The 72,089-nt window shown below is 40.6% G+C and overlaps 1 long non-coding RNA gene across 1 annotated transcript; it reads left to right on the top strand.

Moving 5' to 3' along the window:
• Nucleotides 1-32,376: 32,376 nt before the first annotated feature.
• LOC132506156 (uncharacterized) lies at nucleotides 32,377-52,532 on the top strand. The gene is made up of 3 exons (XR_009535731.1): nucleotides 32,377-32,520; nucleotides 36,486-36,592; nucleotides 52,149-52,532. It is a non-coding gene; the product is annotated as an uncharacterized LOC132506156 (long non-coding RNA).
• Nucleotides 52,533-72,089: the final 19,557 nt, after the last annotated feature.

The raw sequence follows: 72,089 nt of genomic DNA, 5'->3' as shown, positions 1-72,089 counted from the left end.
GCACTTGGACTATGGTGAAGAGTTTGGATTTTGGTCCTAGGGCAGCGGGGGGCCATCACAGGGCAGGGATATGATTTGGTTTAGTTTATTTATATTGACGTTGGTGCTGTTGTTTGGGTGATGGATATAGAGGATCAAGAAGTGAAGTGGGAGGACCATTTAGGAAGCTAATGCATTATCACAATAGTAAATGATGGGGCCCCAAGTGTGGAAACAGCTGCCTGGAAGCTGAGCGTGATTATCCTACTGGATAAACCTCATTCTGGCCTGAGGCCTCTCTACAGTTTGACCCCTGCCTTTTTCCCCAGCTTGATTTTCTGCTTCGTCTCACCACTGCAGGGGATGAAGATCACTTGATACTCCGTGGTGACCTCATGCATTTGTATCTCTTACTTCTGCTCAGGGTATGGGTCCTGCCTGAAATATTCCACCTTCTCCATTATCTAGGTCCATCCTCCCTTCAGGATGGAGTTGGCCACTGCTACCTCCGAGAAACCCCAGGGCCAGGCCAACCTCGAACCTGACATCTGAATCCAGATCAGTCTGATTTCAGACCCCCTTCAACAAAAGTCCTGAGATGCTTGTTAAAATCATACGGTTCTGGGCTTCCCTGGTGGCGCAGTGGATGAGAGTCCGCCTGCCGATGCAGGGGACGCGGGTTCGAGCCCCGGTCCGGGAGGATCCCACGTGCCGCGGAGCGGCTGGGCCCGTGAGCCATGGCCGCTGAGCCTGCGCGTCCGGAGCCTGTGCTCTGCAACGGGAGAGGCCACAGCAGTGCGAGGCCCGCGGACTGCAAAAAAAAAAAAAACAAACAAGGAAAAAAAAGATCATACAGTTCTGCAGCTCACTCAATATGATGTGCAAACTGAGGTGTTTGGATGGGGATTAGGTGTTCTAGGTGATTCAGAGACCCACTTAGGGTCTAGAACAAATGAGCTCATGCTTCTTGTCTGTTGTCTGGTAGCATTCGTTGTTTCTGTGATTCATGTGTTTGCACAGGAGAAGCGTGTGCGTTCTTTGGGTTTAGGATGATCTGGGTTTGTATCTCTGCTCTGCAGTTAGCAGCTGTGTGTTACCAGGCAGGTCGGTGTCTCTGAGAAGGGATAATCTCCGCCCCTAACCCCCCCTCCCCCTGCCCCGGTCCTGGATTGTTAAGATTAAATGATATGTGTACGTGAAGTAATTGACACTGTGCCTGGTCTGAGCATTTATCATGGTAACAACACCACTAGATAATTAGCATATGTTATGTAAGGGCCAGCAGTATTCTAGGCAATGCTTCAATTGCTTTATAGGGAGGAACTCCTTTAGTTTTCACAATGAGTTCTTAGCTTCACAAGAGGTCAACTCTATTGCTATTTATCTCCATTTTGCAGATGAGGAAACTGAGGCTCAGAGAAGTCAAATAACTAGCCTAATTGCAGACAGCCAATAAATGACTGAAAATAACTGTAAACTGTAAATAATAATAACAGCCCATGTTCTTAGCTTGTTATGCCACCCTGCCCTTCTACCGAGCAGCAGAGAAACCTGGGTGGGGACTTCATACACTGAAGCTTTTGTTTCCTTGCTACAGTTTTTCATTAAGGAGGGAGAGCTGTTATGCTATGTGCTCAGTATACGATAACGCGACTTATAACTCTTCTGAATTCTCCTCCTCACACCCTTGAGGTTCTACCTTCCAAAGCTTTTATTTTCCAAAGTGACTTACACGGTCATCTTACATATGCAAAGAGGTCAATAATATTTGTTGAAGAGGAGGCTATGGAAGTACCTAAGCTATAGTACAGCACGCGAGATGGGGAAGGCCCTCAGTGAATGTGTGCTGAGTGAGTGAATGAAGTTAGTCATCTCTACCTCTGTTTGCTCTTGACCTTCCTTAGGGTCGTTTTACCTTTAACCTTGGCACTATCATCTAAATAATCAATGAGCTGGACCTTGCATTGAACTGACCACCTTTCCCCCAACTCCCAACACACACACACACACACACACACACACACACACACACACACACACACACACACACACGCGCACACTGACATATTATCTGTCTCCCAATTTTTCATGTGCTAAACCCAAGCATCCAAATACCAGCATGTGTTCTGGAAAGTAATGAGCTTATGTAGCTGTTGATTTTTATGACGACACTGAGATAGCTTTAAATCTCTCTCTCACACCGAATATATCTACCAGGAAGAATTAATTTGTTCTGAAGTCCTGCCGAAAGTGTATCGCCTCCAGCAGATGACAGCTGCTGTTTCTCTATAAAGAGAAAATGCTACTGATGGACAGATGTATTTAATGGGAAATAATAGTGCTGAGATTTCCAACAGCTTGGGTGTCTCTTTGGGTTGTAAGTGACAGAATGTGATCACAAATGAGCTTGAGCACAGAGAGGAATGCATTGTAAGGATTCTGAGGTATTTCTCCCACAGTCCCAGGACAAGGCTGTGGCTCTGCCTCAGGGGTACCTAGAATCAGAGACTTACACGCTGTAGATGTTATGCTCTCTGTTCTTCTGTCCTGCTTCTCTCTGCACATCTGGTTCATCGACTTTGGTTTTCTCTTGGTTGCTCCTTTACTGGTAACCCTGGCCATTTCCAGGTCTCGAGGAGCTTTTCTGGGCTTTAGAGCTTCTAGTCTAGAACGTGAGTCCAGCTTCTTTCTTAGTTACAGTTCTCAGTTTCCCCAGGAGGTCCTTCCTGGTGTAGTCTGGATCAGGAGCCCACCTCTGGACCAATGAACAGAGGATGGGTGACTATAGCACAGCTGCTTCTATTACAGTCACACAGATGGTGGTTTGAGGAAGAAATCACTTCAGAAAGAGGCAAAGGGGGAGCTTGCAGATGGAGGACAGAGCTGAAGAATAACGCTGGGCAGATTAAACAGTTAAGCGTTTATTAAAATCTATCAAGAAGATCTAATTGGTATTGCCACCCAAATAATTGCCTCTGATGGATAAGGGCTGTTGTTTTCTCTGTAAAGAGAGATGAAATGGTATTGTGCTCTAGGTGCGTTTCATGGGAAATTGTTAAGACTGGGATTTCAGATGGCTAGAATGCCAAAAATCATTCCTTAGCTTTCAGAGAGTCTTTGTTTCACGCAGTACAGAGCCGTCTTGATAATAAATTTCCAGGACATAACACACACAAAAAGTTAGCAGATTGCTGATTATTTATCTAACACAGATATCTTATTTAATCTTTTCAACGGTCCACTGGAGTAAGTTTCTTTAGGATTCCCATCATACAGATGAGGAAACTGAGACTCAGAGATTAAATTGCTCAGAACAGGGAGCAGAGGAGCCTACTCCAAACAAACCCTAGATCCACTTAGCTTCAGACTTCTTGGTATTTAAATAGATGTTAGATGGAGAGGACCTTTTTAGTGGTTGTGTGATATTCTGTAGTACTGAGTGCAAGTTAATAAATCCTTCAGGGATGGTACTTGGCGTTAGTTGTTAAAACTAAAAATGTCCCAAATTTGTATTTCTTAGAATATCCTATAAAATATCCCCCAAACAATGCAAAAATGTATGTATCCTGGAACATTTATTATATAGCTATATAATATTCATCATGTAGCTTTGTGTCTATTGTAACAACAACAAATAAGGAAGCTGAATATGACTCTATTTTGGTTCTTGATCACATCTTTTAATTACGTGTTATTATTTTCCCGAGTGCAATAGCATACCAGTAATCACTAACTTTAAGCCTACTTTTTAACTTTCTTTTTTTTATATAAATTTATTTATTTATTTATTTTTGACTGCATTGGGTGTTCGATGTTGGGTCTTCATGGCTGCGCACAAACTTTCTCTAGTTGCGGCGAGCGGGGGCCACTCTTCGTTGCGGTGCGCGGGCTTCTCATTGCAGTGGCTTCTCTTGTTGCAGAGCTCGGGCTCTAGGCGCGCAGGCTTCAGTAGTTGTGGCACGCGGGCTCAGTAGTTGTGGCTTGCGGGCTCTAGAGCACAGGCTCAGTAGTTGTGGCGCACGGGCTTAGCTGCTCCACGGCATGTGGGATCTTCCCGGACCAGGGCTCGAACCCGTGTGCCCTGCATTGGCAGGTGGATTCTCAACCACTGTGCCACCAGGGAAGTCCCTTAACTTTCTTTTTAAACAAACATTCTGCTGTTGTAGTGACTACATCTTGTGTCCCTTTGCTAACTAAATGCTTTCACCAGGAAAGTAATATAGAACACTGAATCATCCGTACATCACTGTCTTTATACACTCTGTGGTTATTAATGGACTCGTGGACTGTAAGGGTTTAATGAATAGAACATAAATGCAGAGATAGAAAAAGATATTAGCTTTGCTCCCCAGAGTGATATACTTAATTATACTTAACTCCTGAGGTTATTAGGATAACTACCTGCAGAAGAACTTATAATCACTCTCTCATGAAACAAATGAATTTTCTTGAACAGATTGAATATTGTTTTATCATTTACTTCAGAGAAAAAAGTTGGCTGGATTTACTGCGAAAATGGTAATTTCATGTCCTTTATTCAAGTATTAGCGCAGTTGTCACATTTATTCAATAAACATTTATTGAGTGCTTACTTTGTACCAGGCAAGGGTGCTGGGGTTATAGCAATTGAGAGAAAAGACAAAGTCTCCTAAAATAAATTGAATTTTAGTGCTGTAGGAATTAAATGAAATTTCTACATGGATGGCCCTAACTGAAACTTAGAGGAAAAAAAAATATATGTTTGGCAACAACCTGAACATGACTCAGTGACTTACATTTTTATTGAAATGAGTGTTTCTCTCAATTACAAGTAATTGAGAAGAATCAGGTGCAAAATGTTTAGAAACATTTCTATCATAATAGTATTTGAAACTTCAGAGAGGAGAACGCTTAGTGGAGTTATATTGAAATTTACTTAAAATCCACTTTTTATCAGTTATTTTTTGCTGCATAACCAACCACCCCAAAACTTAGTGGTTGAAAGCAGCAGTTTCTTCCCCTCCCTACTCTGTGGGCTAGCAGTTAGGGCTGGGCTCGGCTGGAATGGTTCTTCTCTGTTGCACATGGCGTTGGTTTGGCTCAGTCGGGCACTTGCATTTAGTTTGCAGGTAAACTGGGGGCTGCCCGCCCCTCGATGGCCTCGTTCACATTCTGGCAGCTGGCTGGGGCTCCCCATGCTCCTGTGTGTTGCCTCTCCAACGGTCATCTTGCACGTGTTCTTGTAGCAACCGTATTGCAAGGAAATGAGAGCAGAAGCTGTAAGGCTTCCTAGAGCCTTGGCTCTGGAATCAGGCAGTTACATGTCAACTGTATTCTGTTGGTTAAAGCAAGTCATGAGGCCAGTCAAGTACAAGGAAGTGGGGAAATAGCTTTTGTGTCTTAATGAGAGGAACTACAAAGGAAGTGTGGCTGCTTTATCCCACTCCCAGGCATATATCCGGAGAAAACCATAATTCGAAAGGATGCATGCACCCCGATGTTCACTGCAGCGCTGTGTACAATAGCTAGGAGGTGGACGCAACCTAAATGTCCATCAGCAGAGGAATGGATAAAGAAGATGTGGTACATATATACAATGGAATATTACTTAGTCACAAAAAGGAACAAAATAGTGCCATTTGCAGAGACTTGGATGGACCTAGAGACTGTCATACAGAGCGAAGTAAGTCAGAAAGAGAAAAACAAATATTGTACAATATTGCTTATATGTGAAATCTAGAAAAATGGTAGAGGTGAACTTATTTGCAAAGAAGAAATAGTGGGCTTCCCTGGTGGCGCAGTGGTTGAGAGTCTGTCTGCCGATGCAGGGGACATGGGTTCGTGCCCTGGTCCGGGAGGATCCCACATGCCACGGAGCGGCTGGGCCCGTGAGCCGTGGCCGCTGAGCCTGTGCGTCTGGAGCCTGTGCTCTGCAACGGGAGAGGCCACAACAGTGAGAGGCCTGTGTACCGCAAAAAAAAAAAAAAAAAAAAAGGAAGAAGAAATAGAGTCACAGATGTAGAGAACAAACTTATAGATACCAAGGGGGGAAGGGGGGATGGGATGAATTGGGAGGTTGGGATTGATATATGTACACTACTCTACATAAAATAGATAACTAATGAGAACCTACTGTACAGCACAGGGAACTCTACTCAGTGCTCTGTGGTGACCTAACTGGGAAGGACATCTAAAAAAGAGGGGATATATGTATATGTATGACTGATTGGCTTTGCTGTACAGCAAGAAACTAACACAACATTGTAAAGCAGCTATACTCCAATAAAAGTAAAAGAAAAGATTAAAAGAAAGTGTGGCTGTTTTTACTCAACCACAGTCTGTTTTATTCTGTTAGTTAGTAATACATTGGTGGGGACAACATATAAAATAGAACCTAAATTTTATTATGTTTTGATCATACTTTGGTTTGGTTAAATTTGTCTGAAAGCCAATAGAGTTCTCTCCCTTAGCCATCACCATCATGGAACAGGGAATAAAGTCTCCATTCTCTTCATAGCCAGTTAAGCGCAACTTATCATTTCAAATAAACTGCACTCTCTCTCTTCCCGGATGAGTTCTGCTAGTCTGTTCTTGTCAGAAAGACACAGGAGCAGCAGCTCACCAGGTGGCTAGGTTAATTTTTAATTGTCATGTTTATTTCAGTGAAAAACAGATTTGCCTGATGAGCTGAGAAAAATGAAGGTGATGTGAAAATGGTGGGTCGAGTTCTTATGGTGGACCATTCACTCTCTTGGAAGATACACAGTTGTCGTGTTGATGAGGGTTTGGGAAGCAGGTTTCCTTATATTCTGGCGGTGAGACTATAAATTGACAGCCCCATTTTGGAAGGCACTTTGGAGATTTCTATGATGTCTAACCATATATCATATTTTAACAGTCCTTACCTGTTTCCTCTTGTTGGGCATATTGTTGGGCACATTTTCTAAAATGTGTTCCAAAGGACACTCATTCCAGGAGAAGAAAGTTAATGAATGATTCCAACAAATGACCAATCTAGTCTGGGAAATACTTGATCCCCTGGTTGTTCTTTGAGATTTGAACAGTCTGTTCGCATTTTCAACGCTCCAGGGAGCTGAGCAGTAGAGAATCTGAATAACTGCACCGCAGAGTGTATGGAGCTTCCCCAACTTAAGTACGGGGTATTCTCCTTCACACCTCCCAATACACACATCCATACTCATTGCGCAACTACTCACTTCCTACGTCCAGCCTCCCAAGCACCCATCTGGGAACCTGCTATAGAAGGAACATGTGCATCAAAAGAATGACTAGATTAGAAGATCTCTGTTAGCCTTGGATTCTGTTTCCTTAGCCTGAGCTAGAATTCTGAAATATTTTCCCCTTAGCTTCTACCTTTTAATGTACTGTTTTGTCATATGTTTTAGTGACTCATTTGTTATAGTTTGTAAATTCCAGGACAGCATAAACTGGCATTTGTGTTGGTGAATATTTCTTACTTTCAGTGTCAGTACTGAAGTTAATTCATTACAGTTGGACCGTGCAAATATCATCTAAAATCGTGTGGGGGGCAGTAGTTAGCTGGCGCCACTGAGTTGTGTTGCATCTGTTAGTGGCGAAATAGTTAATGTGGGTTGTAAATGAAGAGCATTTGAGCTAGGTAATTAGTCACCTAGTTAGGCACTTTAAGATACTAATTACCAAATCTAACGACCGTGTCCAATGATGGCATACTTAATGGGAAACATTACTAAGCAATGTCTGGGAAGGTTGAGAGCCTCCTGAATCTTTTTGTTCCGGTCTTGGGAGATCAGTGCTCTAAAAACACCTGACTTCTATGCACCATGTTTGTTTGTGTGCGTGGAAAGGAAGACCTTCATGGAAAGAAAGCTGTTCTCTGTGAGCTCCGGGAAAGGGGGGTGATGCTTCTAATAGGTCAGATTGCCCATATCTTTGAAGTGGGCCAAGGAAACAAAGGCTTTCCAAGGGACGTTGTTGCAATGTGGCCCCTTAACTCTGAAGACCACTTGCCAAAACCACAACGCAGGTGAATGTCCACTGGGGTGACACCAAAGTCTGACCTTCAGTGGTACGCTGGACCAAGTTCTTTGTACTCTAACAAGATGTAAAAAGTAAATATAACTGACAGACCTAAGTTAAATTGGGAGTTTTGTTATGAGCAGAATGTGTCACCTAGAATAATTAATTAGAAATTTGCTACGAGTTAATATTTGGGCCAAAAATCCTTGTGAAATTGCCAATTATGCAGTTTCTCTGTCATCACAATTACCGTTTTCTTATACCCCATCCCAGGGCCAAGGACAGAGAGATTATAGCCTGGGGCAGTTGGTCAGTTGGTCTCTGAATTAACAAAGAACATCAACCAGTATTTACTTAGACCTCAGGTTGCTTTATACAGTTTCACCAGGCACTGAAAGACAGTATTAGAAATCACTGTTCCCATCAGAAAGAACCCTGAGCTCTGCCCTCTAAATATTTCCCACTTAGTTTTCATTTTCTTATGTAGAGAGACAGAATATAGCAACATGATTACTCGTATAAGGAATATTGTGAAAGACTTTGAAATTTCATGGGTGTCCCAACTAGCCCATCCATAAAGGTTCTCCCTGCCTTTGTGTGTCTTTGTCTCATCCATTTCACAACTCTTATCAGCCAAGAAAGCTGATAGTAATGTGAAGCACTCCTGTCCATAGAAAAGCAAATTGTGTTTGGTAGAATGCAGTTGATTATTAGGCTGTGGATGTAGGACAGTTTTGCTAGTTTTGTGACTAGCTTTTCTTATCTGATTATAAAAATGTGGCACTTTGATTCTTTTTGAACCATTGTAAAAGCTATTGGTTCTCTCACTAATAAGTAAAATCTTTGACACTTGTTTACTTTTTAATTGTGTGTCATGATTGTATCTCCTTTTAAGTTATCCTTGAATGCTAACATAAACCCTTGAGTCTAATTGCCTGGATTCAAAGCTAGTTGTCTGCTCTACCATTTACTTAGATAGACGTAGTTACCTAGCTCCAGTCTCCCTAAGTATGAGCCTCTGTTTCCTTGTAGAATGAGGATGATTATAGCATTTAATGAGTGGGATTGTGTGGATTAAATGATGTACTATATATAAAGCGCTAGTTCATAGTAAGCTCTGAACAAAATAGGTGCCATTGTTCTTTTAATTATCAGTATTTATGGAAGAGCATCCCTGTGTTTGACATCAGGCAGGGAACAAAACACACATGGCCTCTGGACTCATGGACTTAAAGCCTGCCGGCTACTCTGAGAAATTTCCCCCTTGCAAATCAGATTGAGATATCACGACAAGGAAAGGAAAGAAGCAGTTCATGCCCTTCTGTTTCATGTGTTTCTTTCTTGTGAAGAAATGCTTAGCATGAGCATCATATTTAGACTTTTATTATCTTCCTTGTAAATTTATTTCCAAGCTAATACCCAATCATGAACTATTTGAATTAAGTTCTCACAGATTTTAATTAATTAATTTATTTTTGCTGTGTTGGGTCTTCGTTTCTGTGCCAGGGCTTTCTCTAGTTGTGGCAAGCGGGGGCTACCCTTCATTGCGGGGCACGGGCCTCTCACTATCGCGGCCTCTCCCGTTGCGGAGCACAGGCTCCAGACGCGCAGGCTCAGCGGTTGTGGCTCACGGGCCCAGCTGCTCTGCGGCATGTGGGATCCTCCCAGACCAGGGCTCGAACCCATGTCCCCTGCATTAACAGGCAGAGTCTCAACCACTGCGCCACCAGGGAAGCCCTCACAGATTTAAATCTCACTCTACCCAATCTTTTTGACAATAGGATGGCTCTTCCTGAAAACCACAATTAACTATATTTCCTTAAGAAAACATAATCTCTTGACATCACAGCCCAGGGGGCATTTGAAACCTTGCTCTTCTAAGTGTGGCCCAGGCTCAGGAACAGCAGCATCAGCACCGGCAGGGAGCATGTTAGAAATGCAGAAGCTCAGGTGCTGGCCCAGACTTACTGCATTTGGACGTGATCCCCAGGGGATTTGAATGTACGTAAACGTTTGGGAAGCGTGGCTCTAGAAGTCTTTCCTGCTGACCTCTCCCACCTCACCTCCAGCTTTCTCTAGCTGGATTAGTTGCTTGCTTCGTGCAGTAACCACGCTCAGCATTGTTGATGTACATATGTCATTTCCCCTATTGCAACTCCTTGAGGGGTGGGGCCGCCCTTCGTTAATTTACCCTTAGCAGCTGCACCATGGCAAAGAGCACATTGTGAACTCTTAATAACTATTTATTGACCCACTGAATGGATCTGAATTTCCCAACATCATTAGCTCTATAGAACCCAGCACGGAGCTGGATTTTTCCAACAGGGCAAATGGGTTCTCACAGAGCTCCTCAAAGACATAGAGAGGAAGTGTTGTAGCACAGAGGCCTCATGAATTATTATCTGTCTGACGATTCATAGAGGAAGAGGAAGAGGTGAAGCACAGGGTTAACTGTGTTTCAGAAGGCAGCATTGGGCAGGGGTGAACACAGGGGTTTTGATCCCTCTCGGATCTAGGCTTGAATCCTGGCTGTGTTTCCTACCAGCTTTGTAACACTGGACTGAATTTCCCTGGGCCTCAGTCTCCCTAACTGTCCAGTGGAAGTTGTAATAAGATTATGTCTTAGCTTGGATTCCCTTGAAAACAGGGCCTGAGACTAGGACAGGGGTGGAGGTAGTGTAAGTGGGGGTGGATCCTTTTTTTAAAATTATTAATTAATTAATTAGTTTTGGCTGCATTGGGTCTTTGTTGCTGCATGCGGGCTTTCTCTAGTTGCGGCGAGCAGGGGCTGCTCTTTGTTGCGGTGCATAGGCTTCTCATTGTGGTGGCTTCTCTTGTTGTGGAGCACGGGCTCTAGGCCTGCGGGCTCAGTAGTTGTGGCTTGCGGGCTCAGTAGTTGTGGCTCGCGGGCTCTAGAGCACAGGCTCAGTAGTTGTGGTGTACGGGCTTAGTTGCTCCACAGCATGTGGGATCTTCTCGGACCAGGGCTCAAACCCATGCCCCCTGCATTGGCAGGCGGATTCTTAACCTCTGCACCACCAGGCAAGTCCCTGGGGGTGGATCCTTGATATTGGGAATGAGGTGGTGGGAAGAGTAAGAAAAGTCATTATAAGGGTCTTTGATTAAGGACCTCCTGAGAAGCATGGGGAATACCTCCCAGAGTTGTCCAGTGGGAGGATGGGAGGCAGGATCCCCATGGGTTGAAGTACGTCCCCAGTAGCATTAATTCTTCTGCAGTGGCTTGTGCTGAGTGTGCTCCCGGGGGCAGAAGCAAAGACTCTGATGTCCCTGAGGCTGGACTCTGTTGGAACAAGGTGAACCTGAGCCTGCATAGAACTGGCCACTGCAGCTGCAGATGTAATCAGAAGCCAAAGGGATGTGACATGAAGCACGAGCAATGTCCGTTACACGTTGCCATGAGGATCCGATCAGATCAAGCTTACAAAACCAGATACATATAATAGTAAGTGCTCAAAAAATACCAGCGGTATACCTGCTTATTGCTGCTTTGGGCATCTTCAGTTCCACTCCCCTGTTTCTGAGAAGCGCAGACAATTTTGTTGACTCTTTCCAACCTTTGCGTTCTCTCTCTTTTCTCTTCCCCTCACTTCATATTCTCCAAAATAAGAATATTTTTGCTGGGGTCTCGATAAGAATCAGGCATGTTCATATTTGGGAGATGTGGTTGAAATTCAGAGAATAAATGGTTTTGGATCCTTTCTCGCCCTACCTCCAATCTACTGTTTTTACCTCAATGCCAAGAGAAAATGGAATAAATATGGATGTAGATACGATATAGGTATAGATATAATATGCGTATATGGATATATACATACACACAAATAAATCTTTTTTTCCTTCCATAGTTACCTAGTAAAAGTGAAAATTATAAAATGATTGTTGTCAGGGGCAATGTGTATTATCCCAGATTTTGTTCTGTGAATTGAAACTGCATTTGCTGTTTTAAATGCATCACTATGATTGCCCTGATTTAGCCTGGCAGGTATGAGCCCTTCTCAGAGCCAAATACCTCCTAGCCGAGACCCAAAGAACGTGCCAAGTTCTTTCATCTCTTATTGTCAGAACTCACTGGCCCTCCTTACACTGTCGTGCTTTCCTATAATATCTTAAATATATTAACTATAAATCCTAGTATTGTTTATCTCCCCAAAATTGAAGCCAGGAAGTCATGGAATAGTCATTCATCATGGGCTTTGGCTCGGTGACTTGAAACTGAAAACATAAGAGAAACAAAAACACTGGTTGTGTAGAGGTGGCCAAATGTCCAGAGGTTAAGTGAAACTGACTAAAGAAAAAAGAAGTCCTACCTCATTTGCTAGAACTTAACTTCTGCGGAGATAATTTGCTTTTCAAAAGAAGCTTCTTCTCCATCAAGACTTTGATTTTGGAAATATATTATGGATGCTTTTTTGTCCGTTAATCTGCTAAATATTCATTTAACAATCATAAAACAGTATTTAATGGCAATAAGACCGTTGCTTTCTCTAATAGAGTTACTGTAATTTATGAGGATTCTATAAGTGTGTTCTACTACTAGTCATTTGGTGTTTAGAAGTGGGGTTGTTAAACCGGTGGATGAGATACAAACTTGAAATTGCTGGCAAACATTATTTTTAGGCAGAAAAAGCCTTCTTGAGAATGAAGCCAATACAAGCAAAGCAGAGCCTTGAGATTGATAACACTGGATGACATCATTAAGCCTGTGGATACAACTACACCTGGTTATTTCTGGTTATTTCTTACATGAGCCAATATATTCCAGTTTTTTCTTAGGCCATTTTGAGCCGGATTTCTGTTACTTGCCATCAAGAGTCCTTATTAATACATTTTCGCAACACATAACCTGCTTTTGTCATTTTTAACGTTGAAGTTATCTAATTCAGTCTGAAAAGTGAAATTTCCAGGGAAAAAAAGGTGTTGCATATATGTGGCTAGAATGTATACTTACGTCATTTAAAAAAAAATCCAGCTGAAATCTTAATTTAAATAATACACTTATATCTTTCATTAATAATGAAAATAACATATGCTTTCAGGATTATGTAGTGCAAGTAGAATCAAGGTTATTACTTAATACAGCTGATGAATTTGTCAGTTTACTTAATATTTTAACTATTTCCCTCCCTACCTGTTTTCCTAAGACACTGTCTTATTACAGAAAAGATTTAAGGTATAAGGGTGAAGAAAAATAGCAAAACCTGAAAGTCTGTGGTAAGACGAAGCCAGAAAAAAAATGCAAAAAAAGCCCTAGAACATACTGATCTATACTCTTATTCATTTATTATTATTGATCTGTACCATTTTACACATTTGTAGCCGAGGTACAAATTTGGCTGTGAGCTTCCAGCAGGTAATGAGAAAATTGAAACAAATTACTTACCTTAATTTAAAAATTATCCAGTGCTCAAAAGATATACCATGTTTTTGGGGGAATTTTTACATCTCTTTTTCTAGTAGGAGAATACAGAAAATTTCACTTAAATACCTGTGGTTCTCTCTTAAATACCTGTGGATATCATAAATCCAATTTAGTATAACAGTCTGCGGTGGAAGTGGGGGGCAAGAGAGGAAATAATGGAATGTGATGAGGTCACACAGCCCCCCCTTGTGCTGACTTGATTCAGGAGAAGGTCTTGAAAATACCCAGAAGTGCAGAGGGACCAACAGTGATTCAAACATATCTTTGCTGAATATCATTATTCTTAGCACATTTTAAATAAATAGGTTTGTAATTGGCTGTAATCTACACTTCCTTAGAGCCCTGAATATACTTAGGCTATATGGGTGACCTACCTTCAGAAGTTCTAGCAGACCCTGTAGTTGTAAAACACACTAAAAAGTTCTCATGGGAATTTTAACATCCTTGGAGGCTAGACCAACATCTGCTGCATGTCTAGGTGCTTCTGAAGTCATCTCTAAAAAGGTTAAAACTTGAAAATTATCCTTCCTCAGCAGGGTAATTTACATTTTGCAGATGCTGTTTAGAGAGGCCATGAGCAAAGAGATACAAGGTCAGGTGACAGTGAAGCAGAGAGGCGGACTCTAGTTATCAAAATGTACTAAGCACATTTTATTCATGTCTTTTTTTCTTCTCTCAAAACTGAGAAAAGGAAGCTTGGGTGTGTGCAAACAACCTTCTGCATGACCCTCCTCCGTATGTGCTGTTTTCTGGTAGTTTGCACACCTTTGTTCTAGGTATGCCTTTCCTATACTCCACTAAGATCCCTTAGAGAGAGCAGGCGAGATTGGGGGTGTGTCTTCCTGGGTGTGGACAGTGAGAAATGATTAAGTAGTGGTTTGTAGGCATAAAGCATCTTCTATAAAAGAGGATCACGTGGAATTGTTGCAGCTTTGTTCTGTAGTTCAGACCTTACAAATATCGGTTTAGAGATTGCTTTCTGAGGTTGTTTGTGTGCAAGGTTATAGGGCTAGCTGTGTGGCAATTGGTTTAATTAACTCAACAAATGGATGTTGAAATTGGGTGACAGGTTGAATGCTTGGAGCATATGATTCTACCATGGAGGGTGTTTATGCTGTTCAAGGACAATATTTGGAAAAGGCAAAACCTTATTTTATTTTTGGCTGTGTCGGGTCTTAGTTGCGACATGCAGGATCTTTCGTTGCAGTGCACAGGCTTCTCTCTAGTTGCTTAGTTGCCCTGCAGCATGTGGGATCTAAGTTCCCTGACCAGGGATGGAACCCACGTCCCCTGCATTGGAAGGCAGATTCTTAACTACTGGACCACCAGGGAAGTCCCCTGAAGAGGCAAAATCTTTATTCTCATACAAATATTAAATGAAGATGTGTCAAAGATTTTATTTTACTTATTAATTAATTATGGAACAAATAAAGAAGTTACAGCTCATTCAAAGAAGAATCCAAAGAACAGACACCTGTATCCACAGGTTCTGCATACATGGATACGGAGGGCACAGTGTATACCCAGATGTCTATACTGTTTTCTATAGCAGCTGTACAAAAAGACATTCCCACCAACAGTGCACAAATGTTCCCTTTTCTCCACACCCTCACCAGCACTTATCTCTTGTCTTTTTGATAATAGCCATTCTAACAGGTGTGAGGTGATATCTCATTGTGGTTTTATAATTATATTATTACATAATTTGCATTTTCCTGATGATTAGTGATGTTGAGCATTTTTTCATGTACTTGTTACCGTTTGTATGTCTTCTTTGGAAAAATGTCTATTCAGGTTCTCTGCCCATTTTTTAATTGGATTTTTTTGCTATTTAGTTGTATGGGTTCCTTATATATTTTGGATTTTAACTCCTTATCCTATAGATGGCTTGCAGATATTTTCCCCCACTCTGTAAGTTGCCTTTTCATTTTGTTGATTTTTTCTTTTGCCGTGCAGAAGCTTTTTAGTTTGATGTAGTCCCACTTGTTTATTTTTGCTTGGTTGCTTGTGCTTTTGGTGTTATGTTCCAAAAAAGTTGTTGCCAAGTCCAATGGCAAGGAGCTTTTTCCTTATCTTTTTTGTAGGAGTTCTGAGGTTTTTTTTTTTTTTTTTTTCAGTTTTGAGGTTTTAAGTCTTATATTTAACTCTTTAATTCATTTTGAGCTAATTTTTGTGAGTGGTGTAAGGGGTCCAATTTCATTTTTCTCTATGTGATTATCCAGTGTTCTCATTCATTAGAGACATTATCCTTGCCCCATTGAATATTCTTGGCTCCCTTGTCAAATATTAATTGAGTGTATATGCATGGTTTGGTTTCTGAGCTCTCTGTTCTGTTCCATTGGTCTATCATAGCTTTGTAATATAGTTCGAAATCAGAAATTGTGATGCCTCTAGCTTTGTTCTTTATCAGAATTGCTTTGGCTATTTGGGGTCTTTTGTGGTTCCATAGGAATTTTAGGATTGTTTTTCTATTTCCATGAAAAATGCCATTAGAATATTGATGGGAATCGTATTGAATCAATAGATGGTTTTGGGTATTAATTCTTCTGATCCAGGAACATGGGGTATCTCTCCATTTGTCTTCTTCAGTTTCTTTCATCAAACTCTTATAGTTTTCAGCGTACAGATCTTTCACGTCCTAGGTTAAATTTCTTCCCAAGTATTTCCTAGGTTAAATTTATTCCTAAGTTTTCGATGCTACCACAAAAGGAGTTGTTTCCTTTATTTCTTTTTTAGATATTTGATCGTTAGTGAATAGAAGCGTACTTGATTTCTGCATGTTCATTTTGTATCTTGCAACTTTACTGAATTTGTTCTAATAGGGTTTTTGGTGGAGTTTTTAGGATTTTCTATATATAACATTATATCATCTGTACACAGAGTCAATTTATTCCTTCCTTTCCAATTTGGAAGTCTTTTATTTCTTTTTCTTGACTAATTGTGCCAGGCATTGTACTGGGGACAGGGACACAGCTTTGAACAAATGATTTTTTTTTCAGAATTCCAGCTGTTTTGAGTATTAGGATAAGTTGTTTTGGAGAATAATACTTACCAAAAGGTTTTTTAGAAGGGTTAACACTTTGTTGAAAAACTCAAAGAGGATATGAGACAAGGAATTGCAATTTAATATTTAGGAATAATATTTTTAGACCAAGCCTAAACAAAGGATTTGAAAAGAAAGGATAGCAGGGAATTTTTTTTTTTTTTTTGTGGTACGCGGACCTCTCACTGTTGTGGCCTCTCCCGTTGCGGAGCACAGGCTCCGGACGCACAGCCTCAGTGGCCATGGCTCACGGGCCCAGCCGCTCTGCTGCATGTGGGATCTTCCCGGACTGGGGCACGAACCCGTGTCCCCTGCATCGGCAGGCGGACTCTCAGCCACTGCGCCACCAGGAAAGCCCAATTGCAGGGAATTTTAAAGCAGAAAGAGATTGGATTAGAGCTCTTGACTTTAGAAGCTGAAATCAAATATAATGTTTTAAAAATATCTCAGATAAAGGTAAACTTATCAATTTGAAATATCTAAATTATATTCTCTTTCCTATTTGTAAGTACTCAACTCCATAATGATAATTAAATCTGATAGGATGCAAATATTCATTTTAACTTACATAAAGTCGATTTTATAGACAGATTTTATTAGATTTTCCTATAAGAAGTGATGACATAATTGAATCTATTCTTTTGATTCTTTTTTTTAACATCTGTTTAGACTGATATAAGTAAAGAATTTTGTCAATAGGAACATATTAATCCAATTAATTTCTAGTTCTGTAGGACATTTTTTCCTCCAAGAGAAAATGCGTAGATCCACTCAATATGGATCTACTGTGACAAATTAGCATTTATCCTTTGTTCACAGCTCGCAGTAGGAAAATGTGATCAGGTATTAACTACACTTGTTCTTCCAATAAAGTAAAATTTTAATGTCTTGCAACTTGAAGACCTAAAAAAGAAATCGCACCAAAGCAGATCATTCCTTTCAAAATCCAATGATAGAACTTGCCATGAAGGTCAAAATTATCTAGGAAAGCGAGGGCTAATTCACCTGTGTAAACAAAAAGGGGCTGTGGGTTAATACTTAGGCTTAGTGAAATATTGACTTTTGGCTCCTGGGTTTTTAATAGATTATTAAATAAATCAGCCTAGAGAATGATTTATTTTATTCAAACCATGCTTTGGAAGCATCACAGCAGCCAAGCTACGCCTAACTTTTCAGTATCAGTCAAGTCTATAATTTTTGGTTTGACTATCGTGAAATGCTTGAAAAACAATACTCTTAAATGTTGTTGAGATTGTAGCTACGTTGTAGTTAGCAACCAGAATTTGGCCCAGGTCACATAGGGAGTGAAGGCATGTGCCTTTCTTTTTATAGCATATTAGTTATCCATTGCTAAGATGGATACAGCATATTAGTTATCCATTGCTACCTAACAAATCACTCCAAAATGGCTGAGAACAACATCATTGCTTATCTCACCTGGTTTCTTGAGTCAGGAATTCAGGATCAGCTTAGCTGGTGGTTCTGGTTGGGAGTCTCTCTTGAGGTTGCACTCACCATGTCAGCTGGGGTTGCATCACCTGAAGGCTTGACCAGGGCTGGAAGATCCACTTCCAAGAAGGTTCATTTGTGTGGTGCTTGTTGTTGGCGGGAGGACCCGGTTCCTCAACACAAGGACCTCTCCACAGGCTGCTTAAGTATTCTTGTGGTATTGCAGCTGGCTTCCCCCAGAGCCAGTGAGCCAAGAAAGCAAAATGGTAGTCACAGTGTTTTTTATGACCTTGCTTTGGAAGTCACACTCTGTCCTTTCTGCAGTATCGTAGTCAGTCCTATTCAGTGAGAGAGGAAATGCCGTACTAGAGGGCGGGAATCACTGAGGACGATCTTGGAGGCTAGCTACCTCAAGTTTCTTGTGAAATGAATTGTAAAGCATATTACAATTTTAAGGATCCTGAAATTGGAAATAAATAAATAAATACAACCAAGAAGAAATATGGCATATAGGTATCTAAGAGCAAACTGGTTACTAGCAAATGAGCTTTTAACTGCCCTTGAAATGCACCAACCTAGTAGAAACCATTATTAGTTCTAAATAATCAATGTGCGGGCTCAGAAAAACAAGTATGTAATTCTGGCAGGGAGAATAAGACGGAAAACAATCACTGTAGTCTTCTCTGGAATGCATTGGCAATTGTGTACTTCTCTGCATTCTCAATTGGTGTGCATCCAAGAAGCTCTTCGATTTTTCTAGAGAGGTGGTAGATCATTGCTAGAGTTGTTATCGGGCTGTCTCAAAATTTTCCTACATTTAATATTTGAAAATATATTTTCTGAATCATTGAATGTGAAATTTGTTGAATTATCTGTAGGTAATTTGTGCAATCTGTACATGGACCCAGTAGGTGTGGATATGATCAAAAGATGCAGTTATCCATGAACCATCCATCTTTCCATTTTCTGCTGTAATAAATCCTCCAGTTTACCTTAGATTAATTAAACCTAGAATCATAAGATTTTGTTTCAAATTAAAAGATCTTGGGCAATTTATTTAAACATCTCCAAGTCTCTGTTTTCTCATATATGATGTTCATTCACAAATCTTTATTGATGCCTGTGTGGCTCCCACTGTGCTAGGAAATGGGGAGGCAGAGATTGACCAAGAAAGACAAGGTCCCCTCACTCATGACCTTTACATTTTAATGGGGGACACATAAATAAACACACAGACATGCTACATGGCATGTGATGATAAATGCTCTGAGAAAGGATTAGCAGGGTCTCAGGATGTGCCATTTCAGGTCAGAAGTTAGGGAGCTCTGCCCTGTTGAGAGCAGATCTGAAGGAAGGATGGTATTGGGCCGTGTAGCAAACTGGAGGAAGAGTACTTAAGGCAAAGGGACAGGAGGTGTCAGATCCTGAGGTAGGAGGATTCTTGATGTGTTTGGGGAATGGAGGGACTACAATGTGACTTGAACTGAGTGACCGATGGGAGGGGTGGTAGGTAAGGCAACCAGAGGCAAGATCATGGGACTTTTTGTGTTTTTTCACCATAAGGATTTTGAATTTTAGTATGAATGATGGGAGAAGACACTGGAGGATTTTGAGCAGAGAAGTGACACCATCTGACTTAGGTTTTAAAGGATCAACGCGGATGCTGGACAAAAAACGCGTAATAAGGAATCAAGGAGGGATGAATTGAGCAGGTCAGTAGATGGAACAATACTGTTGCATTAGCCCAGGAGAAAGATGATGGTGACCATGTGTGGAGGTTGCCGTTGGGGAGAAATGCTTGCAGTCCAGACACCTTTTGGAGATGACGCTCCCTCATCTCCCAGATTTGTCAATACCATTGAACAAAATCAGCTATGTCAGAACTTACCTTGTGCTCTGTGCCATTAAGAAAAGCTGTCTGGGGCTTCCCTGGTGGCGCCGTGTTTGAGAGTCTGCCTGCCGATGCAGGGGACACGGGTTCGTGCCCCGGTCCGGGAAGATCCCACATGCCGGGGAGTGGCTGGGCCCGTGAGCCATGGCCGCTGAGCCTGCGCGTCCGGAGCCTGTGCTCTGCAACAGGAGAGGCCACAACAGTGAGAGGCCCGCGTACCACAAAAAAAAAAAAACAAAAAATAATTACTGTATAAGGAAGAATGCTGTATCTTATGGGTGATTTAAGGGGTAATTTAGGGTTATTTTTTTCTGTGCTCTAGATTAGTACTATCCCAAAGAAATATAATGTAAACAATTTATGTAATTTTACATTTTCTAGGAGAAAATAAAAAACTATAAAATAAAACTAAAAAATAAAAAAATAAATAAGTAAAATCAATTTTAATGATCTATTTTATTACATTATTTTATTACATAAAATTAATGTTAAATATTAATAATTAAATATTAATTTATTAATATTAATTTATTAATTAAATAATATTAATAATTAAATTAACCATATGAAATTAAATATACTAAATTAAAATATTTATTTGATTTGATTTAACTCAGTATATTCAGTGTAGCATAATTTCAACAAGCAATCACAATAAAAATTATCGAAATAGTTTACATTCTTTTTTTTTTCATACTAAGCCTTTAGAATCCAGTTTGTATGTATTTTACATGTACAGCACCTCTCAGGTTGGACTGGCCACTGATCAACTGCTCAGTAGCCATATGTGGCTAGTGGGTACCATTTTGGAGAGTGTAACTGAAAACTTTAGACTCTAACCTCAGTTTAATAGGAAGGAAGGGGCTTCCCTGGTGGCGCAGTGGTTGAGAGTCCACCTGCCGATGCAGGGGACGCGGGTTCGTGCCCAGGTCCGGGAAGATCCCGCATGCCGCAGAGCGGCTGGGCCCGTGAGCCATGGCCACTGGGCCTGCGCGTCCGGAGCCTGTGCTCCGCAACGGGAGAGGCCACAGCAGTGAGAGGCCCGCGTACAGCAAAAAAAAAAAAAAAAAAAAAAAGGAAAGAAGGCTTTAGGCAGTGGTTCTCTGGATTCATATTACATTCATCTGGGAAATATTTTATAATAACAATGCTTGGGTCTTACTTCTGATCTATTAATTATCGTCTTTGGTGCTCCTGGAGGTTAGACAGGAGTACTTTAATTTCTCTCAGTGGTTATAATTGGGCAGACAGTGCTTAGAAACCTTGCAACAGAATGAGGTCATTTAAAGAAAAAGTCCCAAAGAGGGGCTTCACAAGGAGTTTGTATGCATGGTTTGTTTTAAGGAAATCTTTTTCAAGAACCTCCATGTTCATTTGTTCTCTTTCCTACAACTGAGAAGGTGCCTTGATTAAAGTATCATGCTCATCCTCCTTTCTTGTTTCTCTTTTAAAATGGCCTTCTTCCCAGTTTACCAAAGAAAGATCTGTCTCAACCAGAATCTTACTGTTGTGTATTGCCCTGAAGACTAAATTTCCACATTTCTTAAAAAACAAACGAATAAAAGGGATAAAGACAAAGTGGGAAAATTGGGTACAAGGGAAGCAGCCTTTAATCAAGTCAGGGCAAAGCACCCTCACCCTGTGTCCAGCCGTCCATCCATCTCATTAAAGAGATGCACTTGGAATAAATTTCCTACTAACATTTGCCAGACATATATATTGTTTGGCTTCGTCATGAGTTAATAATAATTGTAGTTACAAATCAATTGAGTGAAACATTTTAATGCCACAGGGCTTATGGTTATAGGAAATGTAAACAAAAGTTTAACATTTTAGTTTGCCTTACATATCTTTGTTGCAGAGAAGTAGGTTGATATTTTTAAGCATAAAAATATCTTATTATTATTATTTTTTTGCGGTACGTGGGCCTCTCACTGCTGTGGCCTCTCCTGTAGTGGAGCACAGGCTTCGGACGTGCAGGCTCAGCGGCCATGGCTCACGGGCCCAGCCGCTCCGCGGCATGTGGGATCTTCCTGGACCGGGGCATGAACCCACATCCCCTGCATCGGCAGGCGGACTCTCAACCACTGCGCCACCAGGGAAGCCCCAAATATCTTAGCTTAGAATAAAATTCTACGGCAGATGTGGAATAGCAAAACAATTTCAAGGGAAAAGGCAAGCCATTTAAAATTTCTGACTGCTGGAGGAACATACTTGTTCTTTTATTTCTGAAACGGATGCCTGTGGGTGTCAAGTTGGAATGATATTTATGTTCCTTCACATAAATATAAAGAGTGATCTTACTTTTTAAGAGTCGGTGCTTTCAATATTACAGAAATTGCATCCTTTTCAACTTAAGATCGAAAGATGTAGGTGTTAGCTTAATATGTCATGATAGATAGAGATTTTCAAAAATGAAGAAGGATAGGGAACAAAAAGCAATTGAAGACCATGGTTTAGTACACCTGCCAACCAGGATTTGAATCAGAGTTCTTTCACCTCCTACATAAATGACCTTTGCCAAGTTGTTTATCCTCCTGAAACCTCAGTTTCTTTGTCTGTAAAAAGGGAATAATATTACCTACTTTCATTATATTGGTGTGGGGGGTGAAATATGCTGTAAACTGACATGTAATAAGTGCTGAAAATTGATGTCTTTCCCTATCTTACTAATAATTGTCGGAATGAGTGGAAGAAATGGTGCCAGTTATCATTGTAAAACCCACGAGAAACTCACACAAGCTTCCCAAGAGCAGTTCCAAATCTTGTCAACTCTACCCACCCCTAGCTACTGGCATGCTGGTGTATAACAAGTGTCCAACAAAACAAGTTGGATTGACAAGGACTAGAAAATAACTCATCTTAAAGATTAATTCAACTGAAGATCCGTCTACCATAGACCGTCCGTGGTCTCTTCTTCACACTCAACATCACTGATGTGGTTTGCAAATCAGAGTTTCTTGTAGGCCCAGAAGGTATTGTCGTTCCTAAGAAGGAGGGTCCTGGAACCTCCAGGATGTCTGCTTCTGGCTGAGAGTTGTGGATCTCTTTCTGTTGACTGAATTTTCTCTTGACTTAGGGGTCCCCTCTCACTTCTTGGCTTATCTTGTAATTTTTTAAATTGTGTTTGGGATCCTGAACCTAGGAGAACAGTGGAGGCTGAAAGAGAATGCCCTTTCCTTCCTCAGTCAGCTAATGTGAACTGTTTCATCAGTTGGATCAAATCAGGGGTTGAGCGGATTTGGGGAAGGTTTCTGACTTTAATCATTTAACAACATCTTAGATGTGAAATATCTGGAATCAGAGTACCTTTGCTTTTTTTAAGAAAATGTGATAAAATACAAATAACATAAAATTTACCATCTTAACTATTTTTAAGCGTACAGTTTGGTAGTGTTAAGGATACTCTCATTGCTGTGCAACCAGTCTCCTGAACTCTCTTTATCTTGAAAAACTGAAACTCTACCCATTAAACAATAACTCCCCAGTTCCCCACCCCACCCCTGGCCCCTAATAATCATTCTACTTTCCGTCTCTAAGATTTTGACTCCTCTAGGTATCTCATATGTGTAGAATCATACAGTATTTGTCTTTTTTGTGACTAGCTTATTTCACTTAGTATAACATCCTCAAGGCTCATCCATGTTGTAGCATGTGTCAGAATTTCCTTCCTTTTTAAGGCTGAATAATATCCCATTGTACATATTATACCCCATTGTGTTTATCCATTCATCTGTTGATGGATACTTGTGTTACTTTCACCTTTAGGCTACTGTGAATAATGCTTCTATGAATGTGGGTACACAAATATCTCTTCAAGTTCCTGCTTTCGATTCCTTTGGATATGTATTTGGATATATATATACCTAGAAGGGAAATTGTTGGATCATATGGTAATTCTATTTTTAATTTTTTGAGGAACCTCCATAATGCTTTCCACTGTGGCTGCACCACTTTACATTCCCACCAGCAGTGCACGGATGTTCCAGTTTCTCCACATCCTTGCTATCTTCTCTTTGTTCGGTAGTAACCATCCTAATAAGTGTGAGGTGGCTTCTTTGCTTTTGAGCCTGGCGCTCAACTTCTTGGACAGCCCGAGTGCTGATATCTGTGATCTTATCAGAAGTTGAGTTCAGTTAAACTCAGTTCACCTCGGGGTTCAAACACTTTGAAGCTGAGTTTAAGCCCCTCCTGAGTAGAACACAACCAAGTACCACGTGAATTCTACACCTTGAATCCGGTAGACCTCGAAAATACTAGACATTGTGAAATGAAAGCATCCTTGCTTATCCCTCTGGATTTTTTACTTCTAGATTTCTTGGTGTCCACACCTCTTCGATGGCTTTAAGTAAAAGTATGATTTTTTTCTTTGTGTAGGCAGTGATTTCTTTTGGATTGGCATAAAAGTCACCCCTAGTCTTCTCTGTTTTTGATTTGGTCTTGTGCGTTTGAATGTAACAAATCATTTTAAATTAGCTTAGAGAAAAAAAGTGAATTTGTGATAGGCGGTAAAAAATTAATAAAGAGACATTTGAATTCAATAGAGTTGGGAGACCTGAGGGGGAGTTCTCATGCTCTGTGACGATAACAGAGCCCAGCAGGAAGAAGAAAGATTCCTCTCCTTTTTTGGCAAGGACTCAGCCAGTGAAAACCATGGGCTTTTTGTTTACAGCCCGCCCAACTTCCTTTCACTCCCTACAGAAGCGTTCTCCTTCTCGTGCCCTCCAGGGACTTGCACATGACTTGCCATGGTTGCAGACCCCGAACTGCAAATTCTCTTCTGATCCTGAATATACCCATCTTTCCTGGAGAAACATCTGGCAGTCTGTTTGCTTCATGTCAACAAAGAACATTCACCTGCCTCAGACTTCAAGAGAAAAGGTAAAGCCATGTCTCCTGAGGAACAAGAATCAGGAACCGGAAGCCCATTGGGAAACAGGAAGGATGCTTGTCTCTTGTTCTCCTTCTTCTTATTGTTACATGTCTGATAGCTGTGCGTTTTGGCTTCATTTCCTTCTTTTAGTTTTCTTTGCTTCTTTTTACACAAAGAGAGATAGATGGCTGCCCTCGCCCTGAAGTGAAATCATTTCCGGCTCTTGCCTTGAAATTGACCAGCATTCCAAGGCTCCATTCCAGATTCTCAAGAGGGAGAATCTGGTAGGTACAACTTTGATGTGGGGTCTACTCCTGGACCAGTTGGCTGTTGCCAGGAGATCAGGCTCTTTGATTATAAATCTAGCCACAGTGATTCACTCCTTTGGTTACATGGCTCTTCACAGAGACGGGGGGTATGACATGTGCCATCCAGATATTCCAAAAGGTGATTTGAAAATAGCCCTCTAACCCACTTAGCTCCAATCACACACCCCCTAGAAAGGGTCTTAGTGTAAAGTCTTTTTTGGACATTATTGCAGGAAGTAGTGATACATGCCTGTGAAATGTCTGACATCAATTAGCGTACATATTAAATGTCGATCTTATTTTCAAAAACTAATTTGGAACTGCCCAGCCAGTGATCTCCTCCAATAGCAAAACACACTTCTTACTAATTTTATTATACAATCAGAAAGCGATTCTCATTTATTGCCTAATGGTTAGATAATTAGACTTGAGTAGCGGTAGTCTCCTCCTGTGTGTGCTTGTTGAAGTTTATATTTTTCACAGATTGATTTTTAATTAAGAAAAATGTTGAAGATCTACATTAAATTATTATTATGGGTATCTTATTAGGGCCTCAGGGGCAGAGAACAAAGTAGGCAGGGATGGTGGGATGAATGGGGAGTGAGTGAGAGATATTCCTTCAAAGTCTCAACTTAAGTTTTATGTTTGGGAGGATCCATTTAATAATTGAGTAATAAAGAAGTTATTCTTTTTTAATGTCTAGATGTGGCTTTTATCCTTAGCTCATTCAATGGCATTCTACATAGGGATGAGATAGAGGGCCCCATCTTCTCAGTGAAATGAACATGAATTACTCACCTTCACCTGTCTTTCTTCTCTCAAAATACTTGGCAATATTGAGTCTATGGGGGCAGTAACTAGCTTAATGGCACCCTAATAAGCTTCTACACAAGAGAGAAGAGATTTATGCCCACTCATGTTAGCAGCAAAATAATATGTCCATTCGGTCAGATCCTTCTGGGATTGGGAAGTTTCCTCTTGGAATCTGGAATGCCCCATAAATCAACATAAAGCCCGCAGTACTGAGGTCACTACAGAATTATTGGGAAAACATAGTGTTTAGATATAATGAAACACAGACCACATGCAAGTCTATGAAATGCAGCCCCCATAGTTCAGCAGTTACAAGCCCAGAGTGCAATCTCCTCGATGACAGCTTCCAAGATGAAGAGCTGTATAACTTAACAGTGTACTAAATATATCGAAGATATAGAATTGATCTATGGCCCACTGAGGCCCTTTGACTACTCACTTTTGTCAGCACCGCTGATGAATTATGTGTCTGTGGGTTCTTCATGAATATAAATCCCAATCTCTCTGGTATAGTTTTATGTAGTTAGATCATTTATGTGATGATATTTCCCATGTGCTGAAGGGAAAAAGCAGACACTTTGCAGTGTTTAAAAAACATGAACAGTTTTCTGGCACCAAGAAAATTATCAAGGGCCCAGAAAAACACAAAGTGCCTTCCAACTCCTGCTATCATACAATATGTCAACTTAAACCCTAACAATGATTTTATTTGCCTTCCCTGCTTCTCACCTTCTGCATCATTTCTTGTTAAATGTAAGGGAAAAAAGTGGTAGTCTTAAGATAGTTTGCTAACAGTCTTTATTTGGAGCACCCTAGCTTATCAGGGTAGATCATTTGGGCTCCAAATTAATTACTTAGTTTCTCTTTTCTAGTTTTAAAAAAATGGTATTAAGGGCTTCCCTGGTGGCGCAGTGGTTGAGAGTCCGCCTGCCGATGCGGGGGACACGGGTTCGTGCCCCGGTCCGGGAAGATCCCACATGCCGCGGAGCGGCTGGGCCCGTGAGCCATGGCCGCTGAGCCTGCGCGTCCGGAGCCTGTGCGCCGCAGCGGGAGAGGCCACAACAGTGAGAGGCCCGCGTACCGCAAAAAAAAAAAAAAAAAAAGGTATTAGTAAGGATCTGTATTGGTCAGCACTTGCCAGAGAAATAGAACCAGTGGGAGCAGATTATAGATGGATGATAGGTAGATAGATAGATAGATAGATGATAGATAGATAGATAGAGATTTATTTTAAGTAATTGGCTTACATGATTATGAAGTCTGTAAGTCTGAAATTTGTACAGCAGGCTGAAAATTCTAGGCTGATGTCTTGAGTCTTGAGGCAGAACTTCTTCTGCAGGGAAACCTCAGTTTTGCTCTTAACCTTTCAACTGGATGAGGTTCACTCAGATTATCAAAGATAATGTCCTTTGCTTGAAGTCAACTGATTGGAAATGTTAACCACATCTACAAAATATCTTCATAGCAACACTTAGATTAATCTTTCATTGAATAACTGGGAACTGTGGCACCACCAAGTTGACACATGAAACTGACCACCATGGGATATTTTGGTTGTAAGTCACAAGACAGCTAATAAAACTGCCTTCATAATAATGGCTAACATACACTGAGGTTAGTTACATGACAGGCACTGTTCTAACACTTCATATGTGTCATGTCATCCTGAGGTCTTGCAGCTAGTAATGACAGAGGGGGGACTTGAAATTAACCATCTAACTCCAGAGGTTGGACTTTGAACTGCTGTGCTATATCGACGTTAATTATTTCAAAAAAGAATTTGTTGAATGATGTATCTGGATAATGAAGGGATAGTTCTGGCTTCAGGCATGGCTGGATCCAGGGCTCAAAGGATGTGATTAGAACTTCATCTCTTTCTCCATCTGCTTTGGCTTCATTCTCAAGAAGATCTTCTTTAAGTGACAGTTCCAGGTTTATATTGGCTGAGCTCAATAACTGGAGATGGAGGAGAGAAAAGAGAACTTCCCTTTCTCAATAGTTCAAACAGAAGTTCTGGGGTGACTCTGAGATACTTGCTTGGGTCATGCAAGTATCATGACCTTAACCAAGACTCATCCCTTAACCAATCCACAAGTTCAGGAGAATGGAATATACTGATGGACCAGGCCTGGGCCCTTGTCCTACATGTGAGCTGAGCAGTGGGGCACTGATACCACCTGAATCACTTAGGATGAGTGTGGAAGAGCTCGTTCCTCAGGAAAAATCAGGGTGTCAAAGTCAGAAGAGGAAATAGTCTACTGTCACTGTGACTTCTCATTGCTCCCCATCAAGCTGTGCCTTCTGACAGCTGTCCCTTTGCATTTGCCATTTCCCCCACCAAGAGTGATTTTCCCGGACACATCATCTTCTTCTTGCAAGCACTGACTCACATTTCCCCTCTTTAGTGAAGCTTACGCCATGCTTGCATTCATTGGGGGAGTCATTCCTTCGTTAATTAACTCATAAGTACCTGTTATATTCCATGCCCTGGGAAGTGCTGAGAACACTGGGAAATCAGGTAGACCTGACCCCTTTGCTCATGAAGGTCATCTTCTCTCTGTCACTTGATTATGAGCCTGTCAAGGGGAGTGTCTATGCCTGGTTCATCTTTGTATCTCTAGAACATACAGTGTAGTCCCAAAGAAGAGGTAAAAGCATAGGGTCTTGAGTCAGACTTGGATTCCAGTCCAGTTTTGCTCTGTGAACTTTGGTGAGTTGCTGAACTTCCCTGTGCTTGAATGTCCTCATCGCTACAATGGGGATAACAATTCCTATCTTGTTAGATGATTTTGAATATTCAGTAAGTTAATGTATGTGAAGTGAGTGTCACTGCATCATATCATAAACACTCAAAATAATAGACAGCCATATTATAATAAATGTTCAATATATGGTTCAGTGAATACCTGGTTAAATCAAGCACATTATTGTCATGGTGCCACTTCCCTTGAGGTGGGAAGGAAACAGCTTCCATGGCATTGCTTTCTTTCAAAGTGTATGTCCTGAATTTTAACACACAGGTTAAAAACAAAAACTAGGGGCTTCCCTGGTGGCGCAGTGGTTGGGAGTCCGCCTGCCAATGTGGGGCACGCAGGTTCGTGCCCCGGTCCGGGAAGATCCCACGTGCCGCGGAGCGGCTGGGACCGTGAGCCATGGCCGCTAAGCCTGCGCGTCCGGAGCCTGTGCTCCACAACGGGAGAGGCCACAACAGTGAGAGGCCCGCATACCGGAAAAAAAAAAAACAAACTAAAAATGTTATAATAACACTATAATTTAAAGACATTAAGTCTTTTCCCCATAATCAACTTCTTTAACAAAAGATGATTGCAGCTTAGGTGAGTTTGATGGGAAATCTCATGGTACTTCCCCAACCAGATTCATTCCTTAGAACAAGTTTTCCTTCATTAATAGAGTCAGGATTCGTGACTCCTTTTGAGAGTAGGTAAGGAAGCAAAGTTTAATATTTTCTCCCTCAAGCAATGTAATGATTAATGGAATGTTTAACTGCCTTCTCATATTATTAACCCATTTACCAAGGACACAGTACCATCCTTTTAATACGATTTCCCACTAAATGACACATGCTGCCCGACATCTGGAGACTTGGATTCAAATGTGAGCCGAAGTTACAAATAAAAGAGGATTTAATTGTCTCCGTTTAGCCCATATCAGCAAATTCATCAAAGAGTTGACACTGCCTCTGGGGTGGAGGAGGCTGAGGTATCCCTAGTCGAGGCCAGAGGGGAGGTTTGTGAACTGCGCGGAGGAGAGAGAGAAAGAGAAAGTTGCTTGGCATAAGGAGATGAACGCAGAGATGTTCATTGCCGCCGTGTATCAGAGCTGAAAAAGTGAAGCAGCCTAATTTTCCATCAACGGGGTGACTGATACATAACCTGCGGTTTATTCATGCAGTGGATTACGCCTCGGCAGAACTGCATGAATTCTACATTTATAACAAGGATAAATTTCAACAGCATAATGTTGAGTCAAAAAAAAAGGTTTACCATTTATCTGTGTTTTCAAAGAACAGGAGACTATATAATATGTTGCTTAAGGATATATTATAAGGAAATATATGTGCGTGTGTGTATATATGTACATACATGTATGTATTTGTGTGTGTGTGTACATATGTATATGTATATATATGTCTGTATATATGTGTATATATATATTAAAGTCTAAAAATATATAGAGTAATTATCTCAGGAAGGAGGCAGAGAAAAGGTGTAAGAAATAAACTTAAGTCAAATCTATAATTTATTTTCTTTAAAAGAGAAAGATAAAAAGAGCTAAAGAAAATGTAAAAATCTATTAACTATGATTAAATCTTGGTGGTATGTGTCGTGTCGCAAAATTATTTTCTGAATGCTTAACCTGTTTATAATTAAAACTTTAAAAAGGAGCAGAAATTTGCAGGAGAATTCTGTGAATGTTGGAAGACTAACACCCACTATCATTTCAGAACTTCTGAAGAGTAGACCGTTTACTCCCCAACTTAATAATAATTGCAGTCGTAACATGAAAGAATGTTCTGTAAACTACTGAATTTTACATCAGCCTTAAAAATAATTTCTGGCCCAGCAGGGATTAGAAATTAGGAGTAATCGTAAAGAAAAGCAGCTGGTGGTTCTAAAATATCTCATTGCTCCTATGCTTAGTTAGAAGGCCCTGTGTGGAGGGAGAAGTCCTTAAATTTCAGAGTTCTTTCAGACACCTCCCTTTTTCACCCCTGCTTCAGTATCCTGCTTGGCAAATGCATTTCTAAATCTTGATGTTCCTCAGAATGGTTAGTACTCCTAGTGTTTTAGTTAGTGAGGGCTGCCATAATAAAGTACTGCAAACTGGGTGGCTTAAACAACAGAAATTCATTTTCTCATGCTTCTGGAGGCTGGAACTCTGAGATCACGGTGGCTGCAGGATTCGTTTCTTCTGAGGCCTCTCTCCTTTGTTTGCAGACAGCCGTCTTCTCCCCGTGGCCCTCCCTCTGTGTGTGTCTGTGTCCTACTCTCCTCTTCTTATAAGAATACCATCATATTGGATTAAAGCCCACTCTAATGACCTTATTTTTACTTAATCATCTCTCTAAAGACCCTATCTCCAAATACAGTCACATTCTGAGGTACTGGGGTTACCACTTCAACATACGAATTTTAGGGGTACACAATTCAGCCTGTAACATCTAGATTTCTAGATCTTTTTCTCCTTTTCATTCTACTGTCCCATCTCACGCCTTTTCTTCCTTGCTTCCTATTTCTCTTTCCATCCAGTTTGTTTTGAGGCTCAGTTTGTTTCCCTAAAACTCTGCTTTGATTATGTAAGTGATCCAAGGCTTGGGTCTAAAGTTAGTTTTCACTTTCAATACTGTCTTCATCTCAGATGAATTTTGGGGGTTGGCATTATGCCTTTTTTAATGCCATTTACTAACCTATAAAATAGAATAATAATAGTAAGTAAGTAACTTACCTACATAGTAAGTTAGTAAATGCACCACGGATGGTTTACAAAATTCTTTTTAGATGAAGTGTTTAATTTTAATTTTTTAAAAAACTTCCCTTATGATGAGACCTTTGTTTTCCTTTCATAGTGGTGATTCAGAATTTCCCTCATAAATAAGCTAGTAGTTATTGAAAATGACTCAAGACTTTCTGTGATGGTGAATTTTATGGGTCAACTTAACTGGGCCAGAAGGTGCCCAGATGTTTGGTCAAACATTATTCTGCTGTGTCTGTGAGGGTGTTTCAGGATGAGATGAACATTTGAATCAATAGACTGAGTAAAGCAGATGGCCCTCGGCAACGTGGATGGACCTCATCAATCTGTTAAAGGCCTGAATAAAACGAAAAAGCAAAAGAGAATTATTTCTCTCTGCCTGACTCTTTTTGAGCTGGGACATCAGTCTTCTCTCACCTTTGGACTCAGACTCGAACTGGAGTGCACACCATCGGCTCTCCTGGTTCTAAGGCCTTAGGACTTGGACTAGAACTATAGCATCAGCGCCCCTGGGCCTCCAGCTTGCTGGGCTTCTCAGCCTCCATAATTGTGTGAGCCAATTCCATACAGTATATATATTATATATAATATTCCTTGTAATAGATAAGATAGATAGATCTCCTATTGATTCTATTTCTCTAGGGAGCCCAGACTAATACACCTTCCATCCTGCAATATTATCATGAGGATAATTTCTAAAGTGCTTTTGTCTTTATCTCAAATGAATATGTTGATTGTTTAACAAATTAGGAAATGTAGAAAAGCAGAAGAGGAAGTAAAAATTACTTATATTTCCACCTTCACAAGCAATTAGAGTTAACATTTTAGAGTATGCCCATCCAATTATTTTTTCTGTCTATCATCTGTTTGTCTGTCTCGTGTTGAATAGTGTTGCCCCCAAATTCATGTCCATTGGAACCTCAGAATGTGACCTTATTTGGACGTAGTCTTTGCAGAGGACTTCATTACTTAAGATGAGGTCATGCTTGATGAAGATCAGCCCCAAGTTCCATGAATGTGATGTCCTTATAAGAGTAAGCGAAGGCACACAGAGAGAATACTGTGTGAAGATGAAGCCAGAGATTGGACTGATGCATCTACAAACCATGGAGCACCAAGGATTGCCAAGGCAACCGCCAGAAGCCAGGACAGAAGCAACTGATTCTCCCTCAGAGCCTCCAGAAGAAAACAGCCTTGCTGACACCTGACTTCATACTTCTGGCCTCCAGAACTGTGAGAGAATACATTTCTGTTGTTTTAAGCCAGTTGTTTTACCCAGTTTGTAGTAAGTTATCGAATGTTACGGCAGCCACAGGAAATTATCCATACATACAGATTTTAAAACTGAGAATGAGATTATATTCTATAGGGTATATTGTTTTGTAGCTTATTTATTTTGGTTAAGATATTTAAATCATATTTGTATGTTATTTAATATTCTTCTGTAATGTTATTTTTAATTTCATTTCTCTTATTTTATTTATCAGTCTCCTATTATGGTTTTGGATTATTAGGTTTTCCTCAGATTTTCATCATTAAATATACTGCAGTCATGTATCTTCTCATCGCTAAATACTTGAGATAAATATTCATAGAGTTTCCTTAGGATAAAGTGTTAGATGTTAGATTCTCATAAGAACTAAGTATGGAGGGACCTTGTCTGTCTTGTTTCCTACCACATCCATCAAATAGTGCTAGACACATAGTAAGAAAATTGCCCATTTGTTTAGACCTGCTGGGTAAAATAAAATTGAAAGGGTTTGTTCATTTTTACAGCTTTGGGAACATATTGCCAAACTGTATATCAGATAAGTTTTCAAGTGTCAAACTAAGGGAATAATGTTTTTCCTATGTGAACTCTTGCAGTCTAATTCTAGCGATCGTATTTGTTCTATCCCAAAGTCCTCTCATATGCAATAATTACTTTATGAGTGTGGAAGTTGTTTGATATACAAGCCTCCTGATTTAGTTATTTTAGGCTATCCATGATGTCATCAATTTTTTTGATTTTGTATTTTCTCGTCAGGCACAAACCATACCTCAAACGGTTCAATTAGCTCGGATTCAGAAGGTAGGCATAGGAGATAGATATCAACAACTTGGCACTTGTTTTGATTTGAGTCATACTTATGTTTTAAAATGATTATGTATCATGATTCAATGACTATTTCTGTGTGTTATCAGAAATATTAGTAAGAGAGGCAAGAAAATGTGTAGTAATAAGGATGAATTCATCACCAACCATTGAAAACTATTTTCAGTGATTTTCACTTTTTTCCCCAAATAGCAGATGGCTTAATTCCTTCAACCAGCTGCTGAGAAAAGAAATATTTGAATGTTAAGGAGCATACATTTTTTCCCCTTGTAGCACATACAACAAGAAAGTCTTGGTGCATATATATATATACTATATATATAGTATATATATGTATATATATGACATATATATAGTATATATATAGTATATATATAGTATATATATAGTATATCATATATACAATGAGTGTGTGTGTGTGTGTGTGTGTATATATATGTGTGTGTATATATATATATATATATATATATATATATATATATATGTATATATATAGTAAATTATCAGGTAAAATAAAACCTAATCAGCAAAGCCCAAGTCTGGACAAAATTCTTTGTAATTTTTAGTGGTTGATCTATGAATTGCAATATATATGTATGCATATAACTTTCAACAGTCTACTTAGAATCAATTTTTACCACCTCACATGAAATACAGAAACCATACACGTTTACGTTAAGTTGCCTTGTGCATAACATTTACATACACTGAAAACTCTTATCAGACAGCGTTACCGTTTTTGCTCTCATCATTCAAATGTATTTTAGAGAGCCTGAGAGGAAAAGAATGGTCTGTTATATCGACCTAAATATTTACCATTTCTGTTTCTCTTCCTACAAAAATACATTTTATTTTATTTTTTTATTTGGCTGTGCTGCGCAGCTTGGGGAATCTTAGTTCCCCGACCAGGGATCGAACCCAGGCCCCGGCAGTTAAAGCACCGAGTCCTTTCACTGGACCACCAGGGACTTACATTTTAAATAGATGTTAGAAGATAGGGAGAAGTTGATAGAGGTACCCGCTCAAATGATCTGGAACAAATATTAAAAGCTTTTATCACTCAGGGTTTTTAGTTGCAAGCAACGGAAATCATCACTTATTTGTTTTAACAGCGAAGGGTTTATTAGGAGATAGTGGGTAGCGTAGAGTTTCCCTAGAAGAGACAAATAAACAAGCTTGGAGATTATGCAGCCAGAAACAATGCCCCAGACTAGTCCTTTGGAGACATAGCTCTCATAGTTGCTTGGTAGGGATACCATAGTTTATACCGTCAGTGTCACCTCTGGTGGCCCTGGAATGCTGCTGCTAAAACAACCTGTTGGTGGCCCTTGGAGAATGGATGTAACTACTACTCTTTAGCTTACTTGCCTTCCTTGTGTTACTAACACCTTCCTTATACGCCTATTTTGATTCAAAGTCTGGGGTGGATGTGTCTAAGTCAGAGCTTAGAACATGTGTCCGAGGATGTCTTAGTTGCAACAGAATCTTGGAAAGAACGTATTTGGCATTTTCCATTTCTATAATGAAAAGAAAGCTCTGAATCATAAGGTAGGAATGTTCCCCAAACAGAGAAATGAAAGCTAAAAAAAAGACAAACTCCATTAGATTCAGGCTTTGAGTCACATATTTTTACTACTTACAATGTATATGGTCTCGGTACAATGAGTTTCTTTTCTACAGGTTTTTCTAAGTGTCAGTGTTCTATGAGATGGTATGTTCCACAGTGAGTCTGTCATGGTTAACTGAGACAGTGAGTGTCAAACATTTGTTACAGAATCTTGCACAGAATAGGTAATTACATGTTATTATTACATACAGTCTAGTGGTATCCTAATTGTTGTTATTGATTGAGAAGTCATATCAGCAGGAAATGAAGGGCTATTTTGCAGGGATAATTATTCATTTGGTTTTGAACCTGTTGAGCTTGAGGTATCGGAAAATATAGAGGTCAAAATATATTGCAAGATGATGGTGGCCGTAGGGCTCAGAATCTTCAGAAAGCTCAAGACTAGAGATATTAAATTAATTCTCCACCCTGTGGTGGTAGATAAATATAGGGGAGAAGCTTCTGTGGAATTAAACCATTCACAACATTTTCCTTTTGTCTGAAAGGACCAGATCAACAACTAAGGAACCCCTTTACTTCCTTGATTAAGATTTAAATCCGATATTAAAGGGGAATGAAGATGATGCATATTTTATGCCTTGGCCTCTCTACTAGTTATTAATATTTTTTCATGCCCTGGGGATAAAGCAGAACCCATTATTCTAGAGGCATTTTCACAGAAGGAATAAAGCACCCAAAGCTATAATAGATTGGCTATGTACATTTTTAGGCTCTACTAAGTTTTCTTAGAGATTATCACTATTTATATATATATCACATTTTGTATTATACCATCTATTAAAATATATATTATAGTCATTATATATTTATCTTAATATAGTAATATAATTAATATAATAAATATAAATATCTTATATAAATAATTATCAATATAAATTAATAATATAAATTATGGTATAAATAAAAATATATATGTTTGCCTTAGATTTATGGCAGGTTATACATGAGCTTTCCTTTGGAGAGTGAAATAAAATTTTCTTTTCAAATCTATTATGTATAAAATGTGGTAATTAAAAAGAAATATCAAGTAAACAATATTACAGATAGTTTAGAGATATAGCAAAAGTTATAATGGAGATAAATATGAAATTTAGTAATGTATGAATACAGCAAAAAGCTGTGAAGACAGTGTTCACGTGACTGACATTTGGGAAAACTGAGCTATAAGGTAATGTCTAGGTCCTTTATTTTTAGTTCTTGGTTATTTCTCTAACTTCATTGTGGCAGAGCTATTCCCCACCTTCTTCCTTGGTCACAGAACCCCGTTTTTCCCTTCACCAATTAGCCAAGCCCATTAGGGGAAGCTGAGGGAAGCTTGATTGGTCTAAACCAGTTGTAATATGATGGTCTCACTCCTTTTGCTGAATGACTGGTTTTAGGCAGTAGCGTGTGACCCCATTCTACACAAAAGACACAAGGGTTAGTCTACCTGGGTGGTTCTCGTCAATTTAGAGAAGTTTTCTTATTTTCCTTTAGATATATCTACGAAAGGAAGAAATGCCAGAAACTGTGGCAGCCATCTCGAGACCTGGAACTCCAAGGCCTGAGAACCAATATCCTGAGGATGGTAATACAGAAAGACGGTAAGAAACAGGCTCTAAAGATAGTCTTGGAACTCCCAATTAACCATTCCTGGAGCTGCCCTCCCTCCAGACTTCTTGTTCAGTGAAATAATAAATGCCCTACCGCGTATGCTCCTTATTTAGAGTGTTCTCTTACTTGCAGCTGAAAGCATCCCCAGTGATTCACTAATCTCCTGTCTCTTCTCGCTTCATGGTTTACCCTCCCGGAGATCATCTAGCTGTTATTCGTCTTGCTCTTCAGCATATTTCTGGCTTCCGAGCCTTTTCTCATGTGGCTTCCTCTGCCTGGAATGCCGTCCTTCCTCCTGTTGCACATGGCTAGGCTCTTTGAGTACAACTCAAGAGTCACCTTAAGAGGCTTTCGTGATTCAGGTTAGGGCAGCCCTACTCTGAGTACCCGGTACCCCCCATTGCCTTACCACACTGGCTGTGGTTTTCTGTTTACGTGCCTGTTTTTCTCACTGGTTCTGCTCCTTGAGGATAGGAATGATGTTCTATTTTAACCTGGTGTCCCAAGATTCCCATTACATCCATGGGCAGAGCAGACTGTTCGAAATATTTAGCCAAAATATTTCTTCCGTGAGCAGTAGTGAATAGTCACTAAGACCTTGATGTTTGGAGCCTGCGTTCCAATCCTGAGTCCATTGTGTATGTGATGTTGAACCCCAAGACTCAGTTCCCTTATTGGGAAAATGGATACAACAGTAGTATGTACCTCTTATGTATTTAAATGACATAATGATGCACATAAATTGCCTAGTTGATAATAAATTCTGTCATCATTCATAATTCATTAGCTTTCCCCCAGGTGTTTACGTATGTGCTCAGAGATATGATCAATGATTCCGTACTTTTTAATCTTCTACTTATCTCTGTATCTAGCTGTTGGTGAAAGAATTAGAATCCCACAGCCCACTGACATTGTATTTTAGAACTTGAATCTCAATGTGCCTGTTATATTTGAGAAATATGCCTTGTCTAGTATCTAGGATACAAATGCATATTAGTGTGTTTAAAGTAAAGGACAAATGTTTGTGATAGTGGATGCATAATATAACCTTTTCACCATTTGATGTGAAGTCTAAATTAAGAGCACAATATCAACATGAGGTAAAAATTTTGACCTTTAATGATGCTTTGGTATCTTGATATTCTTTAGTCATCCTGAAACCTTGTGCTAATTTTAAGTGACTCTCTTTAATATATGTTCACGAATGTTTATTGAAGCAGAATTTGAGGGGGCAAAAAGGGGAAGGAAGGAAGGAGGGGAGGAAGGGAGGGAGGGAGGAAAGAAGGAAGGGAGGGAGGAAGGAAGGGAAGGGAGGGAATGCTTACTCATCCATTTTACCTATGTTCATAAACCGCTGATTATTCTCAACCAACCACAAAGATATCGGTACTTTCTACTTACTGTTTGGTGCCTGAGCTGGGATAGTGGGTACCGGCCTAAGCCTACTAATTCGTGCTGAACTAAGCCAGCCTGGAACATTGCTCGGAGATGACGTAGTAGTAACAGCCCATATGCATTTGTAATAATTTTCTTTGTAGTTATACCCATCATAATTGGTGGTCTTGGAAATTGACTGGTGCCTCTAATGTTTGGAGGGAGGGAAGGGAGGGAAGGGAGGGGAAGAGAAAATCTGAATCTTCATCAATAAATGAAAAGATGTTTGAATAAACAGTAAGGTATCTTTATATGGAATATTATGCAAGTATTTAAAAGAATGACATAGATCTCTATAGATTCACCTTAAGGTATGTCCCTGACATAGTAAATGGCAAGTGTACATTGCAGAGTAGTGTCTCTAAGATGTGCAAAAATATTTGCTTTTGTTTGTATAAGCTAAAAAAAAAGATGTGTGGAAGGAAAGACACCAAACTGTGTAATAACATTGGTTACCTCAAGGAGGAAGGAGACGGACGCATTTAATGTTTTTACGTATGTCTGAGCTATTTGACTTGCTGCAGTGAGTGTTACCGAGATATAATTTACCATAATACTCAACCATCGAAGTGTACAATTAAAAAATGTTTAGTAAATTTTCCACACTGTGCAACTACTTCCACAATCTGGTTCTAAGACGTGGCATCATCCCAACAAAAAGCGTCGGGCCCAATTACAGTTAATCCACATTCCTACCCTCTGCCCCAAGCAGCCCCTAATCTACTTTCTTTCTCTATAGATTTGCCTTTTCTGGATATTTCATATAAATGAAATCACACAATATATGGTCTTTTGTGTCTGGCTTCTATCACTTAGCATGTTTTTGAGGTTCATCCACATTGATGGACCACATATCAGTCCTTTATTCCTTTTTACGGCCAAAGAGGATTCCATTGTCTGGATCTAGTACATTCTGTTTATCCAGTCCCTAGTTAATGGACATTTGGGTAGGGTTGCCAGATTAAAGAATGCCCGATTTTATTTGTCCCAAGTAATGTAGGATATACTTATGCTAAAAAAAGTTTCATTGTTTATCTGAAATGTGAAAGTAACCAAACATCTTGTGTTTTTACTTACTAAATGCAGCGACTTTACATTTGAAGTTTCCACTTTTTGGCTCATGTGAATGATGCTGCTGTGAACATTCCCATGCAAGTGTTTGTGTGGATGTGCATGCATTTTTGTAATTGGGGAAAAAAAAAACCTTTAAAAGTTAAATAAAACCTCCCTTTCTGAATGGATGCCAGGAGCTCCAGCAATTTAAAAGTCAGTGAAGTAGCTTAAGCTCTTGTTGACGAATCTGTTGCAGAGAAAGGCACATAAAAATTGGGCTCTGCTTTAATTATATGTCCACGTGCCCTCCTGTGGCAACTGTATGCTGCCTTGCTTTATTTTATTACTTGCTGGACTGCCTGTGGTTATTTAAGAGGACCATAAAACTTGGATACCAGACTTGCTTGACATCTAAATAATCTAAGTCCAGCTCATTCAAAGCTGAGATCAATAGCTTGCTGAATACTTTAACACAGATTTCGTGTTTTTAAGTTTAGGAACATTTTGGATTTCAGGAGAGAATGAGATTTGCTATCTTGCTGTCAGAATCACTAAATAAAGCTAAAAATGACCAGCATATTCCCATCTCATGCTTTTGCCCTTCCTGTTTCCTGGGCCTGGAACACTATTGCCCTGATGGCTACATGACTCACCCTTTTATTTCATCCAGTTCTCTGTTCAAACATCCCTCATCAGAGAGGCTTTCCATAACCACCCATTCAGGCCTGCCCAGAACTTGGCCCCCCTGCCCTATCTTTCTTTCTAACTAGGTTTGATAGATTTAGCAAATAGAAATACGAGATACCTAGCTAACTTTGCATTTCAGATAAAGACAAAAAAATCATTTTTTAGTCAAAGTATGTACCATCATACTTGGGGCATGCTCTGACTAAAAATTATTTGTTGTTTATCTGACATTCACATTTAACTGGTGCCCTGAATTTTATTTGGCAACGCTATTCACAGCCCTGAGTACGACCAGGCGTTATATTGATTATGATATATTTATCTGCTTTTTTATTTTACTGTTGGCCTCATCCTAAGAGAGCGTGGCTGTATTCGTTTCAGAGGGTTGTCAAGACACATTACTGCAAACTCGGTGGTTGAAAACAGCAAAAATGTATCCTCTCACCGTTCTGGAGGCCACAAGTCTGAAATTAGGATGTCCGCAGGGCCATGTTCTCTCCTTAGACTCTAGAGAATCTTCCCTGGCCCCGTCCAACTTTCGATGTCTCTTGACAGGCACTCCATGGCTTGTGGCCACGTCACTGCAGTCTTTGCCTTCCTCTTCACGTGGCCTCCTTCCCTGGATCCCTGCGTATCATTTTCTTTTCTGGCTTTTATGAGGACACCTGTCACTGGACGTGGCGCCCACCCTGATCCAGGATGATCTCATCTTGAGATCTGTAACCTAATTACATCTTCAAAGACCCTTTTCCCAAAGAGCGTCCCATTTACAGGTTTTGAGGGCATGTCTTTGCGGGAGGCCCCTGTTCAACCCATGACGGTGTCACGTAGAGTCTGACAAATTTATTTTGAACGAATGAGTGGGAAAATCAGTGGAGGTGGGCGTTTTGGGTTTCAGTTTTATTCCACAGACATCTCTCCAGGACCTATCGTGCACGGAGGTTAGGAGAGAGCTGGCTATACATTCCTGTTTTCAGGTTCCCCAGGGACATTCAGGTAGAGATGTTCAAAACTTAGAGATGGAGTTTGGAGTGGTAGAGTGGGTGCCCACCGCCTCTGGATGACAGCCGACGCATCCGAGCCTCTGCACGGGGACACGGCAGAAAATTCCAGGAAGGGGGCCTGAGGATGGCACTCTGGTGAGCCTCAGACACACAAAAGAGAAACACTGGGGAGAGAGAAATCCACGTGCTCACATCCCTCATTTCAGTGCCAAGGGCCCGTCGCCTCTGTGTCCTCGGGCAGAGATCGTCCCAACAGCCAAGAGCCTTAGCACAGGCGCTGAGAGAGTTGGCTTGTCCGAAAGCTTTACCTCCTGGTTTGGAAAAATTATGTTGACACCTGTTCAGGCCTGAGGAACCCATAATCAAACTTCCCTGCTTCCTCTTACAAACCGGAGGCCAAGTGGAATTTGAAGGCGCCTAATTACCGTGAAAACGGTACGTCTGAAATGGCTGCTAAGTTTTGCCAACGTGGCCATAGGACTAAAGGAGAAACGGTGCAGAGTGTTATAGAGACACTTGCTTAATTTTTGATGGAGATTCCGGAACTAATAAGAGCATCATCCCTTCCAAATGAGCCACCATGAAAGGAAATACTCCTATCTCCAGGGCTGTCTTCTTGGGAGTGTGACTTGGGCTACCACGCAGGGCCCCTGCTCAGAAGGGCCTGGTACATTACTCAGTGCTTAGTTTAATGCTCGCTTGTGACCACTGTCAAATTTTTAATACTTTTTTAAATAAAAGGAACCCTATATTTTCATTTTGCATCGGGACTCACCCCTTATGTAGTTCGTCCTGCTTATTTGAACAATGGTAGGTTTGTTCAAAATTATTTTGGTATTTCTCTTAGGGAATTGGTCTTAGAGGAGGGAGTGAGCTTTTCCGAAGAAGTGGAATTGTTAATGTGAAGAATGGTATAGAGCCAGTGGGTGGACTTCTAATTCCGGCATTGCTTCTAAGGAGCTGTCTCTCTCCTGTTGGTCTGAGTTTCCTCATCTATGATATGTGACTAACAATTTGTACCTCATGGGATTGTCGTGAAGATTGAAAAACTTGCATGTAAACGTGTAAAGCCCTGAGGTTTGTGGCTGACACAGAAGGGGAAGCAGTACATGGGTGTTGCTCTCAGGCTCACAACCTGTTGAGAGAGAGACCAGCTAAATAAAACCTGCAGTGACGTGAGTCCCCAGCCTTTATACAGCCCGTGTTCAGTGCTTACCTGCTGTGCCCCAGGTGAATGAGCAGATTAAATCCCTGACCTCCTAGAGCTTTCCTTACAGTGGTGGAGGACAGCAAAACAAGTGTGCCGATAAGTAAATCACAGAATTTCAGGCAGTAATGAATAGGAGGGAGGAAAGTAAAATAGCTTTAAGGGATAGGGTAGGCCTGGGGCAGGGCTTGGGGGAGCACCTCTGGGTATGGGGTTAGGAGATGACGGGGTTAGGGAAGACTTAAAATTTTATTTATTTATTTATTTGTCTGTGCCGGGTCTCAGTTGCAGCATGCAGAATCTTTAGCTGTGGCTTGTGGGATCTAGTTCCCCAACCAGGGATTGAACTCGGGCCCCCTGCATCGGGAGTGTGGAGCCCTAGTCACTGGACCACTAGGGAAGCCCCGGGAGGACCTTTTTAAGGAGATGACTTTGGAGCGGAGACCTCATGTGTGATGGAAAGACCCACTGGACCATATGGAGGGACGATTCTTCTGAGCCCAGGGAACCAGAGTGAAGGTATTATAGTGGAAATCAGTTTGGAAAATTTGGGCGCCTCTCGTTCATAATTGTAGGTCAAGTATCTGCAGCAAAATATGCTCATGGGTAGGAGGGGTTGATTTAATAAATTGCCGCTTGCGTCCCTACAATCAATACAAGGGACCGAGCTGAGGGGAGAGAGAAAAAACGAATCCGTAATTGCCGCATTCAAAGGTGCTGGCAATATAATTGAGGAAATAAACGTTATCTAAATAATCCTAGTGAGCAAAGAAAGGAGTGATCTGGGAAGCGTGAAATAAAGTATTTATTAATGTCAAGGTTTCAAATACAGATGTTGGTTTCATGGGGTGAAAAAGTCACTCATAAATCCTTTCCTCCGATGCGGTTGATGAGTAACTTCCTCAAGGGTGTGGGGTGAAGACATTGGATGGAGAAAAACCCTTTAAGAGCCCTGTCCTCTCAGCACCCTCATGCATGATTTAGGAGGGGGCGGAAGGAGACAAAAGATTAATGTATTCCAAAAATGTAAATGCAAATATGTACAACCCAGAAATCAGTGGAAGTCACTGTTCTTAAGATAGAGAAAAGACCAGCTCCAACACACCACAGGACCCGTTCTGTGTTCTGGGGAAAGAGTCTGTGCTTGCAGCAATAGTTCTGTAAATGATGGGTCTTATGGCTCGTGTTCATATCTACACTTGACTTCTTTTCCTACTAAAGTTTCCAGCAGGACCATTTTTTTTTTTAAGTTCCTATAGCTGTCAGGAGTATTTTTTTTTTTTTTTTTTTTTTTTTTGTGGTACGCGGGTCTCTCACTGTTGTGGCCTCTCCCGTTGCGGAGCACAGGCTCCGGACGTGCAGGCTCAGCGGCCATGGCTCACGGGCCCAGCCTCTCCGCGGCATGTGGGATCTTCCTGGACCGGGGCACGAACCTGTGTCCCCTGCATCGGCAGGTGGACTCTCAACCACTGCGCCACCAGGGAAGCCCCCGTCAGCAGTTTTTAAAGAAATAGATCCACTACTCCAACCAGTTTTTATAAGATATTTCCCAAACCTTGTTAATTATTTATTCCTCTCTCCTCTCTCCTTTCTTTTTTCTTCTCTCTGTATATTTATGCATCTTTCTATCTATAATTTGTCAGTCATCATTTGTAATACAGCAGCTAGCATTGTTTTTGTAAAATTCAGAAAAGCATAAGGAAAGTTAGTTTTCAAACCAGGGTATTTGTATTACTGATTTTTATGATGTTACATAATACAATTTAAAAATACAAATCCAGGAATATATCTGTAAATTTATTCATTGCTTTATCTTGCATTTTTTTATATTTGGTGGTATTATGGCTTTAGATTTTTTTGTTTATTAAAAAAATGTAGATCATCCCAATATTAAAGTTTGTATTTTCTTCCTTTTGGTGAACAAGGCTAATAAACAAAATGAAAATGCCATTGCTTACTGAACTACAGATATAAATCTCAACTTCTATGGGATTCTGGAATTGGAGATCTATTTCAGAGATTATTTGCTCCAATAAACTTTTTCTGGAGGTGCCCTATGTAAATTGCCCTTCACCACAGAGTCAAAACCTTCACTGCTCCAATAGATAAACAGGCTGGTTTAAAAAAAAAAAGTATGTTCTCAGCTGCCAATAAGATTAACAAATGAATTTACAATTATCTTCTCAGAAAAATAACAAGAATGACTTTGCACTCCCACAGAGAACCTTGCCATTTGTAGAATCTAGAGTCATTTTCAAATTAATTTAATAAAACCATCATCCCTTAGCCACACATTTTATTGTATTTTAAAGTAGCAGTGGCCAAGCACTATACTTATTTATATTTATACATATGTTCACTGCCAAAGAAATCTGGACATCTTGTCTAAAAAACTTTTTTTTAAAAAATAGATCTTTATTGGAGTATAATTGCTTCACAATACTGTGTTAGTTTCTGTTGCACAGCAGAGCGAATCAGCCATATGCATACACATGTCCCCATATCCCCTCCCTCTTGAGCCTCCCTCCCACCCTCCCTATCCCACCCCTCTAGGTGGGCACAAAGCACTGAGCTGATCTCCCTGTGCTATGCTGCTGCTTCCCACCAGCCAACTATTTTATATGTGTATATATGTCCATGCTACTCTCACAGGTGGAGTTAAATTGTTACAACTCAGAGCCCGCAAAACGTATCAGCATAGTAAGATCTCCATGCAGCAAAGCTTCCTTTGACAATTCCTGTATTGACTTTATTAGTGCATCGTATAGTACCTGTTTCTGAATTCTATCTGTTATAATCTGTGATAACAGAATTTAGTTGTTAGATATAGTGAGATATTTAATAGCTCTGTTCACCTGAATTCAGTGGAGGTAGACCGTGTTTGTATATGAGAAAGCTCAGTGTTGTAAGGGCGCTAATTCCCCCGAATTAATCTATTAATTGACGTTTTACTTGGAATCTCACTGAACAGGATTTTTCAAAACATGTAGTATAAAATGTGTTTGGAAGAATGAAAAAAACGATCTAAAACCATTGGAGAAAGAATAAAAAAGAAGGAAGCATTTCTCTTACCTGGTATCAATACTTATTACAAGGTGTAGTAATTAAATGGTGAAACCGAATATCTTAATGGTTAAATTTTCCAAAGTAGTTCTTTCGCCTGAGTCATGTCTCAGGGGCTGTAAGGAAGAGAAAGAGATGTATGGGGATTAGAGAATGTGGATAGAGCAGGAGAGATTTAGAGGCAGTGGATAGTTGAGCTGTCTGTTACCTTTTCCCTCATTCTTGGCATTAGTTCTCAGATGTATAAAAAGAACCAAGCTTGTCAATACCAAGGAGTGGTGTTGATACCAATTAGATTTGCTGTGACTTGGGAGGAGTAGGGGAAACTCCCTCTCTTTCCTCCATTAGTTATGATTCTTGATTTTGAATCAATAAAGTTGTCCTTGGACAAATCCTTAGGCTGGTACTCCCTTTATCACTGTCTGTAGAAGATGAACCTTATTTGGCATCATAGATTTTTTTTTTCCCCCTAGAGGGAGCCCCGCCCCCAGGAGTACTCAGGGAGCTAAAGCTCCAGCTGTGCTCTTCTGTACCGACATCAGCAGCAACTCTACCAGGTCTAGTATTTGAATTGGGCTGACAATTCTGATGATGATGTGTTGAGCAGAATGCAATCCAGCTTGTTCCTGCACAACTTTATTGGCTTTGCAAGTTTTAAAACTCATAAAAGATGTTTTGTCAGTAAAAGAAACCAACCTACAGGGAACAGATCATTATGTAATAAGGCATCACTTCCCATGATCTAATCATCATAACCTGTTTTAACAGTTACAGATTATAATATCAATAAAGCCTTGGTCATTTATTATGTTTTTCACATCTTCTCCTTTCAGTAAAGATGTTAGAAAAGGTCAGAGCTGCGGTCAGATCCCAGTGATAAAGAGCAGGATGGTGCTTTGGAAAATGGCAGTCCTTGCAGCGTTAAGGGCTATAAACTTTTTAAATTGAATTGTAAAAGTTTATCACTAATCAAGAAACTCTTTTAGGTGATTTTAATGCTATTTGGTCGTTTGAAATATTTCACAGATGGAAACAGATGGTAAGGTCACGAAATGGGCGAGTATTCGGCATCATGAAATGCAAGCGCATTTTCTCCATGTTAGAGATCTAGCAGTGTAGTCATGATAACACTCTAGGTCATTATCTAGTTTCTACGGAGATCAGGTATTTTAACTTGGCTCTTGAAAATAAGGAAGGGGTTGAGAACAGCCAACAGATCTCCTTTTGGTAAAATAAATATATATTTATATTTATTATAAATATATATTTCTTATTCTCTCCTTCAAATGACCTTGACCGGTTTCTTTCTTGTGATGAGTAAGGTACACTTCACCAGAGATAAGAGTGGACATTCATGATTAGCAAAAGGTAATTTTCATAAGAGGATCAATTCTAAGAAGACAAATGTTTAGATTGCAGATTCCTTGAGGGACGATTCTTGGTCTTTCCTTTAGAGTCATTCATTTATTCATTCATTATCCAACAAGTAATTAGTGAATACCTACTATGTGCCAGGCATTTCTGTAGACACTTAGAATAGGGGAAAAAGTCTCTTTCTTTATGGAACTTAAATGGGAGTAGGATAAGCCAGGCAAAAACAATAAATAAAATAGATAAGTAAATCAGTATGTTATTTTAAGTAAAATCATGTATTTGAAAGTGAAAAGTGCAATAGGAAGAAGAAAAGCAAAGCGGGCTGGATGCAATCAGGGATGAGTGCTGAGATGAGGAGTGAGGTCCCCTGGGAATAATCCCTGCTATTTTAATATGTATCGTGTGGACCTTTATTTGACGATACATACACACATATATGTTGGTACTTTAAACAACGATAGATTCTTGATGAATACACAGCATTATCACTTCGTTTCACTTGTCATGAAAATTCTCCATGTCAACGACTGTTTTTCTAAAATGTAAAGAAATGAACATGGTAGTTAGGGTCACCCGGAGAAGGCGGTATTTGATCAGTGACTTGAAGGGGATGAACAATAGACATACCTACCTGGATGAAGAGAATTCCAGGGAGAAGGAAGATCCAGTGCAAGGACATGGAGGTGGGCGTGTGCCTGGCATGGTTGAGGGTCAGCAAGGAGGCCAGGAGGGCTGTAGAGGTGTGAGCGAACAGGAGAGAAGGAGAGGGAAGCCGAGAGCTGATGGGCGGGTGGTCCTGGATCCTTGAGGACACGGAAGGCCATTGCCAGGGCTTCGGATTTTACTTTGAGGGAAACAGGGTGCCTTGGAGGGTTTTAAATGGAGAAATGACATGACATCACTTACGATTTAAAAGGAACTCTCTCAAAAAGATACCTGCAACCTCCTGTTCATCGCAGCATTATTTACAATAGCTAAAATGTGGAAACAACCTAAGTGTCCATGGATGGATGAGTGGATAAAGAAGATGTGATATATGGAAAAGAAGGGAATCCTGGCATTTGCAACAACATGGATGGACTTTGAGGGTATTATGCTAAGTGACATAAATCAGACAGAGAAAGACCAGTACTGTATGATCTCATTTATATCTGGAGTATAGAAAACCGAACGCACAGAAACAGAGAGCAGATTGGTGGTTGCCGGAGGCGAGGGTTTGGGGGTGGGGAATGGATGCAGGTGGTCACAAGGTACAAACTTCCAGTCATAAGGTAAATAAGTTCTTCAGATGTATAATGTACAGCATGGTGACTGTAGTTAACAATATATTGTATATTTGTTAAGAGAGTAGCTCTTAAAAGTTCTCATCGAAAGGAAAAAAGTGGTAACTGAGTGAGGTAATGGATGTTAACTAAACTTATGCTAATCATTTTCCAATATATACATAAGCTGTATACCCACAACGAATACACCGTTATATGCCAATTATAGTTTAATAAAACTTGAAAAAAGGAATCCCCCGGAAGCTGTTTGAAGATATCAGTACATTGTTAGTAGGTAAAGGCTGAAGCAGAAAGACCGACTAGGAAGCTATTGCAGCAATCCTGGAGAAATGAGGGTGTTTGGACCAGGTTGGGTGCTGGAGATGGTGAACGTAGAGCCAGCAGGATTTCCTGCAAATTATGTGTGGACTCTGACAGAAAGGAGACAGGGATAGCTCCAGGGTTTTGACCTGAGCAATGGAAGGATGGAGCTACCGTTTCCTGAGATGAGGAAGTGTTTCATTTCCATTTTGGACAAGATGAGTTTGAGATGTCTTTAGTCATCCAAGCAGAGGTGCCAAGTAGGCAGCTGGATATTTGGCAGAGTCTAAAATTTGAGAGAGAGTTCTGAACTCTCACAGGAATTTGGAAGTTATTGATATATATATAGTATTTAAATCTGAGTATCATATGATACATGGTATTTAAAGCTGTGAGACTGGATGAGATCACTAATGGCATGAGTGTAGATAAAGAAGACGTCTCAGAATTGACTTGTGACTAGCTCAGTAAAACTTGAGTTGATGAACAAAACGAATGAGTCATGATAGTGATTAGTATACTTCTCCACAAAATAACTCAGATAAATAGCACTAAATATGTCATTTATGAAAGCAACAATATGGAGTTATTTATAACTTGAAGTGTGCCTTCTTCTGGGTCCAGGATGGAAGTGGGGACCAGATGAAGAAGGTCACAGTGAGAGGAGAGAGTAATCACAACTGTGCCATGTGTGTTCACTCCATCATTTAGTCATTCATTTCAACAGTTACATTTTAATTGCCTAGTGTGTGCCAGGCATTAATCGCTTCTATTGGGTGTTTAGTGTGTTTTGTCACCCAGCATCAGTTTCTTCTTTCTGACCACCTCAATTTCCCTGCAGGCATTCCTTCTCCCAGGTATGTGCAGTCCTGCCGGGGCAGTAAACCTGGAAGCCAGGTCCACATTGGTGCTGCCAGGAGACCAGGCACGTGACCTGAGCTTGGCCAATTGGACTCTTCATACCAGGGTTTTGGCTTTTCAGCAAGGAAAGAAGAAATGGTTAATGCACATGGGCCAAGAGAATATACGTGCAAGCTACACGTATAATTGAAAATTTTCTAATAGTTACTAAAAATAAGTTAAAAGAAACAGGTTAAATGAATTTTAATTATATATTTTATTTGACCCATTATATCCCAAATATCATCATTTCAACATGTAATTATTATAAAAATTATTCACAAAGTGTTTTATTTTTCTGGCGCTAATTCTTTGAAATCCGGTATGTATGGTACACTTACAGCGCAGCTCTTTTCAGACAAGCCACATTTCAATGCGCGGTTGCCACGTGTGGCAGCGTTACTGTGTTACATTGAAAAGTGCATGGCTGAGTTCCTTCATTTCTGCAGCAGCTCCCGGATCAAACGGTACCTTCTACGAGCGTCATAACAGCAGGTTCTGCTTCCTGATCCTTCAGAGCTTCCTCAGTTGTTGCAAAGTCCTCTGCAAGGAGTCCAGCCTCCCGAGAGGAGTGAGTCAGTGAGTCTTTTGCTTAGGTTGCTAGAGTGATCTCCCGTTAACTTGCGTTCAAAGGATCGTCACTGCTACATTCCTTTTCCAACAGAAAAAATAAGAGGGATTGCGCTGGATCAAGACCTTTTCACAGTTCTAATCTCAAGGGTGGAGTCAAAAAGTAGACTAAACCTTCAAAAAGAATAGCATGGGTCTGCATGTGCTCAGATGAAAAAACATCTCCAAAATGGAGCTTTGAGTGAAAAAACAGAGGTGTATAAAATGTGTATAGTATGGTCTTATTTGTATATTTTTTCAAAATCACATACGTATATATGTTTGTGGGCACATATATACAACTTCTAAATGGAAAGGAAAAAACCTGCTGAATAGTGGCGACCTTTAGAGGACGTGGGTAGGCGATGGGCAACGGGAGTGTTACGGGCTGAATTGTGTCCCTTCCCCAAATTCACACGTTGAAGCCCTAATTCCCCTCCACCCTCCGCACCTCAGATTGCAGCTATATTTGGAGATGGGAGGGGGGTCTTTTTTTTTTTTTTGCGGTGTGCGGGCCTCTCACTGCTGTGGCCTCTCCCGTTGAGGAGCACAGGCTCTGGACGCGCAGGCTCAGCGGCCGTGGCTCATGGGCCCAGTCGCTCCGCGGCATGTGGGATCTTCCCGGACCGGGGCACGAAGCTGTGTCCCCTGCATCGGCAGGCGGACTCTCAACCACTGCGCCACCAGGGAAGCCCGGGAAGCGGGGGGGGGGTCTTTGCAGGGGTAATTAAACTAAAATGAGGTCATTCAAGTGGACCCTAATCCAGCATGACTGGTGTCCTTGTAAGAAGAGGACATTTGGACAAAGAAACATACAAAGAGGACAATATGAAGGCAAGAAGAGGACCGTCTGCAAGCCAAGGAGAGAGGCCTGAAACAGGTCCTTCTCTCATGGCCCTCAGAAGAAATCAACCTGAATCTCAGACTTCCGGTTTCTCCAGAGCTGTGAGAAAATAAATACGTGGTGTTTAAGCCACGTAGTCTGTGACACTTTGTCGTGGCAACCCTAGCGAAATACAAGGAGTAATTGAATAGAGAGGCAGGCTTTACCTGTCATTGCAAAGGTTTCTCTTCTAATTTTTTTTTATTATGTGTACTTCTGTTTAAAGAGCAAAAAGTGAAAATGTTAAAAATGAGGACTCAGAGTCCTCCCTTACCTTCATTTATCCCTCTTCTTTCTTTCAACACATTCCCTCCCTGGAATTTCGTCACATGTGAAGGGATCTGAAAGGGATAAGAGAGACCCTGGTAGCTGCAGAGCTAGGAAGATAGAACGAACTCATGACCTAATTCCTCCTTGTTCGAGCTGAATGTTGATTTCCTGACCTTCTTGTTTAATTGTGGGAAGGCTGTGCTGTTTATTAGAATGGCTATGGGATCATCTTTGTTTTATTTCAGTCTCTGTTCTTTTGTCCAGTTCATTATTACACTGTTAGGAAGTTCCTGATCTGGAACTCTTTGGTTGCAAGCAACAGAAAGTGTATCTTATAGTTGTAAGCAGAAAAATAATTCATCCAAAGAAAATAAGGAATCTAACAGGTTCCAAGGGAAAGTTGTAGAATCAGGTTTTGAAAAGGACCAGGAGTTAAGAAAGTTTATGGGGCTAGGGGAATCATGGTCAGAATTGGTGAGCTGTTTCTTTAGGATGCCACCAGGGAAGTTCGTCAACCCACATTTGCTCTTCTTTTTTTTTCGGAATAATTTCCTTCAAGCTTCCATGCTCAAAGGAAAAAGTATCTAATAAGCTTATGTTGGGTCATAGACCCATCCTTATGCAGGGAAGGCAGGATTTTGCTATTTCTCTCATACTCTCTGCAGCAGAGAAGAGGTGCTCACTGCAAAGTGGACTCAATATGCTTTTGCCAGAAGGGCATCCTAAGAAGCAAAAACAGCATGAGATTTCTCTTGGATGATAATTGATTTGTTTAGTCGACAGTGTAAAAATTATTTGACCACTGGCACTGTTGTCTAGGAAGATCTTTCATATATTATAATCTCCCAAGAGGCAGATGTATAGTTCTCTTGTATGGCATCCAAGATGATACGTGATTAATAGGTGCCTAGAGTCATAATGCAAAATAAATTTCATTCCATTTTGCCTGGAAAGCTTTCTTTTCACTTGAGTGAGTCCCTTCTCTAGGTTTTGCTTCTTACTATAAAATTGGTTTCCTTTTTCAATGCAGTGCTCGCTGTGTTGGTCAAGTCTTACTTTATTCCTCAGGCAGTTGAAAAACCCATCTAACACCCTCATCAGTGGGGAAAAAAAAAAAAGGTAGACTTTTAGAGTCTTTTCCTTTCATCGATGTATTTACAGACCCAGTTAGTACAATATAGTTATAATACAAATTTTAGAAACAAATTTCTTAAAGTTTAGAATTAAGTTGTTCAAAGGTACATGTAGTTATTCTGTTAACTCTGATGGTATATTACATTGATGAGGGGTGGTTATGGAATCGCTATTTTATTTTTACCTAATGAAAATAGAAAATTAAAGTGTTGAAGGTTGGGTCTGTATTTTAATCACATTCCTCAAAAGCGACTTGGGTTGAGATTTTATAATGCCATAGAAAGAATATGAGCTACCGGAATCCTGCTGACCTGTGTATCCTTGTAAAATCTGTTGTCATTCCAGGTGTGAAAGATGTATCCACTGAGAAGTGCTGTGTGCAGACCTTCTGGCTGAGAGTGTGTCAAGTATTCAAGAAAGGTAAGTTCCCTTCCATTCCTGCCTTCTTTTTGAATGACTATGCCAGGCAGAGGAGACAGAGGCAAGATCGCTGTGAGCAAGGACTTAAACTGAGACTTGAATTCAAATCTGGAATCTGCCACACGCTAGCTATGTGGCTGCAGGCAAGTGACTCAATTTCTCAGAGCCTTGGTTTCTTCATCTAGAAAACAGGACAAAAAATAGCGATTTCTTACTGTGATTGTTGGGCTCCGTTGAGGTGTTTGATGTGCCTATTCCCTGCGCGTAGAGAGTACGCAATAAACTGTAACTACTGTTATTGACAACTAACATATTTACATGACTCACTCATTTCTACTCATGACAGCAAATACTCTATAATACATTTAAAGCAGCTTAATGATGTGTTTGTTTAATCAGTCTAGAGGATTTGGTTCATATGAATACAATAGTTGTGATCTGAAGCTACAGCAAATCATATAACCCAGTTTCCTAAAATGTTTCTAGAGTATACCCCTGCCATAAGATGTAATAAAATGAGTCATCAGGAAAGTGTTTTGTGTTCAAGCAGGATTGGGAAATTTTTGATTAACAACATTCAAAGTACTGTCTTTATTGCAGGACTTTTCAGAGCCTTTAACATACAAGCATTCATTGTGACTTTCCAGAGGAAAATCATAGGCAGAGTTTTCTAACTTTTTTGACCAATGGACACGTTATCTTGGGGTCAGGGCTATTCAGACAAAGTGATGACATAGCTCATTTACCATCCGCTTGTCAAGCGGTACAGGAAGTGATCGCAGCAAACAATCCAACTTGCCCAGAGCAGCCATGGTGAACTGTGAATTTAATCTGGTTGCTCTTGAAAGCTGGACTTTTTTTTTTTTTCCCCCAAATTGAATTGCAGTCTGTGAGGGAGAAACAAATTGCCTCCCCACTGTTCACACTTATGCTCGGTCTGTAAATGTTAGGAAATAGCATAAAAAGAAATTTTAATTCCTGTAGCAATAAATATGCAAATACACATTTTCTCCAAATATGGCTAGGGCATCGTTTCCCCTCTTTCACCACCTCAGAGGCCCTAAGCAGGTTTGAATCTGTTGACAAAGCTTTTTCCAGCCAGCTAGCTGACTTCTTTTGTGTGCTAGCAATCTGTTAACCATATTCCCAGGGAATTTGGATGAGAGCAAGTGTGCTCTCTTCTCCCCCGTCTCCTCCCTCTCCCCTCCCCTCACCACCCCCCCTCCTTCTTTCTTGGTCTCTCTGTCTCTTTGTCTCTGTCTCTCTCTAATTCTTTCTCTTCCCCCTCCCATACTCCTTCCCTCCCTCCATCGTTCCGTCCCCGCTCCCTCTTTCTCTCCTTTTCCCTATTTCTTATTTCTTGGAAGTCTTGCCACTGGATGGACACACTGAAACTCATTTAATTACCGGCATGCCAAGCACAGAAATGAGTCAGTCTCATTCTATGCCATTGACATTTGTGACCCACAGTTTAACCCTTTGTTCCCAGCCTACCATTGACCTCACAGGAGTTTTGCCTGAAGAAGATTGAAGTCCTGTTTTTTTATGTATGAAGTGTTCTGGTTTTCTCCAGACTTCTGTGTCCAAGTGAATCTCAGGCAAAAAACGTTCTATACATCCACCAGCATTTAGAAGTGCAGTGATGTTTCCATCCAAAGCTGAAGTTGGAGATAGAACAGGAAAAAAAAACTCTCGGGGAGGAGAGTCAAACCGATTGCTCAAAGCTTGCACGGTCCAAGAGGACCGTGTTCTAAGGTTTGCATGATGTGACTTGGGCAAGATTTTCTTTAGTGTCTTGTACACTCATTATATTAAATGATAATATGCACATTTTCAGAATCCTATTGGTGATGGGTATTATGGTAAGATACAGTCTTATCTGTGCACTTACGGGAATAATTTGAGCTTCACAAAATTGAGACAGAGTTGGGGTGCAATGTAGACAAGGTAGATGACGGAAAAAAGCAAATCTGAATGATGGTGTTAAATCTTCTCCGTATTGCCTACCTGTGCACTTCCAGTGCCTAGGAGAACGGTTGACACATAGTAAGTGCTCAGTAACTGTGTGTTTAAGGATCAAATAGATATGTTCAAAGAGGTTGCTTCAGCTCTGAACACTTGACCCGTGTATTTACGTACGGAGTTGTGTGTCATGGCTACGTTACGCCATGACTCAGTAGTATAGCGTGATAGTTAACAATGGCCTTGGAGTCAGAGAGCCTTGAGAGGTAAGCCCAGGGTCGGCTCTGTCTCATCTGTGCAAGTTACTGAGTTCTTCTAAGCCTGACTCTCCTCATCTCCACAGTGGAGACAGTGAGAGCTACAAAAGATCTCATGCAATGATTGATGAAGACAGTGTGTGTGAAATACCTTTGCATAGTACCTGGCATGTAAGCGTTCAGTAAATATTAATATTATGACTATAAACTGTGTATCAAATGGGTTCAAATTAGATCAATCCCAGGTAGAGTAGTATGTAGCAGGATGCTCTGCAATGTAAATTTTGTATAAAAATTGTAAGTACAGGCATTGAGTGCAAAATGAAAATGTGGCTCCATATTACGTTGTCAGTAAATCACTGCCTGCCGCCCTCACGCCCACCAGCATGGCGATAGTCCGTAGCGTTATCTCACAGAATGCCTTATAAATAGTTATTTCAAGGTGTTGCTTTGGGTCAATGTTTCTCAACCAGGGACAGTTGTGTCCTCTTCCCCTCCCCCCCCAGGAACACTCAACAATTATTTGGAGTCACTTCTGGGTGTCACAGCTGTGGCTTTGGGGGTGGCCGGGTGCGCTACCGGCTTTTAGGAGGTAAAGGTCAAGGATGCTGCTGAACATCCTGCAGTGCACAGGACGGCCCACAAGGAAGAATAGTCCCTAGAGCCGAAATGGAGAAAGCCCGCTTTGGGTTTTCAGTTTTAAAAATATGTAACTGGGCTTCCCTGGTGGCGCAGTGGTTGAGAGTCTGCCTGCCAATGCAGGGGACACGGGTTCGTGCCCCGGTCTGGGAGGATCCCACATGCCGCGGAGCAGCTGGGCCCGTGAGCCATGGCCGCTTAGCCTGCACGTCTGGAGCCTGTGCTCCGCAACGGGAGAGGCCACAACAGTGAGAGGCCTGCGTACTGCAAAAAAAAACCACACAAAAAAACGTGACTTGTTTCAGACTCGTTCAGAGTTAACCATTCTTGATGATAAGGGATTTATAAAATTATTTTCGGAGTCTGAAGAAGGGTTAAGTCAAGTGGCCAGTTTGGCAGTGAGAACTGGGTAACAGGATCATTTCGGGGAGCCCTACACCTGTTACTCTTCCCGGAACGCGTTTGCCAGGCTGCGGGCTCATGTCAGAGAATTGGCAGTCTGATGAAAATGCTTCGAGCGAATACCCTGCTTTGGAATGTTTTCAGTGAGTCATTTTCAAAAATTCCAGTGCACTGATTGGTGCCAAAGATGCTAATTAGGCTTATTTTTATTTCACTAAAAAGAAGAAGAGCTCATTGCAGTTATGCAGAACTTTTTCATTAGATGGTAAAACAACCCTGTGAGGTAGGCAGAGAACATTAATTCTGGGTAATAATAATAATAATAGTTATTATTTACTAAGTATGGGCACTGTTTTACGTACTGAGCAAAATGAGGAACTTAGGGTCTGGCGCTGCAACACCTACTGGCTGTGTGAGTCTAGGCAGAGTGTATTTTTCTTTCTGCATTTCATGCTTTATTTAAAATGGGAACAGTCATAGTATCTGCTAAGGGGATTATTGTGAGAATACAAAAGGATAAATCCTCGAAAACACTCAGCACGGTGACCAACAATCAAGCATCCAGTAAATGAGAGCTGATTATAATTGGAATAATCCTTCCAAAAACTGTGTGGAAGGGGGAGATATTTAAAGATGAGAACATTTAGAAATGAGAAAACACTGTCAGAAGGAACTGAAGTAAATTCTCACAAGTAGTGGGTAGCCAAATTGGGTTGAATTCCAAAGCCCACTTGGTAACCTAGTCCTAGAAGTGTGTCGGACATATATTAGGACACAACACATGCCTGCTGCATCGAGAAAGCTCTTCCGTAATCTGCATTTTGAGACGATTTGGCCCTTTCATTGCATTTTCCCCTCTTTGCCGACATCACAAGAATGGGTTCTCAGGTCACCAGTGCATGCATTCGATTATTCAAATAACATAAACGGCACATATCACTTTGGGAGAATTGCCCAGGCCAAAAAACAGTAAAAAGTGTATCGATGTTTTCACCAAGAACTAATTCTCAGAGAAGACAGGTCGTCATGAGAAACCCATCTGCTCTGTTCACGTTGCCGGGATGTTATTATTGTAGCTTTCTTCAGGGATTCGCTAGAAAAGGCCTTGAGAGGGAAACAGATCTATAGGCTGCCTAGCAAAATTAGGGCAAGACTATAGTGTGTGCATGTGTGTCCCCTGTGGGTATGTGTGTGTGAGTATCTGTGTCACAGACCGGAAGCAGCCTTCACCGTGCAATTACACTGTCAGATACAGTGGCATTTGGCAAGTTTGACATTGGAATTGCCTTCGAGTTGAACTCCTCCCGATGATGTTTCATTGTGTGGCTCTGGAGTCAACGCTGAGTCTAGTTTGCAATGGATGGTGTGGTGGGTGGGGTGCTTTTTCCTGGCTTGACAGGACTGGGATGCAAACAGTAGCTGATGAGCACGGCCTTCCCCGCAGCCGTGAGGACTTTCTGCTGGAACCTTCCTGGATGCTTAAGGGTCAGCGATCACAGCGCCGCTGGGCCGGGACAGCCCTGGACTCAGGGCAATGCAGACCTCGGTTTCCTTCATCGCTACCCTTTTTTACCATTTGATTTTTCTGGCTTATCCTTTGGCCCAGTCATCTGATGATGGGTGAATGCAGGGAAGCCAAACACCAGAAATGACTCCAGTTGTTAACCTCATCATGTCCACACCTTGACAGGAACTCTGCTGCATCATCTGATATGATTGCCTGATGCAGGGGACAGCGTGGGGCCCACCTCAACGAGCATTCTTGACATTTCCTAAGACCAAAGATATTTCCCCTGTTCATTCTGTCTTTAAATACTTTAGATCTCTCTGATATTGATTCCTTGGAGACTTCATATTCTATAAACATATATATGTCTGCCCATTGAAGGAGTAGTTCCTTTTCTTTTTTTCTTTTTTCTTTTGGCCACACCGTACGGCTTGCGGGATCTTAGTTCGCTGACCAGGGATCAAAGCCGTGCCCCCTGCAGTGGAAGTATGGAGCCCCTAACCACTGGAGCACCAGGGAAGTCCCCTAGTAGTTCCTTTTCTAAGAATCTATTCTACAGACTTTTTTCCCCCAAATATAGTAGGGTAAACCATAAAGACATCCACTTCATTATTTGTAACTCATTTGTTCATTCCATACATATTTTTTGAGTATTTGCTACGTTCAAGACTTCCGGGATCAGCTATAAACATGTATTTAAATTGTTTTTTTTTTCCTCATAGACCTTATGTTCCTGTTGGGAAAGATGATAAGCAGAACACATAATTAAAATAGATAATATTAAATTATGAGAAGGGAATGGGAGATTTGCGGGGGGTGTATGTGTAATTTCAAATGTGGTTGCAGGAAAGGCCTTCCTGAGGATTGAGATTTGAGTAAAGACCAGAAGGAGGTGAGGAAGGGGCTCAGGTGGACATCTCGGGGCAGAGTGATCGAGGCAGAGGAGACAGCAAGTGCAAAGTCCCTGAGGTAGGACAGTGCCTGGCATGTTCAAGGAACAGCGGAGAGGCCTGGGTGGCTGGAACAGAGGTGAGTGAGGTCAGAGAAGTGACAGGCGTGGCAGCGGGAACAGAGAGCACAGGCGCTGGTTGGCCATTGGGATGACCTTGGCTTTCATTTGAGTGACATAGGAGAGAAGGGGATGGTTCTGAGTGGAGGAGTGACATGATCTGACTTGTGTTTTATTTTTATTTATTTATTTTTTAAAAATTTTATGGGAGTATAGTTGCTTTACAATATTATGTTAGCTTCTCCTGCACAGCAGAATGAATCAGCCATACATGTACATACATCCCGTCCCTTTTGGATTTCCCTCCCGTTTAGGACACCACACTGCATTAAGTAGAATTCCCTGCACTATACAGTATGTTCCCCTCAGTTGTCTATTTTATACATAGACTCAATAGTGTATATGTGTCAATCCCAATCCCCCAATTCCTCCCACACCACCCTTTTCCTCCTTGGTATCCATACATTTGTTCACTACCTCTGTGTCTCTGTTTCTGCTTTGCGTATAAGGTCATCTATACCATTTTTCTAGATTCCACATATATGCGTTAATATACGGTATTTGTTGTTCTCTTTCTGGCTTACCTTCACTCTGTATGACACTCTCTAGGTCCATCCACGTCTCTACAAATGATCCGGTTTTGTTCCTTTTTATGGCTGAGTAATATTCCATTGTATGTAGGTACCACATCCTTATCCATTCCTCTGCTGATGGACATTGAGGTTGCTTCCATGTCCTGGCTACTGTAAATAGTGCAGCTGTGAACATTGGGGTGCATGTCTGACTTGTGTTTTAATCAGATCACTCTGGCTGCTGAGTGGGGACTAGACTGCTTGGAGGCAAGGGCCACAGCTGAGCGACCAGTCAGAGGCCATTGTAAACATCCAGCAGAGACAGAATGGCAGCTTAGACCAGGATAGAAGAAGTGGAGGTAGAGAGAAATGTCCAGAACTGGATATACTTGCAGGTAGAGACAACAGGATTTATAAAGTATCTATATGTCTATCAGGAGAGTAATTTTTAAAAAATTACAGCATACCCATTCAATAAAATAATGAGATTAGAGCTATAAGAATATTTCTGTGTTTTATAGTTGCATGAAAACACCAAGATGAACAGCAATAGGGTAGTATATTTCCTGGGTTGTAGAAAACACCAAGATGAACAGCAATAGGATAGTATATTTCCTGGGTTGTAAAAGTGAATATATCTACACAAATATGCTATTTCCGTTTTTTAAAAAATCTGAATGCAGCAATTTTTTTTTTTACATCTTTATTGGAGTATAACTGCTTTACAATGGTGTGTTAGTTTCTGCTTTATAACAAAGTGAATCAGTTATACATATACATATGTTTCCATATCTCTTCCCTCTTGCGTCTCCCTCCCTCCCACCCTCCCTAGCCCACCCCTCTAGGTGGTCACAAAGCACCGAGCTGATCTCCCTGTGCTACACGGCTTGAATGCAGCAAATTTTAACAGTGGTTTCCTCTGAGTTGGGTAGTTGAAGCTGGGTTGTGAACTTTTACCTTTGTTAATTTTTGCAGGTTTTTTTTGTTTTTGTTTTTTTGTAAGCAGCATTCATTGCCTTTCATTGTTTTTTTAATAAAAGGAAAAGGGGAATATATTCACCCTCTAAAAGCTTATAAAGACATTTTTTATAAAGACCTTAACAAACCCCGTGCCCCATAAAGCAGGCATATATTTTCAGAAGGGTCATTACCAAGGTTTGGTTCAACATTTGGTTTACTGTTGCCAATTGTAAAATGTTTGGGGGGAACGTAACCTTTTATCTCTGTATCTGATCCAAGATTTTCCTCTTCTCTGAGGCTACTGAGAACAAAATTGGGTGTTGTTGATTTGTAATCAGAGTCTAGTCCCTCAAGGAGCAAGTCCTAACTTCAGCTGACGGTAGTCAGAATGGAGATGGAAGACTGAAATACTTTCAGGAACTCAGCACTGCTCTTCAATTCAGAAATTGCTCTTCCAGTGTATATTGGAGACCATGTGAAATGAAACTGCAGTTTTTCAGGTTCCATCTTCCAAGGATTTGTGGAGGTCCCCATAACAGCACTCCCAATAGATTAATGAAATGTAACTAATAGATGGTGGTGTCGAAGCCTAAATAACCTCACCTAATCTGATCAAATCTGTAAAATCTTGCCCCCATGAAGAAGATAGGCCTTTGCTTATAGAGAGAGTTTTATAATTTTAGGGAACTCTGTAACATCCAACTGCAAATCTGTGCTCTATATTTGGCTTTTTCTGAATGTGAAATTGACAAAAATAGCTACAATCCCTACTATATATAGTTCTTAGTCAAAGATAATCCGTACAATGGAAGCTCTCATATTTTTCAGGAGTAGCAACAGTAACCATAGAATTATTTGCCAACTTTGAGTCCACTCTGATCGAATCATTTTTAAAAATATACGAAATCAGATGTTCTAGAGGCCGTCACAAAATGCCACCAGTCTAAATTTTCTTTTGCTTAAGGGCACTAGTGATAGGGCACAGTGCAACATATGGGTTTCTTTGAGTTTGAAGTCTGCTGTCAGCAAGGATAGGGCTGCCCGTGGATTTGCTGCATCAGACTGGAAACAACTGAATTACAAAGAACGTCGCTCTCCGGTCGCACCTTCCATTGAAATGGTGATTGTTCACATGACTTAGTGCCAAGAAAACATTAATTGCATTGGTGTTCCCCAGTGTGAGTGGTACCAGGACACAAAAGAGTCTAGATCAGTGGTTCTCAATCTAGTACAATTTTCCCCACCTGGGAACACATGGCAATGTGTGGAGACATTTTTGTTTGTCACAATTTGGGGAGGTTGTATTACTGGGGTCTAATCGCTAGAGAGCATGGAAGTTGCTGACCATCCTACAATGCACAGGACAGACACCCCCACAACAAAGAGGGATGTCCTTCCCCAAATGTCTGCAGTGCTGATGTTGAGCAACTTTGGCTTAGAGTGAACTTGGGCAGATTCTTAATCTTTTCAATCCTTAATTTATCATATGCACCTGAGATGCCAATAATAATACCTATTCGTATAGCTAACTCAAGATCAGATAAAATAATGTATGGTGTATCTGTCAGCTTGGGCTGCCGTAACAAAAATACCATAGACTGGGTGGCTTAAACAACATTTCTGGGGGATGGAAGTCTAAGAGCAGAGTGCTGATGTGGTCAGATTTTGGTCAAGGCTTTCTTCTTGAGTTGTAGATGCCCAGCTTCCCTCTGTGTGTTCACATAGCCTTTCCTAGGTGTGTGTACATGGCTGGGGGGTAGGGGGTGGGGAGAGAGAAGACAAGTTCTCTCGTGTCTCTTCTTATGAGGGCACTAATCCCATCATGACCTCATCTAACTCTAATTACCTCCCAAAGTCCAAACACCATCACACTGGGGATTAAGGCTTTTCTGTGTTCTGAATATTTGTGTCCTTGCACGGGTCGAGCCCTGGTCCAGGAGGATCCCACATGCCGCAGAGCAACTAAGCCGTGTGCCACAACTACTGAGCCCGTGCTCTAGAGCCCGTGAGCCACAACTACTGAGCCCGTGAGCCACAACTACTGAAGCCCGTGAGCCACAACTCCTGAGCCCGTGAGCCACAACTACTGAAGCCTGTGCACCTAGAGCCCATGCTCCGCAACAAGAGAAGGCGCCGCAATGAGAAGCAAGCACACCACGACAGAGTAGCCCCCGCTCGCAGCAACTAGAGAACACCTGTGTGCAGCAACAAAGACCCAAAGCAGCCAAAAGTAAATAATGATAAATAAAATAAATATTTTAAAAAATCTAAAAAATAAAATAAAATCCATATGTTGAAATCCTAACCCCCAAAGGTGATAGGCCTTTCAGAAGTGTTTAGGTCCTGAGGGTGGAGCCCTCATGAATGCGATTAGTGCTCTTATAAAAGAGATCCCACAGAGCTTCCCAGCCCCTTCCACCAGGTGAAGGTGCCAGCTATGAACCAGCAAGAGAGCCTCACCAGAGAATGGACCATGATGGTGCCTGAATCTTGCACTTCAGCCTCCAGAACTGTGAGCAGTGAATTTCTATTGTTTATACGCCACTCAGTCTGTGGCTTTTTGTTATAGCAGCTTGAAAGGACTAAGACAGCCTTCAATATATGAATTTGGGGAGGAGGGCACAGACATTTTGTCCATAGCATATTGGAAATCTACACAGATGATGATGATGGTTATAGATCTCATAATTGTTGTTATTTAATAACCACGCAGAGGTATAATGAGAACACTTCACAGTAGGTAGAGAAGGATTGCAGGGGTCTGTTGTATATAACCTCTACAATCTGAACATCATGAAGTTGTGTATGTCTATATGTTGGCCAAGAGGAAAAAGCAATGTTTCAGTCTCTTAATTATAAGACAAATACCCATTCCTCAGAGAGCTCCTCTCTCGTATTGAATTAAAGGAGTTAGGGTTCTGAGACAGTAGTTTAAAAATTTTGTGGATGGAAACACGTTTTCTTGATTTATTTACCAAAACTTGAGACTGATGTTTTTTCTCTTTTCTAAATGCTAACTTATGGCCTAGCATTGGTTTTCCAAGTCACATATAGCTCTTGTTTGGATATTTCTGGTCTCTGTAAAAATAGTAATACAACAGATAGATAGTCTTTATATTCCAAGCTGGGTCAGGAATACAAGGATGAACGATAGTCCCTACTCACAAGGCAGGTTCACTTATGAAAATATTTCACGATAAGGTATTTCAAATGCCGTGGCAGGAACCAGGAATGATCTGAGAGAATTTAAAAGAGAGCGACTTGCCAAAGGCAGACGAGAACAGTGCATTGGGGAACCACACCTGGGGAGTGTAAATGGGCCCTAAGCTAGGGCATCCCCTCTCCTGAGTGAGGAGCCCTCACAACATGTGATCAACTGGATTTTAGAATCATTATGGACTGGTAAGTGTTATGTGCCCTTCATTCTCCAGTTTTTGAATGGAAACATCTACTGCAATTATTTTGTCCCTGCCTATAAAAAGTGTGGATGTTTTCCAAAGAATTAAGGATGCTTCTACCCCTTAGCAGAGGAATGGCGTGATCTCATTTGCATTTTTCAAAGATGCCTCTGATTTATCTGTGGAAAAATGCACTGCAGGTGGGCAAGAATAAAAGCACTGAGAATTAGAAGATTATCACTCTAAGCCATGTGAGAAATGATGGTGGTTTGAATTATAGGATAGCAGTAGAGGTGGAGAGAAGCAGAAGGATTTTGAATACATATTTATAGACCTTTGAGGTGAGTGATAGAAAGGAATCAAGAATGACTCAGATGTAAAGCTTGAGCTGGTATGTGAATGGAATTTTCATTTAATAAAGTGATAAAGTCTGGGGAGAAAACCCCCTTGAGAGTACACGTCATGTGGGATGCAGTGAGGGCTGGAAACATTCTGCGTTCGATACACCAAGTGTAAGATGGGTAGTTGGATGTCAAGTAGGCAGTTGGGATATATGGATGTATTTGGAGTGCAGAGGAGTGACTTGGGCAAGAGATCAATATTTGAAAGTCGTATCCTATAGATAATATTTAGGGACATGCGTTGGATGAGATGTTTCTGGCTAGAAAGCTGAAGATGAGGGTTGATGATGAATTCTTGGGGCACTGCCATGTTTGGAGGTCAGGTAGAGGAAGAGAAGCCAGAGATGTAGCAAGAAAACAAAAGTGAAGAAAGGAGATTTAGGAAGGATGGAGTGGGCCCACTGGGTCAGTTATGCTGAAGTGTGGAGAAGGTCCAGTGGCTTTTGCAACATGGGAAACATCAGCGAACATGAAAAAACAGTCTCTGTGGAGTCTTAGATCTGGAACCCAGCTGCGCATCATTTGAAGAGAAAATGAAGGAAAGTTTACTTAGAAATGAATAGTCTCCTTTTGTCATTCTTTGGTGCTCTAGACTTTCTTATATCAGTCATGTTTGACACTTATAGATTTGAGACACTTATAATAATTAAAGAAGAACAAACAAAAACAATATGATTTCATTTAAATTAATCAAAAAAATTTTCAGCTGATTTCATATATACAGGAACCACACTAGTAAATATCTTTAGTTTAATTCTTTAATTTTTTAAAACAAATATATAGAGAGCATTCCTTACACAGGTTGCATAGTAGGTGCTTGATGTTACAGAGGTGAAAAAGACACATAGTTTCCCTGTCTTCATGGAACTTACATTCTGTTGGGCAAGACAAAAAGAAAGAAAGAAGTAAATGAACAAATGACTCCGTAAGTTGGGTAAGCACCTTGGAGGAAACACACGTGGTGCATGGATAGTGAATAATGGGTGGGTCTTGAATTTAGGTGAGTTGATTACGGAAAGACTCTCTGAGGAGCTGAGACTTGAATGATGCAAAGTCCATCATGCTGTTGCATAGAACACTGCAACAAAGGATAGCCCAGCAGTGCAGAGTCCGGCAAACACCCCAAGTGAGAGAGAGCTACCATGTTTGAGAAGTGTCATGACACACAGGGACAGGCATAGGACTGGTCTAGAGAAGTAGGCAGGGCCACATCAGGAGGGGACTTACTGACTCATCTGAATGTCTTTCCAAAGTTGCCTTAACAACTCTTTCCTTTAAAAAGTGTTTGGCTGAGTAACGTAAGAATCAGAAAGAAGTATTTCCTAGTACAGTATTTTTAGACAGCATTTAAGCAATTTGTATGAAAAAATCTGAAACACATGCCTCCTTTAGGCCCAAGATTCCATTTCTAGGAATTTAAGCTAAGGAAATAATTTTCCACATGCACAAATATATATATATATAAGAATGTTCACTTACATTTCTAAAACTCCGTAAATTCTGTGCTTAAAACTAGTAGATTTTATTTATACCTTAAAAGAGCTGATGTTTTTGTAGAAAAGAATGCCTGATGTAGCAAAATATTAAATATAATCTAATGTTCATCAATATGAATTGTTTAATTCATTCTGGTCCATTCAGACACTCCCATTATACAGCCATAGCAATCACTGATACAGTTATTTATTGACATGGAAGAAAATCCATGATATTTAGTAGTAAGTAAAGTCAACAAAAGGTAAATATAACAAAAGGTAAATATTTAATTTAAATTAGAAAGATAAATATATCCTGTAGATATACATGTAAAACAGATTATGAATAGTTATTTTTCCTGAGTGTTGAGATTATGGGTAATTTTTACTCATTTCTTTATACTTTCCTTTGTTATCTGATTTTTTTTTTTTAATGAGTACGAAGTACTTTGTGCTTAGAAACACACTAAAGTTATTACTATGTTTAAACAAAACAAACTTCAGCAGCAACAGAAGAAGACCTTTTCGTGAGGTAAGTGCCGGCGTTGAAGGACATCTTTAGAGACCACTGAATAGAGCCCGCGCCTCATTTCAGAAGAAACGAGTGTTAGAATTAACATCTATTGTGATGACCACCTGTTTTGGAAAACAGGCCAGATGGCATTTAGCTTCCCTCTCTGATGTGCTTTAAGAAGGTATTATTGGACCTTGTAGAGGCTTCTCGGTAGCAACGATTACAAAACATCTTTGCAGCTAGGTCTTTGCAGTTATCTTCTAGCAAAGATGCAAGATATTTAAAAATTTTCTCTCTGTCTCATGGTTTGTCCTGGCGATAGAGAATACATTTGTCCAGAGGAGTTCATGTTTCTATCCTCTCATTTTTCTTGAGTAGGATGCTTTCGGTTTTGCAACCACGTCCTCCCGCATTTGAGTAGCTGACCATGCGGGGGACAGAACACGATTAACCTGCAGTCTTCACAGGTGGGTCTTGTGATTATACATGTCCACAGGCGATTTAGCTACATGGTCGAAGGCACAACTAGGATAAATTAGTAAAGAAAACGCATTGCAAGGTGAATAGCATTTCCAGAATTTCCTACGAGACCAGTGTACTGAACGTGCATCACATGTTCACACTTTTAATTGGCCGAACTCGAGTAATCGTTTTTGTTTTTATAGCAAAAGAGTCGGAAGACCTCAGTCTAATACCCATTACCTTCCATTTTTATTGTAAATTAAAAAAAAACAAACCCAAGCCAATGCAAATTAGTAGTCCTTTTTGTTCAGTGTTTCATCTTCTCTGCACAGATTATTTTCATTGTGGATTTTCCACGCTACCGATTTTCTGAACACGGGACTCTTAGAGGTGCTGAATGACTCAAATGAGACATGGTTTAACTGGTGACAATTCAACAAATATGTTTTGAACACCTCTTGAAGTGCATGCTTTCCAAATCCTGGAATTCGGTGTGGCATATAGGAAGGGATTAAGCATTAATTTCCAGTTCACCTTTTTTAAAAGTTTCATGAATTTTCTTAAATGTTTGGGTATCTCAATGCAGTGGATTCACATCTTAGTTGAGGTGCCTGTTCTGAAGTCTACACCTAAGATGAAAATCATGTTTATAAAGCCCAGGATCCCACAAATCTACCTATGGAGTGGAGCGTGGGCTTTCTCTCAGGGACCCCTGGTCTCATTGGTTCCGCTTTAATTTCTCCCTTTTTCTAATCTAAAGAACTATTTTCTACTCTAAGGAGTAAGGAAGCAGTGCTTTTATTCATCATTTATTTCCCCAAATCTGTAACTCACTGTTTAACTTGCAGTTAAAACATAATAAAGCCTATTCAATCATATTGTTCCCCACAAAGGATTAATAATAATTTTTAGTTGGAATGAAAAAGGTGTGTTACCACAACTATATGAAATTAAACTTAACAACTAGTAAGATATTTGTTACTTCAGTCTTTATCAAACCATTTCAAAGTTCTATTTTTAATCCAGGTCATACAACAGACATATATAATATAGTATCACATGTATGTAATACATAATAAATGATTATGCATGTATTAAGCACGTGCTCAAAATGTTTTAACTGAGAGAAGTGCGTGGATTTCTTTTTTCATGTGAGTTGGGCTTGGCAACCAGTGATGTAGTAATTACATTTGGAGGAGAGTCAAGATATAAAATGAAAATTCTTGTAGGGTAGAGAAAACAGGGTTTAGTATTTCTAAAATATTTTCTAACCTCTCACACAATATCTGCCCTTGAAGGATTTACAAACTCCAGGCAACGCTCAGTCCCCCACTGGCTTGCCCATTTCATAGCCTGAGCCAACAGAGGGCTGCCACATTGCCTGGCCCTGCCCTTCCCCTGCATGCCCCTCCCATCATTGCTTTGCTCAGGCAGGTCACACCACCTGGACTGTCTCCCTCGTTACACACTGCCCTGCCGTATTTCTCAAGACGCTCCTTGATCCAGTTTCACCTACAAAGACCTCCTTGACCATTTCTTTTGGAAGTGAGATTCTGCCTCCTTTGAAATTCCAAAGCAGTGGCTCCTGGACTGGGACAGGTCTGGATGTCTCATGGTGATCTGGTAGCTCTTTAAAAATATGGTTTCTTGGGTTTTCCCCCAGAGTCTGATTTAGTAGATTCAGGGAGGGGGGCGACTTTGGGCATTGCTTGGGAATCTGTATTTCTAGAAACTCTCCAGTTGATTCCAGTGGTCAGTCATGCTCAGGAATCAGCAGCATCCCAGAGTTCTTGCTCATTGGATATTTAGCACAGGCCCCTTGGTGGTGTTCATTATCTTTTTAGAAATTATCTCATCTTCCTAATTTGACTGTAGATCACTCAGAGTCAGGGGTTATTGTTGTTGCTGCTTTACCATAGTAGGTAATCAAGAAATCATTTATTCATTATAAAATTAGGATTGATAGAGGGATGGGTCTTAAAGTACTGAACTCGTTTTCAGATGACTCTATGACACATTGTGAAAGACTAATGAAATTAACGGAGTCCTAAGGAAAAAGTAGGTAACGGTAATAATTGAATCACTTGCATGACACTAAGTAGGTTTTCATTTTCACTCTTGAATTTTTATTTAAAAAAACCCACGATGTTCTGAAATTCCTCCATGTGTTTCTTCCAATCGAAGTAAATGATCTTTTAAAAACTTCAACTGTTTCTACAAATTTCTCTCAAGTTATCTCTAACCAAATAACTTTCAAAGGATTTTATTTTTAATGAGTGGAGCTGTGAATCGGAAAACAAATATGCAGAAACCTATTAACAGGCCAGTAAATTAGAATAAAAAGAAAGAAATTTTCTACTACCAAAAGAGAGCTCTAATTTACATGCAAATGTGTGGAGGACAAAACAGCGTAGGCTGGAATTTATTTTTCATGAATAGCAGATCTACACCAGAGACAAGAGGTACAAACTGATGGCCTCTCACACCCACTTCTGGTTAGAACTGCAATGAAATGGGCCAATATCCTTAAGCACGAACTCTTTTAGTAATAATCTTGCCACATGAGAAAACTTATTAATTCATCTAATTAGCATTAGTCTGTAAATTATTCAATAGCACAACTATCAGATAAAGTTAGAATTTCTAGATTCAGGAACTGTCCACGCTTCTGTCTTCTACAGTGTGAGAGAGGCCATATTTTTGAAGAATAGCAACAACTTGGCATAGGAAGGTAAGGGCATTGAATGTTATAAATCTGCTCTTGGCAAACAACTAAGATACATGTTTAGTTATTTTGGCATTCCTAGCAGGTTAGGCCTATTGATGACTTAGTTGTGATTTTAAAAAGTTTCCCTAGTGCAGTAGTAATAAACTGGTGTTTTTGATATTTGTTAATCAGGGATTTTTTGTCTCATAAATGGGACTCTACTTGCCCTCTCCTCTCCACAACCCCCCAAAAGCCAAGACCCAGTATTTGTTATGGCAACCAAATAATGTCACGTGGATGGAACCAAAAGATTTCTCATTTGCACTCTTCCTCAGTTTGCGGTCATTCCTTCCTCCTTATCCATCGATGACTTTACCTTCCTCTGTCAGTTTAGTAAGAAGCATTTTGGTCAGGCAGTATTTATGAAAGCCTGCAACAGCTAAGGAATCAGAACCTGACCCAAGAAGAGTTTTCACTGATTATCACTTGCTCCAAAGCAGGTTAACTGCTCATGGCAGGGAAAGTTGTAGCCCCAAACCATTTCCAACCTGATTATCTCAAACCAACAAATCAATTTGTTTTAGTTCTTAGAGAAACAAAATACTTATTTGGACAAAAGAAGCTTAAGAATTTATATATATATGTAAATTATGTATATAATGTATTATATATAATATACAATGTATATATAAACATCGAAAGGGCTGTTATGCTTTCTGCATGTTTTATTTAGGTAATATATGTGCATATATATACATATGATGTATACATTCCATATGCATTATATGCATTAAGTTCTTTTTTTTTTTTGGAGTATAGTTGCTTTACATTATGGGCATTAAGTTCTTTGTCCAGTAATTTTAGTCCATGCAATTCTCCTACTCAAAACCCTTCATGGCATCTTATCTCTTTGAGAATCAAATCCAAAGTCCCCACCATGGCCTGTAAGGCCAGAAAAGAGATTTTTTTTTCTTTAACATCTTTTTGGGCGTATAATTGCTTTACAATGGTGTGTTAGTTTCTGCTTTATAACAAAGTGAATCAGTTATACATATATATATATCCCCATATCTCCTCCCTCTTGCGTCTCCCTCCCTCCCACCCTCCCTATCCCATCCCTCCAGGCGGTCACAAAGCACCGAGCTGATCTCCCTGTGCTATGCTGCTGCTTCCCACTAGCTATCTACCTTACGTTTGGTAGTGTATATATGTCCATGCCTCTCTCTCACTTCGTCCCAGCTTACCCTTCCCCCTCCCCGTATCCTCAAGTCCATTCTCTGGTAGGTCTGCGTCTTTATTCCCGTCTTGCCCCTAGGTTCTTCATGACCATTTTTTTTTTTTTTTAGATTCCATGTATATGTGTTAGCCTACGGTATTTGTTTCAGAAAAGAGATTTTCCTCCTCGTCTCTCAGATCCAGTGTTCTACTCCAGCCGTTATTTGCCCTACTTCAGCCACAGTGGCCTTTTTTTCCCCTTGAACTCAACAAGCTTGTTCTTGACTTAGAATTTGCACTATTTGGTTTCTCTGCCTGGATTGCTCTCCCTCCTGATCTTTCTATGGCTGGCTCTTTTCTTTTTCTAAAATCCAGCTCTCAGGAATTCTCTGGCAGTCCAGTGGTTAGGACTCCATGTTTCCATTGAAGGGGTCACAGGTTCAATCCGTGGTTGGGGAACTAAGATCCCACAAGCTGTGGCTTGGCCAAAGAAAAAAAGAAAAATCCAGCTCTCACCTGAAATACTACCCCCTAGAGAGATCTTCACTGGTCTCTCTAAGGGAGCTACCATGGCCCTCTCTAGCTTAGTGGTCCTCTTCACGCCTGAACACACGTCACCATCACCTGAAGAGCTTTTTAGAGCCTTCCCTGTGCCCAGAGTTTCAGATTCAGGTGGTGTGGGGTGAGGCCCAAGAAGGAGCGTGTCTAAGAAGCTCCTTGGTGCTTCTGCAGCTGATCGGGAGCTCTCTCTTTGAGAACCACTGCTCTACCATGTCATCTGATCATAATTCCCTGCACGACATATCACTATCTGATATTTTTCTCTTTATTTAAGTATTTACCTGTTGTTTGTCATCCCCACCAAAATGTAGGCTCTGTGAGTTAATTACTATGTCCCCAGAACGTAGAATGATGCCTAACACGTAATGGGCACTCCCTAAATACCTCCCTAAAATACCTGACTCATTCATTCAGCAAACATTTGGCTACCCATTCTATGCCAGGTGCTGGTGAGGAACCAGGGGGACTAACATTAACAAGCATGGTCCTTTCTCTGAAGAACTCATAAACCGTTGAGGAATACCACCCCACAACAAACACACAATCTCTAATATAACGTGATAATTGCTGTAACAAACCCACTGTCATCTGACAACACAAACGATCCTAGTTTCAGGATGGTTTTCCATCATTTGGGTGGAAATGAATGAGTTTATGGAAGCACGTCCTCGATTGGTAGATTCATAACCTATTAAAATTGTGTGCACCTCTGGACACAAACATGGCCTTGATAACTGGGAAATGCTAAAGAGTGACTTGATTGGCAGTCTCTCAACAGAGCTTCTTTAAAATGACTTCGGATAGAAAAATTGATGAAATTTTTTTCTTGTCTGCATTTAGGAAGCCTGGCAGAAATGAGTGTTTCAGTCTTAGCAATGGATTTTTCCAAATTAATTATAAAACAAAACGAAACTCCAGTTAAAAGAAAAAGAAATTTGGAGTCTTAACATGTGACCAAGTAAACAGATTTTTAGACACAATAAAGTGAGAACATCTAGTTGGTAAACTTTCATCAATTTCAAGGGAAATGCAAAAACTGAGTCAAATAATAGTGGTGAGAGTGGGCAACCTTGTCTTGTTCCTGATCTTAGTGGAAATGGTTTCAGTTTTTCACCATTGAGGACGATGTTGGCTGTGGGTTTGTCATATATGGCCTTTATTATGTTGAAGAAAGTTCCCTCTATGCCAGCTTTATGCAGTGTTTTTATCATAAATGGGTGTTGAATTTTGTCGAAAGCTTTCTCTGCATCTATTGAGATAATCATATGGTTTTTCTCCTTCAGTTTGTTAATATGGTGTATCACATTGATTGATTTGCGTATATTGAAGAATCCTTGTATTCCTGGAATAAACCCCGCTTGATCATGGTGTATGATACTTTTAATGTGCTGTTGGATTCTGTTTGCTAGTATTTTGTTGAGGATTTTTGCATCTATGTTCATCAGCCATATTGGCCTGTAGTTTTCTTTTTTTTTTTTTTTTGTGGTACACGGGCCTCTCACTGTTGTGGCCTCTCCCATTGCGGAGCACAGGCTCTGGACGCGCAGGCTCAGCGGCCACGGCTCATGGGCCCAGCCGCTCCGCGACATGTGGGATCTTCCCGGACCGGGGCACGAACCCATGTCCCCTGCATCGGCAGGCGGACTCTCAACCACTGCGCCACCAGGGAAGCCCCAGACCTGTAGTTTTCTTTCTTTGTGACATCTTTGTCTGGTTTTGGTATCAGGGTGATGGTGGCCTCGTAGAATGAGTTTGGGAGTGTTCCTCCCTCTGCTATATTTTGGAAGAGTTTGAGAAGAATAGGCGTTAGCTCTTCTCTAAATGT

Source organism: Lagenorhynchus albirostris, chromosome 15, assembly GCF_949774975.1.
Source record: "Lagenorhynchus albirostris chromosome 15, mLagAlb1.1, whole genome shotgun sequence".
Taxonomy (NCBI): Eukaryota; Metazoa; Chordata; class Mammalia; order Artiodactyla; family Delphinidae; genus Lagenorhynchus; species Lagenorhynchus albirostris.
The sequence above is the reverse complement of the archived record's forward strand: the minus strand, read 5'-3'. Positions and strand labels throughout refer to the sequence as shown.